Raw genomic sequence first — 72,089 nt, forward strand, 5'->3', positions numbered from 1 at the left:
TGTGTGTGTGTGTGTGTGTGTGGGAGAGTATACCCCCCCTCTCATGCTTGGTCCACCTCTCTCTCTCTCTCTCTCTCTCTCTCTCTCTCTCTCTCTCTCTCTCTCTTATTATTTTATTATTTCATTTGGACATGTGTCCTGAAAGAACTTAATTATTTATTTTATGTATCTAAATTCTCATTGGACCCCTTTAAAACCTAACCAATAGCATTCAAGCACGTCATAAGGGCCACATGTGGAGGATCATTTGAACATGCGTCTTTTATGCTCATTAAGTCATTTGGTTGAATTGAATACTTCAAGGACTTAGTCAATCAAGCAAGCATATGTCTTTTATGCTTCTCAAGTCATTTGTTTTGAATTGAATACTTCAAGCCTTAATCAATCAAGCATGGATGTTCATGCCTCTTGAGAATTTATCGTTGAATTTAATATTTAAAAAACCTTACTCATTTAAGCACAAAAATCACCTCAAGCTTTGGGCAAGGTTCCTACAACCAATTTAAGCATCTTAGCACCTCTTGCTTGGGTTCGATTCCCACCTCGAGGTTAGCCCTAGCTTACGTAAGGTCAAAGGACTTTTTAACACTAACTTTTGGAGGTCTTTAATGAAGATAACCCTAAGGTCTTTTAAGCTCCATTAGATGCACATTGCTCTTTGATACACTACCTCCGTTTGGACCCCTTTTGAGATGTAACCATCTCTCCTCTTGGGCTCTTGCTGAGGTAAATTTAGAAGCACTTATTGCACATTACTCTTTGGTAAATTGTCTCCTTTTGAACCCCTATTGAGATGCAACCATTTCTCCTTTCGGTCCCCTGTTGAGATAGGTATAGAAGCACATATACTAACTCTTGTTCCCCTTTTATCTTCTCATATTAAGTGATCAGTTTAATATGAGAAAATCATTTGGTAAAGTTAGATATTATATTTTATGACATTACCTCTCTCTTGAGATCATAGTCGTCCTCGACTATGAGGTAGAGAAGATAACGCCTAGTCATTAGTCCACGTTTCTTAGCGGGTAGAGGATCCCTTTCTACCCTACGATATCATTCCAGAATGGATGATCAATCCATTTGGTGCTCGGGAGACTTAGCTGTCGCAAGCATGTCTAGTCTTTAGTGCATATCATACTTTCAAAGTAGAGTGACAATTTCTTCTTGGTGTTTAGGAGACGTCATCACCACAAACACGATCCTAAGCATGCATACTTCTTAAATTTTGTGCACAATAAAAGAAAGAGAATGAGTCTTATAAGACAAAAACGTTGTTCATTTAAAATGCATTTTTATTTGCTTACTCTAGTTTAGCATTGTAAGCATTGACAAGGTTCATATTATCCTTAAGGTAGGTTCCTTATCCATCTAGCATCTTTAAAAGGATAATTCTTAAACTTAACAAGAAATCATTGGATAATCTTACCGTTTCTTAGTACCTTGTTTTCAAGTGTAGAAGAATCCATTCGGGCTGCAACACCTCTTCTTGATCTTCGATCTCTAGCGGGTCCTCCATTATTGGTTCTTTTTGTGGATTCATTTGTAAGGCTTGAGTAGGCTCACATGGTTAACATTGTGAATGAGCCAATGGTTGGGAATCTTTAATTGATAAGCCATCTCATTGATTGGCTCAAGAATTTAAAAAGGACCATAGTATCTTTTTGCTAGTTTAGCATAATACTCTTGGTGGCCCGTAAGAATCTTACTTATAGTATGGCTCAGATGAGCCTTGAGAAACTTTAGCAAGACCCAATCATTTTTCTTAAAAGTAAAGGCTCTTCTGTGCTTATTAGCAGCAACCCTTTTTGCCTTTGTTGTAAGATGGATATAACCCTTTTTACTCTTTGGAAAAGATTCTTGTAAGTCTCGGCTGTATTCATAAGTAGTGAAGATCTTCCCATATACCTTAAGTAGTAGGGGACTTTTGGATCTTCCCTCTTTAACCTCGAAAGGTGCTTTCCCCGTAGAAGTATGTACAATGTCATTGTACGCATACTCTATAAGAGGTAGGTAATTCTGTCATTGAGAACGTTGATCTACTTCCATGACATAGGCTTTTAGTAGATTCAAGAATTGTTAAATTAGTTATTTCACTTTGGTCATCCATTTGTGGATGATAGGCCAAAAGTGAAATTTAATCTACTTCCTAGATTTTCAAAGAGACCCTTCTAGAAATTACTGGTCATTCTAGGATCTTTGTCCGACACTATGGATGTTGGCAAGCCATGATACTTGAAAATTTGATATCTAAAGAGGGTTGTCGTTTGATGTGCCTTAATAGTCTTTTTGATAGGCATAGAGTGTTTTTTCTTGCTAAGCCTGTTAGAGACAATCCACGTTGCTTCCCTCGATCAAATTTCAATTTTTGGTATACGATGCATTTTGAAACATACTTTTGTATGTTTACTTTTCATGGTAAACCGACAGAAATACATTTCTACTCCTCGAACAATAGATTGTGGAATCCTTCTTTGCCCCAAATAAACAGAAGCATGGGATTCATACATGACTTTCTTATTGTATGGGTGAGTAAAACATAGCCTATTGCCGTTTGGAAGATAACCATCCTTCAAGGTAAATGGTTCTTTTTTTCTTCCCTAATGCAAAGGCTGTAATTACCTACTTAAAGTCTTGGTCAGTAGCATACTCATCTATCATAAAAGATAGATCATTGTGAGTTTCTATAGACACCACATTTACCCTTGGCCGTTGTGAAAGTGCATGGACCACTTGATTGTGCTTGCCAGCAATGTGAGCAATATGAAATTTAAATTGCGAAAGTAAATTTTCCCACCTCATTTGTTCGTCGGAAAGCTTGGTTTTCATCATGAAGTACTTGAGAGTTTGTGATCCATTTGTAGAATGAATGGAGCCCCAAAGAGATAGTGCTTCCATGTGTCTAGGGCATGTAGAACAGCTAAAAGCTCTTTTTCGTATATGCCCAAGACCCGTTCATCGACATTGTGCCTTCGGCTCTCGTATGCTATGGCATGCCCTTCTTGAAGCAAAACTGCTCCAAGGCAATCACCACAAGCATCACATTGGACCTCGAATGGCTTTGAGAAATCCGGAAATATAAGGACTAGTTGGGAGGTAAGCTTCTCTTTGAGCTTGTCAAAAGCATTTCGTTCTTTAGCAGTCCATGAGTACTTAACGTTCTTCCTTGTTAAGTCATGCAATGGTCCTAGAGGTGTCACTTATACTCCTCAAGAGAATTTGAGTGGCCTGAAGATTTTTTCCATCGTAAGTTCGAATGTCGCTGGAGCATTTGTTAGTGATTGTATTTAGTGCTCTAAAGTCAACATACGTGATATGTGTCATCTTTATTTTGCACTAAAAGTACTGGTGAACAGAATAGAGAGGAGCTAGGCCTCACCATCCCTTTTTCCAACAATTCATGCAATTGCCTCATGATCTCCTTTTGTTGAGCTTGTGAAACTCAATAAGGAGATTTATTAGGAGGTGAGCTTCCTAGTAGAAGCTCTATTGCATGGTCTCATCATCCCCTCGTTTTGGAGGTAGGTCATTAGGGATGTCATCATGGAAAACATCTTGGAATCCATTTAGGAAACTAGACAACTCTAATTTCTCTGGATTCCCTTTATTGCTATTTGTGAAAATGTTAGAATCATTTATAGATTCTCTAACAAAAATCATATATTTGAAAATAGAGCTTTTCATTGACTTATCAAAAGCAAGCGTGTTTACCAGGGATATGGTGGTTCCCAACTCGTTAGCATCTATGTACATACTCTTTTTCTTGTAGATGAAGTAGATTCTCCTTTCAGGGAGCTTCATGTTGGCAACCATGCGATTGATCTATGGCACCCCTATGATAACATCCTCATGTTGGAGAGGATAGATTAAAAAAAAAGTCTTCTTTGTCGACGTTGTCAGGACAAGGGTCCTACGGGGCAAGGCCCAACCTAGGGGGTCAGGGACCTAGGCCAAGGTCCTGGACTGGACCAATGTGGACTGGGGATCCGCTTAGGGCAAAAGCTAGGAGCTAGGCCTATATAAAGGGTGGTAGGGAGGAGGATCCTACGTGTTAGTCTCCTAGGTCTTACATTGGTATCAGAGCAAGGTAGGAGGAGGAGAAGGAAGCTATGGAAGAGGGGAGATGGAGGTCTCGCATGGAGTTTGCTCTCTCTCTCTCTCTCTCTCTCTCTCTCTCTCTCTCTCTCTCTCTCTCTCTCTCTCTCTCTCTCTCTCTCTCTCTCTCTCTCTCTCTCTCTCGTTCAAGATTATTCGCATGGCAAAGTAGGCAAGCAAGGCCGTCTGCAAAAAGGTTATGGGGAAAGCCTTGGTTGCGAGGAAGGCAAGGCCCGACAAGCAGGCAGTGGAATCAGCCTCTTGCCTGGCGGGTATCGATTGTTGTAGCCGCAGGAAGCAACCCCTATGTCGGGAGGGACAAGTCTTGCAGGTACTCAGAACCGGCGACATGTCGGGCTTGTTGGGGTCGCGCGGGCCTGCTGGTAAATGTTTGACACAGGGGCTCGCTTTGGTTGGGCCTGCAGCGACGGACCTCACATCTTCTTCATCAGGCGCACTCTGGTGGCTTCCATCGCTGGTGTGCTTATTTTTTGTTCATATATTTTTTTTTCACATTGGGCACCCAAAAGGTGCCCTAAGGCCACCCTTGGGGGTCGCTCCCGCAGACTCACCCACCACGTCTGCAGCCGATGATCAAGGTCGCATGCATGGACCATGCAAGCCATACACAGGCAAAGCTCAGAAATTTGTGGTATGACCAAGCTCTGCACGGCGTCATAAAGCCGTACACGACATCATGGAACGACCTTCACATCGCAAGCCATATTAGCTTCAACACAAAGTGTTAGCCAACTTTCAAGAAAAAAACTCGACCAATAGCATGTTCTAACGATGCTCCAAGGGATGTGCTAATGGTTTGACTAGACCAAGGTTCAACAAGGGCACAAGGATTCAGACTAATCCACAGGTTTGAGGTTTCATGTTTTTAAGGTTTTCTCGTTTTATGTATGATGTCAATTGCAGGGGATATTCCATATATTTGCACAAGTTAATTCTTGCTTCAAGAATTATTCTTGTCCAATCAAGGTAGCCGTGAATGATGATGCACCGCAGATTGCTACCAATTGGTACTATTATTCAATTGCATTCAGGAAAGTACATGCAATGCCTACAATGGGTATGGTACAGATGTTGGCATGGTCGACTAATTCTTTTTATTTTTATTTTCTTCGTTTACGCTTTCTTTGTGCCCTTAAGGTAAATATTTATATGCCTTGGGTACGGCATTTTGCTCGACAAAGCCACAGAGTGGTGGGAATTACTTTCAATATACCACCATCATAAGCTTCACGATGGTACTTCCATCATGTTTTCACAACAAACAAGGCTCCACCAAGGCCAAGTTAACTAGCGAGTAAGGGCAAGACTGGGCATGGTCGTTGACTTGGGGGAAGCAAGGATTCCGGAAGGAGGGCTCCATATCTACATATATGTCAAGGGCAATATTTACGTATATCCCAAACACAACGTAATCAACCAAGCAGGTACACAGTACATATTTTGCAAGTTTTTATGCTTTTCAATACATGGAGCCAATTCAACAAGTCAAGTATCAGTAAATGTTCAACAACGTCGACTTTCTTTTGCTCTGTATATTGGCAAGCATATCTCTACGCTATGAGCATAAAAGTATTTATGTGAAGCATGGCTTTTATAATTGCTCAATTTCGTATTGAGACTTCGCACGTTTGGCATATGGTTTGACCATACAAAATTGCAAAGAAATAGGCAATGTGTTTGCAAGTTAATTCATATTGCAGGTTATTTCATTATGTACCAGACAGGTGTCTAGGATATACGATGGCGTTTGTCCAGATATGGTTATAAGCCGTTTTGGAGCGAGTTTTTCCTTCCACATTTCATGACAACTAGTTCCAGCAACGACCAGGTTAGCCAAGTTTAAGTTTTTTCCTGTTTACGCTTTACTTGGCAATTACTATCATTGTGCAAAGCAAAGTGCTCTGGCAATTTTATATGAAACAAGGATTCAGGGAACTGGCAAAATAGGGAATCACAGCTCACCTAATCCCTACCAGTTTAAACTGTGCAAGGCACTTACGGTTTTGGCTCTCATGTTTGAGTCCATCACTCTTGGCAAGGGCTTAAAAAACGGTATGCAAGGCATACTAACCAGGTGGCATGAATTCCACCGCTTCAAAGATTATGCTTCCGCTATCACACTTGCAACTCTCTCACGGATAGACTAAAAAAGGGATGTTTTATAACACCACTAAACAGAACCTAAACTTTCGCCTTATTTCACAGGTGAAGAGCCATATTAAGTCATTTTTGTAAAGTCGCGACCCCCTACATGGTAAGTGGGGCAAGCTGTGGCTTGTTTTTTCTCTTTCCTCTCTCGATGACAACATTATACAGGCAGATTCTTGCATGCTTATAGGATAAGCTGCCAGTCAAGCATATGATGTCTCAGAGCACACATTTTGGGCACACACACACACTAGAAATTTAAGGAAAGTTCCTCATCCCAGCATGCTCTTCTTTTCGTTCTCTCTCTCCCTCTCTAAGGAAAAAAAAATGAAACTCTTCTAAGAAGCTTTTGATACATGTTTTGCTCGTGAGTCAGCTTGAGCCAAGGTGCTCTAACTCAGAGCTAGCATGTGGCTAAGATGCTACTCACATTAGTCTTCATCGGTTCGTCGATTGAATACCACTTTGCATAAGGGCTATGAGCCAAATAGGCTACGAGCCGTTGTCAGGCCAAGGGTCAGACCCAACTATTGGCATTCTTTGGGTGATTGTTTTCAAGATCTACCCAAGGAAGTACACATCGAGGTTAATGGATAAGCAACAGTCTTGTCATTACGGACGTTTAGGGTGTCATGTTTGCACTACATGTTTTCAGTGCGGCACTCAAGTTGAGTTTTTGATAATATTCAACTCACAGCAGCTGATCTCTACAAGAAAGTATAGATGCAGCAATCAGTTGCGATAGCATGACTGTCCATAAGAGCTGGGCAATTCACTTGTGTGGGTCTCCTGCTCTCTCTCTATAGCACTACAGAGTGCCTATGGACATACTGTTTTGGGGTAAGACCCCATAGGCATTAACGATCACAGTTTGATCTGCATTGCGAATCACATTTGATATCTCCTAGTTATACTTTCAAGGAAAGAATTCCGCAATCTACCACGCAGTAGCGGATGAACACACTTTTCACGTTGATTCCAATCATTCCGTACACGGTTAACTATGTTGGTTACCGTTATCTGCTAGTTGAGCAGTTTCTACAAGGAGTCTTACCAAAGGGTTTGACTACGTAGATTCTAATCCAAGGGCTTAGATTGCAAAGGCAACACCCAGGGTTCCCAGTGCAATGCTGTTTGTTTTTTCAGGTAGGGGACGTGCTCCTCTCCATTTGAATACAGGTAAGTGTACATTACGTTCAAATCTCCAGGTACGCATCTATTGATTTGGTTTTATTCCATTTTTAGTATGCTTTGCTTGGTTTTTCAAGACGTATAAGTACGCTTCAATGTTACAGAGCCATGCCAAGGGCATGTCGGCACAAAGTATTTTGGGCCAAGTGTCCAATCTATCTTTCAGCCTTATGATGTTACGAACCTACTTGTAGGATTCGATTTGGCACATGTTGTCACATGGGATACAACATGGTCTGGGAACTCAAGGAGTTCGGTTTAGCCAGTGTGGAGCAATGAATGAGGGTCCCTCTCACTCTTGTCGCGAAGTGTTTTGCAGTTCCTCCACACACAAGTACATCTTGTACTTGATGGATATCGCTTTTTCGGCCATCCTTCTTGGAGACATATTCCACATGTGGTGAATATGAGTCTCTGGGACTGACACTGGCGCCTAATTCTTAATGATGTGTCGCGACAAAGTCCCTACATACTGGTCGCATCCGTTTATTAGACCATTTGGAGCACACCGTATCAGGAACAATTTCAGTGGCCAGAAATTGTCGGATACTCAATACAGATTTGTTGCGATGACAAGTGCTGTGAAACCACCTTAACAGAGGGTTGTTTATACATATAGCAAGGCTATAAGTTGTTAATGAAAAAGTTTCATTGTCTGTACCTAGAAGTGATCAATGTTTCACCTTCTATTGTGATTCAGACATTTCAGCAAGGCTTGCAAAAGATTGCAACTAAAAGTATTTAGTTTCTTTTCAGAACTATTTACATTCCTTTTAATGCGTGCTAGGCGCATCACATTTGCCATACGTCTTGGCAAGGATCGTTATGGATATACAGGTTCGGGTTTGTTTTTGCTAAATGCATGCACACTAGGTGTTATGGGCCCTAGTGTTTAGCAAAGACTGACTTGGAACGGCATGCATATTCCTTAAGTTGTTGCTTATGAAGCATTTTGCACTCTAAGTGCAATAGTCTAGGAGATTACTTTTGGGTCTACTAATCACCAATAGAGGTCATGGCTCGGTTTGGGCGTTTGTGGATTTTTTCAAGTTAACCACGATGGTTATTGCGGACATTGTTGATTCCTCACCAATGTTATACACTATTGTGATTCCCCGTTTACCAGTCATGTATAACTCAGGTTCTCAACCTTGACACTCATTAGGGTGGGGTTGTTAACTGATGAAATTTGAGAACAAGTCAAGGACTTACACTTGGCTGATGAGTTAGGTCAGCAAGTTACTTTCACAGAAAGTGAAAAGCGGTACTCTTCAGGTACATCTTTGTCGTGATAACTCGTTTAGCATACTCATGTGCGTTCTAAATGGAGTCTATACACTAGATGGTTGCAAATGGACAACAATGTGGAAAATCAAGATGTTACTCTTGGTTTCATTGAACCTCCTGCAAAACCGTGTTCCGGGTAACCAAACAGCTAGATCCATGAGGGATGCCACTTGGGAAAACATTAGTGTTCTTAAGAAGAAGTTCTCCACTTTTGTTTTCGAGGACGAAAACTCTTCTTAAGAGGGGAGTAATGTCAGGACAAGGGTCCTACGGGGCAAGGCCCAACCTAAGGGGTCAGGGACCTAGGCCAAGGGCCTGGACTGGACCAATGTGGACTGGGGATCCGCTTAGGGCAAGAGCTAGGAGCTAGGCCTATATAAAGGGCGGTAGGGAGGAGGATCCTACGTCTTAGTCTCCTAGGTCTTACAGACGTAGCTTTGGACATGAAGCCTCAACTTCCCAATCAAGGGAGTAACGGAGGCTTGCTATGCCTTGAAAGCTGTGTCAGCAGTTTTAGTATCTCCCATCTCAAAAGCTTGAATGCCCAACTTGGTGGCCAACTCCGTTGATATGAAGTTGTGAGTAGAGCCACGATTAAACAAGATAAAGGCATCATGCTCTCTTACTTTCCCCCAAGCATAGGAGAGGAATGAGCCTTTGCAATGAGTATCCTCTTTTGGAGCTTCAACCATGGAAGCTCTAGGAGTGTCTTTGCAAACGTTTCTTTTGCAGCAAGAACGATAACCATGTCCTTGCTCCCCACACTTAAAGTATTTATGATCTTTACGAAAGGCCTCTGATTCTTTGGGAGAGAGCTTAGTTTTTTTACCTTTGTAAATTCCTTTCTCCTTGGCCTTGTTGTTGTTGGTGCTGGTGTTGCCTTGGGAAGAGTTTTGAGCATTGCTCTTTCCTTTAGATTCATTTTGATCCTTGTTTTCCATGGGCTTGAAATTTCTTCTCACCCCTTGTCAGAAATTGATCCTTGAAGCAACCATAGTGTGGTGGATGGCTTCGGTCATAGTGCTAGGCCATTGTGAGTTGACATACTCAGCCATTTCTTCAGGTAACACCACACAAAATTGTTTCTTTTGTTTGATGAAGTCTATCCTTTGAAAGACTATAGCTTTGAGATGTAAACCCCAAAACTTGTCTACGTATTTGTGGATAGACTCGTTGAAGAGTAGCTTCAAACTTCGCCATTTGGTAAGCACTTTGTGCTTTGTATCGCTTCCAAGGAATTGCTTCATGATGGAAACTCATAGAGTTTTCCATGTCTTTGGGGCCCCTCCATTTCCATGAAGGTTAGCCCACCATTGACGATTAGATTTCTGGAAGTGCATAGCTATACGGTGTAGCTTGGAGGACTCTGTGAAGCCCTTGTTTCCAAAGGTCTCATCAAATTGTTGGACAAAGGCCGATACTTTGTTGGTGGCACCAAAGGTTCCATCATAGGTGAGAAAAGAGATACTCTTTCCTCCCCCTTTGAATCTCTTAAGCTTTTGGGACCTTTGCCATGCAGAGTAAGTTTTGCAATGTCCTCTCCTCTTGTATTCTCTAGGAGAATAGCAATAGCTTTCATCAGTAGAGGAGGAAGGTGAAGAAGAAGAAGAAGAGGGTGACCTCTTTCTTGCCCTTTTCTTCCTTTGTTTCCTCTCTTCCCTTTTGGAGTGACGAGGAGAAGGACTATGAGTTAACCGTTTCCTCTTAGGAGGAGTTGGCGATCGTTTAGTCTGTCTTCTTCGTGGAGCCACATCTTCGGAGGAACTTAGGAATTCATTACTTTCTTGATCTTTGGATTCCTCCTCTCGTATGGGAGAGGGTCTTCTTTTGGGGGTCTCATCAAAGAGGCCTCCTAAGCTCTCTCTCCTCTTGGAGAGGAAAGGAAATCCCATAAGCATGAAGTTGTTGAGTAACTTTGGTTTGCAAAGCAGGGTTGCCCATAGCTTGTTGCAACCTAGTAACAAGATAATTAACAAACATGGGGGCATCATCATTAGCACCTTCATGTGCAAAATCAAAATTATCAATGTTCCTTCTACTCTCTTGGTTATTGTCAACTATGTTAATTAAACTTACGTGTTTACTTAGTGTATGCTTTGGCAATTCAAAACCTTGGTTCATTCTATGTTCATTCTACTCTCTTGGTTATTGTCAACTATGTTAATTAAACTTATGTGTTTACTTAGTGTATGCTTTGGGAATTCAAAACCTTAGTTGCTACTCCTCTTAGCCTTTGAAAATAGGCACTTAATTATCTACACCCACGACTCGAACTGGCTAATTATAGAGAGTAGTGGGGTGGGTCTAACGTAGAAAAATTGTCAAGGGATAGCTCCTTTTGGACTTCTTATGGTTCAATAATGGTAAAGCCGTAGGCAAGTCTAAGAAGACTCCATTATTAAAACCAAAGCTCTCAAGGTGTGCACCATATCCCACATAGTGGGCTCAACAAAACCGGTAATAGATCCGAGTCCCACTTACCCTAATATAATTAACAAAATCAACCATTTATAGGATACTTAAGGACATCTCTTCTTAAGCAAGAAAAGAGAAACCAAATGCTCTGATACCAATGTAATGGGAATGGCCTATGAACTTTGACAATAGCGGAATTAAGAGAATTAAGGTGAGCATTTTTGTGACGTCACTTTGAGAACATAGAGGGTGAACTTAATTGATGGTAGCAACATAAACATAGTACTTAATTAACTTGGCATGAACAATACTTTTGCAAGAGAGAGAGTATTAGAGAACATGACAATAGTTGAGGACCGGATTTACTTGGAGTTGGTCCCCCCTCCAAAAGGTGTTTGTATTATAGATTCTCCCTTCAAGAGAGACTTTGCTATAATACAATCTTTGTGCTCCTTGTGACCTTGGTGATGCTATGTAGATGAAAAGCTTCATGCATCACGAGCTTAACATAAACTTTGCAAAAAGCATTAACTATCCCAAGCCTCGGTCCCAAGGCCTCAAACACCTTCAAAGGTGGAGAGAGCTAGCGGGGAATGAGGGTAGGGAAGAGGAAGAAGAAACATTCCATAGGAGAAAGAAATAGTTCCTCACTTATCATCAGTGTCTTCTTGCTTAGCATAGCATAATAGCATAGTAATGAAGATGAAGAAGATGGCAATCTTAAGCATTGAAGCATGGCTCTTGGTTGGATTTGCATTCCATAGCCAAGAGTGTTGGTGTAGGCTCTCGACTTCTCAACAAGCTTGGAGAAGGAAATGGAGCTCTTGCACATTGCACTCCACACAATGAGAGAATGTGTGTGTGTGTGTATGTGTTGTTGAGATGTCGAGCTCTACACCTTGAGCTGGCATCCACTACGGGTCTTGGCCGCTTACGGCATTTACTCACTGGCGCGTCAGGTGACCGACACGGAGAATCTCTGCCAGTGATTCTACAACTGGACTACACTTATAGTGCCAGCCTAGTACGCTTCTAGCGAGTTCACACTTAGTGACCGCATGTACATATGTGCTACTTTTCAGCTTTAGCACTTAGTCATTTTGTACTCTCTTTTCTGTGAAGAAGAAGAAGAAGCTTTCCATCTCTGTGTGTTTTGTGCTTGTCTTGTGTAGCTCTCTTGCATCCTCATTCTTTACATGGTATTAGAGCCTGGTGCAGGCAAGAGAGGCTAAGAGAGCAAGAGCATCACAATCCCTTCGTTCGCAATCCACGACCAGATGCCGAAGGCGCCTCACGCAGCGAAATTTTTTTTTTAGGGGTTTTTCTCACAAGTTTCTGAACAGGTCTCCAAAGTGCAGTATACAGAGATTTACTGAACAAGTACAGTGGTTGTATGTATGCTTGATTGTGGACACTCGTTGAGTGTAGAAAGCGTTACAGGTACCACGATAGCAGGTTCAGCAGATTTGCAGGTTTTTGCAGATTGCAGCTATTTTGTCTTAGTGCTTCAAGATGTCTGACGGTTTCAGTCAGATTGTTACTGAGAAGCTTGAGAAAAATAACTACCCTGCATGGAAGTTCAGAATAACAAATTTCCTAAAAGGAAAAGGTTATTGGGACTATGTAGAAGGAGACAATGAAAAGGAACCAGAGATTCCCGAGGCAAATGCTACAGCAGAACAAAGGAAAGCTTTGAGGGACTGGCAACAAGGCAAGAGCAAAGTGATGTATTGGCTTTCTATGAGCATCACAGATGGCATGATGGGCTATCTACAGGATGCTGAAACCCCCGCCATTGCATGGAGAAACTTAGGCAGAGTGTTCGAGGTGAACACCAAGGCCAGGAAGCTTCAACTAAAGTCGGAGCTAAATCGGGTTAAGAGGAACAACCTCTCAATCAATGATTATGCCTTGAAGATCAAGAGTATCATTGAGGCTCTTGGATCTATTAAAGTCTCAGTGGAAGACGATGACATTGTCCGTGCATGCTTGGATGGTCTAGGAGATAAGTATGTACATTTTAGGTCTTCCATGAATACAAGAGACGACATCCCCGTGTTCCAAGATTTGATTTCTATGCTTATTCTTGAGGAGAAGAACCTTGACACATCTTCTTCTCATGGCAGAAATAATTCTGAACAGGCCTTCTATTCTAACTCCAACAGAGGTAGAGGTAGAGGTCGTGGTCGAGGCCCAAGGGGTTGCAGGGGCCAATTTCTGGAAGGTCAATCAAATCAAAACAATACAGGTGGCAGGGGAAACCAGTCTCAAGGCAGGGGGAGTCAAAGAGGTCGTGGTGCAAGATCAAGCAGGCAGCAACATACTCCAAATAGCAGAGAATGTTGGACTTGTGGTGAAAGAGGTCACATGTCACGTGACTGTCCAAAGGGAAAAGCAAGTGGAAAGAGAGAACAGGGCAACTATGCATCTACTAGCAGAGATGCAGATGACAGCAAAAACGAGCGCATGTTTGTTATGCAGCATGTAATGAATACAATGACTACAGAGAATTCCACCCAAGATGATGTTTGGTATGTGGATTCAGGTGCCTCTAATCACATGACGTCTCGTGGAGAGTGGTTTAGAGATATGCGCAAACCAGATGTGTCAGGCTATGTGCAGACAGGAGATGACACAGCTCACCCCATTGCTCATGTAGGGGACATACCTCTAAATACGAAGAGTGGGAAATCAAAGTACTTAGCAAATGTACTTCATGTCCCAAACATTACAAAGAATCTTGTTTTTTTTGGACAAATGGTTGAGCAGGGTTTGCAGGTTCGCTTCAATCCAAATGGCTGTTATGTAGAAGATTTCCAGAATGGCTGTAAGCTGATCACAGAGGGCAAATGTGTGGGCAGAATGTTTACGCTGAATGTAGACATGCCTGAGGTAAAAGCTGCATTATTTGCACAGGGCACAGGTGTTGTGGCTGATGTTGACATTTGGCACAAACGCATTGGCCATGTCAATGAGCAGAGATTGCGCAGCATGCAATCAAAACAGATTGTAAAAGGTTTGCCCAAATTCAAGGTGGATGGTATGCATAAAGTGTGTGCAGCATGCCAGTTTGGAAAACAGTCAAAGGGCTCATTTCCACATGAGCGCAATGTATGTAAAAAGCCACTTGAGGTGGTGCACACAGATGTTTGGGGTCCAACCGATACTGCAAGTATACATGGTTGCAGGTATTATGTCTCTTTCATTGATGACCATACAAGGAAAGTATGGGTCTACTTCATGCGTAACAAAAGTGAAGTGTTTGGTCACTTTCAAGACTTCAAAGTCATGATTGAGAAGGAGACAGATATGCAAATCAAGACATTGAGGTCAGATGGAGGGGGAGAGTACTTCTCCAATGATTTTTCAGATTTTCTGCGAATGCATGGTATACGCAGGCAGTTTACATGCAGATATACTCCACAACAGAATGGGGTCGCAGAAAGGAAAAACAGGCACATTGCAGAGGTTGCACGTGCATTGATGAATGAGAAGAACATGCCTCATCATTTCTGGGCTGAAGCCATAAATACAGCTGTGTACATTATGAATAGGACACCTACAGCTGCGGTGCATGATGTAACACCTGAGGAAAAGGTTACAGGTACAAAGCCTGATTTGGCACACTTGAAAGTGTTTGGCTGCATAGCTTACGTGCATGTACCAGATGAGTTGCGTAGGAAATTGGATCCTAAAGCAGAGAAATGTATTCTTGTGGGATATTCCCTTGAACAAAAGGGGTACAGGTGCTACAATCCTACTACACGAGAATTACGAATGAGCAGAGATGTAGTCTTTGATGAGATGAGCAGCTGGTACAGTAATGCACATGGCACTATTGGGGCTGATGTAAAAGATGATGTGGTTGTACAAAATGTGAGGCCACAGTCACAGGTTTTGAGTGGACCACAAGAGTCCTCTTCTCGTGGCTCTGTTGAGAAACCATGGAATGGTAGACTACGTACGCAGGTTACTCCACCAACAGGTACAGGGAATGTATCACGAAAAGGAAAGGAAAAGGTTGATGAACCTCCCTTTATGGCTGATGCATCATCCGGTTTTTCACATGTAGACATGGATTCAGATGGTTCTGAACAAAGTCTTGATGAGGAATTTGGAATTTCGGCTGTCAGAACACCTGGTGTAAGGAAAGTACAAGAAGATGCTAGAGGGCAAAGGAGTGACCCAGGACCGCGCATATCTAATAGAGTCAGAAATCCAGTTCAGAATTTGACTTATGATGGGTATCTAGCACATCACCAAGCCTACATGGCTAAGGTGATACAGGATGTGGAGCCCACATGTTTTGAGGATGCAGTTGGAAATGTGCATTGGGATGATGCAATGAATGAAGAGATGGCTGCATTGGAAGCAAACGACACATGGGAGTTGGTGCCATTGCCAAGTGGCAAGAAAGCTATTGGCTGTAAATGGGTGTATAAAACCAAGCATAAGGCTGATGGTAACATTGAACGTCACAAGGCAAGGCTGGTCGCAAAGGGTTATGCACAGACGTATGGCATAGACTATGAGGAGACCTTTGCTCCAGTGGCAAAGATGACGACTGTGAGAGCTGTCATAGCAGTGGCTGCATCTAGAGGATGGATTATGCATCAAATGGATGTAAAGAATGCCTTCTTGAATGGTGAGTTGCAAGAGGAAGTGTATATGGATCAGCCACCTGGTTATGTTGATCCAGGTTACCTAGATTATGTATGCAGACTTCTCAAAGCTTTGTATGGTTTGAAGCAGGGCTCTAGAGCATGGTATGACAGGATTGCCAAGTATCTTGTCAGTATTGGTTTTAGGAGAGTTCATGCTGATCATTCACTCTATGTACGTGAGAGTGATGTGGGGATTGTGGTCATTACCATATATGTATATGACCTTATTATTGTTGGTGACAATGCTATGGAGATTGACCATGTGAAGGGTCTTCTCAAACAGGAGTTTGAAATGAAAGATTTAGGAGAGTTGCGCTACTTTCTTGGCATTGAGGTGATCATGACTCCAGAGGGTGTATGGCTATCACAGAGACAATATGCTTTGGACATGTTGTCAAAGTATGGTATGGCTGATTGTAAGCCAATTTCTATTCCCTTGGATGTGAATGCAAAGCTGAGTGCAGAGAAGGGTGATGTTGTTGAGGATGTCAACATGTACAGGAAGATTGTGGGTAGTCTAATCTACTTGACTATCACGAGGCCAGACTTGAGCTACACAGTAGGCTTGGAGAGTCAGTTCATGCAGCTTCCGAGGAAGCCACATTTGGATGGAGTGCGACGCACACTTAGGTATGTGCAAGGTACTCTTGACTACGCATTGTTCTATGCAGCAGATGCACCATTAGCATTGTATGGGTATACAAATGCAGATTGGGCAGGTAGCATTGTTGATAGGAGATCTACGAGTGGCTTCATGTTCTCTTTTGGGAGTGCTGCTGTTACTTGGAGCAGCAAAAAGCAGCCTACGGTTGCTTTATCGAGCACAGAGGCAGAGTACAGAGGTGCAGCAGTTGCGGCGTGCGAGGTAGCTTGGCTACGCACATTACTTGAGGACTTGGGAGTGCAAGTGGACCAGCAGATTTTCATCCATTGTGACAACCTCAGTAGCATGCAGTTGGCTAGGAACCCAGTGTTCCATGCCAGGACCAAACACATAGAGGTCCATTACCACTACGTTCGAGAGCGAGTGTTGGCGGGCGACATCGACTTGGTCTACATCAGCACAGAGGAGCAGATAGCGGATATCTTTACCAAGGCCCTCGGACCTGAGAAGCTTCGACGTTTCCGGACTATGCTTGGACTCTGCGACATGCAGAGCTCGAGGGGGAGTGTTGAGATGTCGAGCTCTACACCTTGAGCTGGCATCCACTACGGGTCTTGGCCGCTTACGGCATTTACTCACTGGCGCGTTAGGTGACTGACACGGAGAATCTCTGCCAGTGATTCTACAGCTGGACTACACTTATAGTGCCAGCCTAGTACGCTTCTAGCGAGTTCACACTTAGTGACCGCATGTACATATGTGCTACTTTTCAGCTTTAGCACTTAGTCATTTTGTACTCTCTTTTCTGTGAAGAAGAAGAAGAAGCTTTCCATCTCTGTGTGCTTTGTGTTTGTCTTGTGTAGCTCTCTTGCATCCTCATTCTTTACATGTGTGTGTGTGGGAGAGTATACCCCCCCTCTCATGCTTGGTCCACCTCTCTCTCTCTCTCTCTCTCTCTCTCTCTCTCTCTCTCTCTCTCTCTCTCTCTCTCGCGCGCGCGCGTATTATTTTATTATTTCATTTGGACATGTGTCCTGTTTTTCCTCTTTGAGAGAAAGAACTTAATTGTTTATTTTTATGTATCTAAATTCTCATTGGATCCCTTTAAAACCTAACCAATAGCATTCAAGCACATCATGAGGGCCACATGTGGAAGATCATTTGAACATGTGCTTTTTATGCATATTAAGTCATTTGATTGAATTGAGTGCTTCAAGGACTTAGTCAATCAAGCAAGCATGTGTCTTTTATGCTTCTTAAGTCATTTGTTTTGAATTGAATACTTCAATCCTTAATTAATCAAGCATGGATGTTCATGCCTCTTAAGAATTTATCTTTGAATTTAACATTTCAAAAACGTTAGTCATTTAAGCACAAAAATCACCTCAAGCTTTGGGCAAGGTTCTTACAACCACTTTAAGCGTCTTAGCACCTCTTGCTTGGGTACGATTTCCACCTCGAGGTTAGCCCTAGCTTGCGTAAGGTCAAAGGGCTTCTTAACACTAACTTTTGCAGATCTTTAATGAAGCTAACCCTAAGGTCTTTTAAGCTCCATTAGATGCACGTTGCTCTTTGATAGACTACCTCCATTTGGACCCCTTTTGAGATGTAACCATCTCCTCTCTTGGTCCCTTGTTGAGGTAAATCTAGAAGCACTTATTGCACATTGCTCTTTGGTAGATTGTCTCCTTTTTGACCCCTATTGAGATGCAACAATTTCTCCTTTCAGTCCCCTGTTGAGATAGGTTTAGAAGCACATATACTAACTCTTGTTCCCCTTTTATCTTCCCATAATAAGTGATCAGTTTAATATGAAAAAATCGTTGGCAAAGGTAGATAATATATTTTATGACATGAAATATGAAGAGGGTTGCCATTTGGTGTGCCTTAATAGTCTTTTTGACAGGAATAAAGTGTGCTTGCTTCATAAACCTATCGACTATTGTCCATATTCTTGTATTCCCATGAATAGACTTGGGTAATCCAAAGATAAAATCCATGGATATACTCTTCCATGGTGAATTAAGGATTGGCAATGGCTTAAGTAATCCAGGTTTCTTCCCTCTATCATACTTAGTCTTTTGGCATACCACACATTTTGAAACATACTCTTGTATGTCCACTTTCATGGTAGGCCAATAAAAGTACGTCTCTCCTCCTCAAAGAGTAGGTTGAATGCCTCTATGCCCCGAATAGGGAGGAGCATGGGATTCATACATGACTATCTCACGAAGGGAGTGTGTAACACATAGCCTATTGCCATGGAGAAGATAACCATCTTGCAAGGTGAATGGTTCCTCTTTCTTCCCCAAAGCAAGGGCTGACATTACATCTTTAAAGTCAAGGTCAGTAGCATACTTATATATCATAGAAAATAGATCATTGTGAGTTGCTATAGACATCACATTAACTTTTGGTCGTTGTGAAAGTCCATCAGCCACTTGATTGTGCTTACCAGCAATTGAGCAATATGAAAATAAAATTGCGAAATAAAATTTACCCACCTTATTTGTTTGTTGGAAAGCTTGGTTTGCGTCATGAAGTACTTGAGACTTTGGGGGTCTGTTTGAAAAATGAATGGAGTCCCCAATAAATAGTGCTTCCATGTGTTTAGGGCATGTAGAGTAGCTAAAAACTCTTTCTCATAAATTCCCAAGGCCCATTCATCTGTATTGAGCCTTCAGATCTCATATGTTATGGCATGCCCTTCTTGAAGCAAAACTGCTCCAAGGCAATCACCACGAGCATCACATTGGGCCTCAAAATGCTTTGAGATATCCGGAAGCGTGAGGACTGGTTGAGAGGTAAGCTTCTCTTTTGAGCTTGTCAAAGCATTTTTCTCCTTAGCTCTCAACCTTTGTGAAGGTACCCAACAACCACCTGTTTACAAAAGCACAAATATTAGCATACATTTCAATAGCACATTAGCGGATTAGTTCAATGGCTAGACCTGATCATAAAGGCGTCCTACTTGACTTACCAAGCAAAGAACTCGCTCTTCTCCACTCCATGCCAAAATGGTGCTCCAAGGGCATCTAATGTCCATGGCTCGTCTCGTAGTGGCTCTCGGATCATGTCACAATCAAACTCAAACCCATCGTTGTCAGCTACCACATCTCCTGCTTGACGATCATATAGTGGAATCATTGGAAGGCCTTCAATTTTACATGTGAACGTAGCTAGAAATAAGGTCGCGACCTGCAAAATGAGTACTATTTCAAACAAAAAACACACCAATATCTACCAACAAGAGAAATTTGTGGAGAAATGGTTCAGAACTTACTGGATCCGTGAAGTCATCTATCATAGTGTATGTGCGTGACACCATATGAAGAAAGATAGTACGAAGATGGTAATAATTGTGCAAGAGGGTCTCCTCGGTGATGAGTGCCAAGTGGTCTGCCCGACACGCCATGACTATTGTGCCATTCGATAGTAAAAACTATGAAACCAAGGTGAACACACTGGAAACGAGCTCAACAGAGAATGCATTCCATCGGGGTATACCACCAATGGCGGAATCAGGTTTGCAATGTGTGGGAAGGTCTGCCCACACAAGTCACACCCCTCCAAGCCGATGGTCAGGCTCCATTTGTCGAAGTGTGAGAGAGATCCAATTAAGCGTTGGATCACTCAAAGGCTCTTGCAATACATAAATACCATGCAAAAAAAGATTGAGAGAGTGCTTACCAAATTCAAAGTGGAAGCCAAAGTGTCATAAACTCACTCAGAAGAAATCTTTGGATCCATGATAGCCTTCCGTAGATGGCATATATCACAGCAAGTATTGCGAGATGTACTGGGACAACCCCAACACTTGATATTTCTTCATTTGTGCATCAAAGTGAGCTGAAACTGTGTCAAACGCAAAATTTAATGAAATGTTAGGTATCACAATTTTGTTGTTGTTAAAACAGACATTTGTTTGTGATGGAATTTCTTACCTAGTGGAAAGGAGTCAAGTGGTTTGGATGGCCGCATAGACACCCGGTGGCTGCCCTCACTTTGAACAGTACCAATGGATATGGTTCGCTCGGGACCTTGGGATCTCGAGGATTGGGAAGGACTGGATTTTCGTGACTCCAAGTGACGTTCTAAATCACCTTTCCCATAATCTGACCCGCCACCTTCGTGCTTGCTCCTTTTTCTCTAAAAACTCTAAAAATCACTAATGATTTGTCGTCCTCTCTCCTTGCCTTGTTTAGGTTTGTCCTGAGAAATTTTTGGGCTTCGACGTCTCTTGGTCGTACCAGGAGAAATGGCATCGATGGGAGGCTGATTGCTCGTGACACTTCCATTTTTTCCCTTACCCTTTACCTTCTTGTGCAATGCTGCAAGTCCATAAAAAAGTTATGACACTATAGCAAATTAAACACATTACTTGAACAAGAAAAACATTACTTACCATTTGTTTGCAGGTGATAACAACATACAAGTGCCCACCTAGCCAAGGCGCCCATTGGGTCATCCGGCCAAAGTTCTGATGTGGTCACATTATTTTTCCGATGTTTAATACATCAAACCCTGTAAAAGCCTAATGTCAATCGTCTATGTCAAGTCTCAGTCAAAGATGTAATTTTTCCAATGATGTATGTAAAGGTCCATGAGAAGTTGGCAGCCGGCCACTTTAGAAAGCCCTAGGTATATAATACACTAAGGTTAGTGGGAAACGAGATTATTTTTTGAAGATAAGGGACTACTGCGTACGTACAGAGAGCTACCTCTTTGCTCCAACTTGTAATCATCGCTTCTGTGGCTACGGTAATCCAAATTCAATTTTGTTTCTTGCATTGTGTTCCTCTTACTCTGCTCTTTCATTCAAGTGTAAGCATTCAAGATTCGGTGAAGGTTTCGAACGCGTCCATTTAGGCCTTAAATCGTTGTTTTGAGTGTTTATATGTGTATTTTATGTTGTTTTGATCCTAGGAGAGGCTTTTGGGACCCAAAAACGACCCTTTAGGATCATCCGTTTACTATTTTTGCGTACTGTGGGACGAACGATCGCGATCTTTGTACCTTTCCAAAATGCTGTGACAGTGATAGGATATGTTCCTGATAGTCCCCTGTAGCTTCCCTTCAAGTTTCGTGCGATTCCGATATGATTTGCATGGTGAACGGGCGTGATGACTGTAGAGCTGTGTAGAAGGACATAAGCAAATTACTTGGCTTTGGTGCGATTGATTTGCTTGTAGAGTTAGTAGTTGCATCTCTTCGAGTTCACTTCATTAGGATTGACACCCTAGTGAGTTTCCATGCCTCATCCGAGTCGCTTCCCTTGTATCGATAATTTTATGTTGATGCTTGAGAGCTATGCTATGGACGTCCGTCGCCGCGGCGACCCGCAAACACCATTATATGCTTCAACTTCGTCTTCAAGAAATTTGCCATCGACAGTGTCTCCACGTTTCCTTACCATGGACCTTCTCTATCCAATCGTCAGGATAGAGCCCACTCTCCTCTCTCTCAGACTCCACCCATGCATCGCTGGGATGCTTGGGGTATGGACTACGAAGGCCTATTTTAAGGGCACCCAACCACCATCTACAAAAAACAATAGGAATAACTCCAACTTTCATAACAGACAGTTGGTGTATTGTATAGTTCAATACCTGCATAGCATTTGTTGGATATTACAAGAGAAATGTGGCTGCTTCTCTACGTTGTGGGTAGCTCGTATGGTTTGCTTCCATCACACAAACGCCTTCCCAAAGTGCTTTTGTCGAAAAGCCTGCAGAGCATCGCTAAGGGACATGCCACAATCACATGCAATGGGTGCATGCAACTTCTTTAACGTGGAGTTCCCGGCCTCCATCTTTTCGGCCACACTCAATACACCCTTGCACATTAAGTATTAGTAATGTGGCAATACTAGAAAAGACATCAAACTCTAGTGTTAGTACGCTCACCTTTCAAGCTGCCACCAATATACACGCATTCTCAACCACTGTGAGAACGACTTCTCTTGCGTCGGAATAGATGCTTCCACTAACGACACGCCGCCCTTCGCCAATATATCGATCATGCGACATTTTTTACAATGTATCATTGGATAACATTTCCGGATTGGCTATGACTGCTCTCTCTAATACCTTTTGCACAAAAAAAATTCTCGATCTCTTTCACTGCCAAATTATAGCTTGCCTTGTAGCCATCTTCGTGCATGTAGTATTAGTACTCTACTCCCCTTCACTGGTAAATTTTGTGTTTTCAGTCGATACATTGCATCAAACTCTTCCTGCAATACAAATCGCCATTTCCACAAAAAAAACCCTATGTGCTTACCTAATGCATGTCTATTATAAATTTACAAATACCTTCCATAGTAGTAGGTAGCCTAAGCCATTTTGAACGGTTCATTGTCGTTCCACGAAGTGCCCTATAAGCTTTTGTCCTATCTTCTTCATTGAATTTGTCCAATAAGGATTGTGGGTCCGCAAGCGCTAATTTTTGCATCATGAATATGTTGTGCGCAGTGGTGTGAGGCACATGGACTCGTGTCACTCTAATTTTATATAAAACAATATACTAACAATCGATAATATCAAGTGTACCAATACAAGTGTTAAGAAACTTACTTGTTGATCATGCCGAGCACCAAAAGAAATTTAGCCATCTCCGCAAGGTCGCACTTCACAATCATGCACTCAGCCTTTGGTGTAGAGAATTCATCCAACCGCTCCCGCAATGCTCAATCTTTCCACGCATGGAGCCAGTGGTTGCCATTCCAAACAATAAACATTTTCTCTTCCATGTGAGAGAGCTCGAGGATGTCTCTAATTTGGTCATCAAATATGACCGACATCACTAACTCTCTCACGTAAGTGCCACGCCTATCGGATGGTATAGGATCTTGTTCGAGAAAAGCTTCGGACACAATGAAGCAAGCCTTCGTGGGCTAGTAGCCTCTTTCAACTATAGAGGTTATTAGTTCAGCCACATAATCATCATTCGTTCTAATGGCCGGGTTAGCCAAAAGATGGCAAAGGGGGATGCGAGGCAACAAGTGATTGTATGGCACAACATGTGCATCAATCCAACCCTATGAGATGTGGGTATCAACCACGGAACCAAAGAAATTGGTAAGAGGATCAGTAGCCGTGTTTTCCACAAGGATGGTCATCGATGTGACTGCACTCGTCGAAGGAGGCACTTGCATCGATGTCAAAACGGACGCAGAGAGAGAGAGGGAGGCACGAGAGGATTTCAAAAATTATTAAATATTATTAGTAACTACTAAGGCCAATATAAAATGCTCTTAAATCCTCTAACGCAACTAAACATATTCACTCTCATCTTTTCAATCTCCTGCAAGAGATTTCTACTCGACTATCATGTCATGCACTGTAGTCTTCCCTTCTTTTGAAAGGGATTTTCCCTTTACCAACGGGAATATTATCTTTGGGGTCAAATATCTACAAGAGCATGTTTTGCCACAAACTTTTTTTGCTTTGCATGCAATTATCATGGTTGAGAATGAAGAGTTGACAATGCCAATGGAGCGAACAAGCAATCACTTGGGAGAGGAGTTTTATGTTGTGGAAAAATCTCTTTCTACAAAGTTCGTGGTGCTAGTTGAAGATGACACGGTCTCAAATTCTGTTGGCATGGCTGCTCCATTGGTGAATGTTCCCTACAGAGACCTCACTAGTCCAAGAAAGGAACAACTCTTTGGAGAACAAGCATTGCAAAGCTCTATCGAGGTAAGGAGTACAAACAGTATTCTGTCATTTTTTAATGCAATGACAAAGCCCAAGCTTCTTTCAAAGATAGTGGAAATCAAACAAGTGTCGGAAATACCAAAGGTATACAATGGTAACATGGTGTTTGATTTTCCACCGACCTTAGGAAAGGTTTATTCAATGGATGTTATGGAACATAAGTATGATCCACACCATTGGACCAAACCGCAAACCTTGAATATTGCATTTCCCGAAGGTGTGTTGCAAAAGTCAGTGTGCAGGTGCTCTTAAATGTCTCAAAGAAAGTTGTCCCAAATTGGTTAATTTTGGGAAGTTAAACACAACACATTTCAATGGCAACGTGCTAAAATTACCTTGCATGGACGAGTTTTGCGACGGACTAGGTGGTAAGCTTAATTGCCACTATTGTGGTCAACCGCCCATTTGTTTACGTACATGTGATTGCTTCATATATTATGTCATGCCAAGGGATGAGAGTATGAGCAGATTAATGGTACATCGAGGAACTCACCAACATGACATGCGGGATGGGTCGTCAAAAGGGCTCACCGATAAAACCGAAGAAATGGTTGCACGGGTTCTTAGTGTGGATAGACATGCAGACGCAAGAAAGGTGCAAATGTGTGTGGCAAAGGAAATTGTGACGACAACTCTGATGCAAGGGGGGGGCTCTAGCCATGTACTTGGTGAGCAAAAATTTCTAAATGTTGCTGAGGCAATGCGTCCCTTGGTGGAGGACAATTGGTGAGGATGCTTTCACTTTCTCTTGTTTGAACATAATATTTCAAAGAAGGTTCGTTGGCTGCAACTAGGAATGGGCCAACAAAGGAGTGCTATGGTGTGGACTCCTTGCTGCGGCTAAAAAGAGATTGCACATATGATTTTTTTCACAAAGCAGGTTTCCCGAGCAAGGAGCAGAAGGGGAGTGTTGTTTTGTGTTCAAGATGTCTACAGTAGGTCCTACATCTAGATTGAATTTGGTTAATCGAATGTGATGAAGTGGACCTAGAGATCTTTGGCACGCTTGGGTGCAATTTGATCACACTTACCGAGTGGCGGATTGGGTGACCATGGCATGCCACGTTTACGATCCACGGTTTGTTGTCTTAAGAACATATTTCAAAAGTTTGGCATATCTTAAGAAACAACCAGCAACGTGTTTACTAATGTGCTTGTCTTCTATTGCACCATGCAAGATCTCCTCACTATTGCAAGATGTGCGATGAAAGAGGAAGAAATGGAAGCACAAATTCGTTTCTGGCATTGCATAAATGAAGTTATGGAGGGTCATGGATATGAGAGAGCAGATTTCCATGGATTCATGGCGGACGAAGCTCAAGCCAACTGGCACAATGTTCAATGGTGGCAAAGACAATGTTCTACAACATCGAGAGCGATCTTGCCTTTTTCATTGGAAACAAAGCATGGTGGAACACACCACGAAGTACAGTGTCTCTTCGTTTCAACAAACCCACAAAGACATGTGCAAAAAGTGGCATCTAGCCCCCTCTAAAGAGGCAACTGCAGTGGAGTCTTGTCTACTTCGACAATGGTGGGCGAGATGGAATTTGCATGGATAAAAACATCTGTGCAATGGACTCTTGGTTGAGTTGGTGGGAGGTGCCTATTACACATTGGGGAAGCATCATGTCAGCAATAGAGAGAAGTGTTGATGGGGCAAACACTCCAAGAACCAACTTAGCCAAGAGCAAGCAGGTAGCTGGCTTACAGGCGAAGGGTTCAAAAGAAAAATCTCATTGTATGATGCATGTACTTCAGATATGGCAAATGCAATACTACAAAGCACAAAGGCAATTTCTTACTCTCAAGGTAAGCATATTGGAAAGGATCCTTCACTACAGAGGCTAAAGGAAAGAGTTTCCTCTAGTCCAACACAAGTGATAAGAGGAGTAAATGAGGCTACATCTGGAACACCCATGTATTAGGCTCATACCCCGCTTAAAGGAGACAAAGGAACCGTTCGGCAAAATCGAGGGCCAATGATTGTGATTGACGTTGAGGATGAATCGACACATAGACCAGAGTACAATGCAAAAATCCAAGACCACACAACACATGGAAAGCCAAGGAATGTCATTTTCACGGAAGATTCAGGGGTAGAAGATGGGAGGAGTGAGAATTCCAAAGAGAATACGAACATTTGTGTTTTGGAACGAAAGGTCAATGAAACTATGTGAGCAATCAAAAGAACCTTGATCGATAGTCGTGTGACATGCAGTGGCACCCCAAAGGTGGAAAAAGATGTGGACAAAATATTGTGGCATGTAGTAAAGGGACTCTTGCACCATCCTTTGAGGGGTGTAGAAAACATCCTAATGGGCTACTAAGACAAAGGTTCTGGTTTTGTCATGGACATGTTATTCATTGCTAAGTGGTGGATCATAATATAGAACCAAGGCCAGCTCCTCCTCCAACAACTTGGCCGGTTGATCTAGGAACAAATATCACAAATGAAGAAGTTGAGGTACTACTTGAAGGAGGATTTCAAGTGGAGACTGTTGGAAGAGATCGAGAGAGTGCAACAACCATGCAAAATCCTCCTAGGGGTGGAGGTGATTCCTCTTCCGCTTCAACAAAAGAAAGTAGCAGTGGTTCAATACTAAGAAACGGCACAAGAGTCAAATTTCAGACTTCCATTTCAGAGAAGGCAGCTAAGAAAATTGGGCTTGCTCTTTGTTTAAAGGCAAAGGTGATTGGAGAGAAATGGATTGTAGACAAAGCACATGAAGTCTTCAAGGTTGAGCATCAGGCAGTAGATGGACATGTGGGGGTGTATGAGGTGCACATCACGGATGAACCCTATTACACATGCCATGATTTCACAGATAGGGAGGCCAAGAAAAATCTTATTTGGCTTGCAAGCACTTGTACTTCCTTTTCTTGAGAGTTCTTGGATTGAGCCAAAATGAAAACATGTCCATACATCAACCAGTGCTAAGCAAAGTACATGTCTACAATGCTCTTAGTTGTGAATGCATATATCCAAACTTGGAGTGAAAACGATGATTGTACAATTTTGTGACACATTTTCCACCATGTATTGTAGCTGGCGAAGTTGATATAGATTGGGTATCAATTGGACCTTTGGCAAAGATGTTTTGAATTATCTTGGGTTATATAACTTTTAATCTCTCTTTTTGTTGGCAATAATCTTGATGTAAATTGATTTAGGTGTATACTTCTCTTGTGGAGAGAGAGAGAGAGAGAGAGAGAGAGAGACAGAGAGAGATTTTATTATCATCCTTGGAGGTCAAATATGACATATGGGACCAAAGTTACATGTGATGTGGTATGTGTATGGCTAATGAGTGACTCTCGATGCTCCAAAATTATGGTGATGAGAGTCGCAATGGAGAGCCCACACTGTGGCTGGGAGAGGAAAGTGTGTAGGTCTAGGTCATGGCTGAAAATGTGAGAGAAGCAAGTTTGGATATGACCAAAAGCTGATCACTCTAGTAGTGTGTGGTACTTAGACTCTCGAACTTGCAGTGAGCATAATGTGCATAGTCTATTTGACTCTTCTCCATTGCCCCAATAGCATCGAAGGAAATGGGAGCTAAGCCGAATGCCTGCGATAGTGTGTATCGTTGACAAGGGGATAGGCTCAAGCATGTAAGTGTGAATACGGATTCCTCTTTCAGCAAAGAACATGGTTTTGTAGATGGGGACAATATGGGTGGTGTAATGTATGAAGCGTGACCCACCGGATTTCTCCTAAGTCGTAATACATTGGTGCTGGAGAAAAGCTTCGTTCACTTGGGAGTCAATTGAAGCATCATGTAGAAAGTGTATTGCATCCCATCTCCCAAACCACTTCTTGTCTTGCATCCATCCCGTGCTCAAGATCTTGCTTTTATGCGTCTTTTGAACTTTTGCTTGCTTCCCATGCAATTGTAGGAAGTCGATGTGAGGGGTTTTGACGCATCTTTATTATGTACTCCACAATCCTTTCCATGCCCATAACCTCAATTGGAAGAGATCCCGACTTGAGAAGTAAGAGCATATATGGTGTTTGTGTCTTAAATTGGAGAAAGTTTGTAAGAAAACGCTTTTGGACATTCTTAAACTCTTTCCAAGTAGACTTTGAGATGCTCCCGCCCCACACTTCAACTCCATAAAGAAGAACCGGTGTCACCAATGCATCAAAAAGATACTTCTTGAGAACCCAACACTTGATGTTTCCCGCATTACACATGTTCTCAAATGCATAATATGCGTCTAATATGTCGTTGTCGCTCCTTAGCCTCAGCTTGAGCATGTACCTTTTTCAATTTTGCTTGTGCCTTGGCTGCTTTTTTTATATGGATGGCACGTAGATCCTCTTGGCTTAAAGGATCATAATATCTTTTAAATTTACTCCCATTGAGGAATCCAATGGTTTCAAATCCATCAAGAGTTTCCACACTAAAATATGGTCCTTTTCTCGCATATTTTAACATTTTCTTCTCGTTACGCACTCCATACATAAGGACTTTATCCCCAACCTTGATATTCTTGTCTTTAAATGACGGTCAAACCGTTTCTTTCTCCTATCTTTCTCCACAAGTGCATTTTGCACAATCAATTGTCTTTCTTCATCTAGCCTCTCAAGGATATATAAATGCTCAACTAAAGGGTTACCATCCCAACCTTCTCGTGAAGCTACCCGCAGACTAGGAATTACAAACTCCCATGGCATAACTGCATTTACTAGGTACAACAACGCTTGATGATCCACATAGCAAACAGTCTTGTTGGCAAGAAGGTAGTAGCAAAATTTCTTTACTACGTAAATCACAGTTAAACCTTCTTGCTCTGTAGTGGTGTAGTTCCTCTCAACATCATTTAATTGATGACTTGCAAAGCTAATGGCGTAGTCCAATTCATGTTCTCTTGGTTGAGCTAGAACATATCCAATAGAAAAGTTTGATGCATCAATATACACATGGATTGGATAACTTATCAAGGCCTTTTTAATAACTCATAAGCATGGTCACTCTCCGCGGTCCAGTGAAACTCAATAAGAAGAATGTACAATGGGCGAGCTATCTCAGCAAAGTTTAAAATAAACCGCCGATAATAACCAACATAGCCCATGAACCTTTGAACTCTTTTATAGTTTGTAGGTGGTGGAAAATTGGAAATGGCTTTAATTTATTTCTCATATAGGGAAATCCCATTTTTGGACACTATATGCCGTAAACTGACTCTATGTTTAACCCAAAATTGGCATTTGAAAGGGTTTAATGAGATGCGATACAATCTACACTTTTTCAAACACTTTTTGTAAACATGATAGATGTTATTTCCAAGAAGAATAAACACAAAGGTCATCTAAGAAAGCTTCACAAAACTCCCTCAAATATTCCCTAAAAGCAGTGTTTATCAATCTTTGGAAGGTAGCAGGGACATTGGTTAAGCCAAAAGCCATAACATGAAATGCGAACACTCCAAATTCGGTTATAGAAGTAGTTTGGGCTTGGTCCTATAGTGCAATTGTGATTTGATTGTAGCCAGAGTACCCATCTAAAGAGCTATAATCTTCCTTTCCTGCAACTCTTTCAAGCACATGTTCCAAATATGGCAAGGGGTAATGGTCTCTCATAGTGGCGGCATTGACCTTCTTGAGATCCACACACACTCTGAGTTTCCTATTCTTTTTTGGCACAATAACTATTGGAGACACCCATTTTGAGTGCTCAATAGGGTATATAAATTCGCATTTGACAAGCTTTTCAATCTCTTCTTGAACAATCTTTGCATAATTAGGATTCATTGCGTAGGGTCGTTGCTGGATTGGTTTAGCCATGCTATTCATGGGAATTGTGTGTTGCACCACGAAAGGTGGAACACCTTTCATATCATGATATGTCCAAGCAAGTATATCCTTGAATTCCTTGAGAAGCTCCTCAAGTACATATTCCTCAGTCTCTATCAGATCTTGGGCAATGAAACCAGGTTTGGACTCCTCACCTGGGTCTGCTAACTCTATTTCTTTAACTATCACTAGACTATCATAGACTCCATTACTTCCATCAATCGGTGTTCTTTGGGCCTTTGTATACACAACCTTATGCTCCTCCATGGTGTAGGATTTGAAATGCTCAGGTGCAGGATGTAAATATGTGGGGTCTTGTTGTTCTGTGGATTGTGATTTCTCTTCCGCTTCCTTTTGTTGTTGAGCTAGCTCTTGATTTTGTCGTCTTCTTACAGTACGGCTCAACTTTGGCTTCTCTGTAGCTTCTAGTTGTGTGATGTCAATGGGTTGTGGACTGCACCACATGTTTGAAGGTATTCACCCCAATTATTTACCAACTTTCGATGAGCATCACATGCACCCACAGGGTAATCGAGGGGGGGTTCGAACACCAACATGGATGTGTGTGTGTGTTAGAGAGAGAGAGAGAGAGAGAGAGAGAGAGAGAGAGAGAGAGAGAAGAAGAAGAAGAAGAAGAAGAAGAAGAAGAAGGAGGAGGAGGAGGAGGAGGAGGAGGAGGAGAAAATTCCAACTCACATTCCAATAGACTTCAACGATTCAGTTGAAGCTAGAGAGAGAGAGAGAGAGAGAGAGAGAGAGAGAGAGAGAGAGAGAGAATTTCTAATGTCATAGGAACACATCTAGAGACCTCAAATCTCTAGCCTGACAAGCCTTTAGCTAAGCTACTTTTTAACTATAATAACCTTTGAGTGTGATAACCAATATATCACACTCAAAGGTTATTATAGTTCCTCTTTTTATTCACTAAGAGAGATCTCAAAGATCTACCCTACAAGTCTCGAACTCAAAACTTTGTGTGCATGTAGGGGGGAGAGAGAGAGAGAGAGAGAGAGAGAGAGAGAGAGAGAGGAGAAGAGAATTTTTATTGTCACAAGAACAATCCAAACCGATATCAACAAGTCTTGATCTTAAGGTCTAATGTGTGTGTGTGTGAGAGAGAGAGAGAGAGAGATCTTCTTGAAGTTATTATAGGGAGTACAACCCATTGTCCTTGCTTGTGGCTGTGCGCACACTCACACACCTACAAATATGTGTGTGCATGTGTAATCCAATGGCCACACTTTTCTTGACCGTAGCAACAGGTGGGTCACACATTAGTATCTTTAGAATAAAGTTGTACTACAAGTACTTTTAGAGATTCAAACATTGGATATTTTGCTTCTTATGAGTTTCTACAAGCATTCAACATAGTTGTTTAAGATGAGTGAAGGACTTCATATTTAGCAATGCTAAAGAAAAGAATAAAGATGTGAAAAGCTTGGCAAAAGGTATGATTTTTTCTCAAACCCTTGAAAGCACTCTTATAGACTTATAAAACACTACAACGGGATGTTGGCCATATGACCTGGCAAGCCATGCAAGCATGGATAGGGATAAGTGGTGACATTCAGGGCAATGTTAGACTGGTTCAAATGGACGTCTCGCAAGAGAAGGTGGGCAAGTGTCAAGATGGCTTTTCTGAGGTCTAGTGCAATGTTTGATTCTAAGGGGTTGCATGCCAATGATTTGACAAGCCATGTAGGCTTGGGAAGGGAGGTGGGGTGACAAGGGGAAGCCATGGTGACTTATGACATTCAGGGAAATGTTAGACTCGTGCATCTGGAAGAGGCGACCAAGTGCAGAATGGGCTCCAATGCAATGTTGAACTCGTTCATTGGATGTGTCTAGAAGGGACATAAACTTAAGACCTCGATTTACTTCCTGTGGAATTGTCTATAGGAATTGGGCAATGGAAGGGCTCTAGTGCAATGTTGGAGGGGTTCATTGGATGTGTCTAGAAGGGACATAAACTTAAGACCTCGATTTACTTCATGTGGATTTGTCTATAGGAATTGGGCAATAAGCATAGGTTACTTACCGTGTGAAAAGGACGCAGCTTTCCAACAAATTTTTGCTCACTGCTGTGCTAATAAATTTAAGAAGGCGAGCTGGATTGTCTGCAACCTTTCTCTGTGCCCCTATTCTAGGCGGTCATCGCCCTCTCTGTCAGATCTGCTCATCTCTCTCGATCACGCTATTGCGACCGCAGTGAAGCGTTTTGGAGTCGACTTCGATTTGCGCAAACGCGAGGGTTTGTGGTGCCGTCGATCTCTCCGCATTGTAGGGATTTACATAATCCAGATTCCAGAAGCTCGCTTCTTCTTTCAGATTTCGAAGGGTCGTGTGTTACCAATAGAGGCCTCGACAGCGGCCAGCTATGAGTATCTTTGGAGCCATTACCTCTGGGTTGTCCAGTCTTGGAAATGTTATGCACAAATCTGTAAATGGGTAACCTTCACTATCTCGGCTGCTCTGTATTTTTGGCTCGTGGATAAAAGGTTCATGTGTCGCTTTTGTGTAGGTTGCTCGGTTACGAGGGCCTAGAAGTAATCAACCCTGATGGCGGTGAAGATGACGCCCAGGAAGAGGCAAAAAAGGGCAGATGGAAACAGGAGGTGCGCCTCTCTGCTTATTGTTTTTATCTTCTTCTGTTTAGGTCTTGCCCTATGGAAGAAGCAGCATAATGTGGATCTTCATGGCGAACGCATCATTAAGGCTTTCGTATGCAATGCCATTTTCAATCAAAGGCAGTATTTTGTCTGGGCTGATGCCTGCTGTGGCCAAGAGGATAATTTCACTTATCATCTCAATATCATTTGCATGCAAAAGTTGTTCACACCATCCCAGCTTTTCTGCTAGTAGGATGAGCAGGAATTTGGTTCAAACTTTGCCTGGAGGTAGTAGCTGTGACAAGAAACTGTTTTGTACACGCACTGGTCGGATTAGTCCCTTAGCTACCACGCTAGCTGTACAAGCAGTGGCTTGGTTTGGACATTGTTTTGCATGCACAAACACATGAGCATGCATCAATCTGTATGCTTAAAGAAACATTGTGTCTCAATTTTCTTGGTTCTCTTTGTATGTTGGCTGGTGATCATTGTATTTGACCGCTTACTATTGTATTTGATAGATGAGTTGAGCAAGGTTTTTTATCATTAATTGGCTATAGGTATATCAGGCCTTAACCCTAGGGCTTGTGAACATAAATCACTATGTGGCTGCAACTTATCTGTTGGGAAATGTAAATGCTTCGAAACCAAACAATAAGCACGACATATTGTCAATTGATATAAAATAGAAAGAACTATTCTTATATGAAAGGACTGTTTTTGAGTGGATATCATTGGTATCTAACAAGACAGAGAATACACACTTTTATGTCATATGTAGATCTCGAGTCTTTTTTTCCTGATTTTCTGAAAACAAAGATGATTATAATGCAACTTATACATATTATTTTCAGCATGAGATTAACAGCATCTTATGGACTATAAATATGCATTCATTTGTTTATTTGTGGCTTTTTACTAATTTTGAAAAATTACGTTTTGGTATTCAATGTGGTATTAAAATTTTCTGTGTCATTTGAGCTTATTAATCGACTTTGTTAATACTAGATCTGGTAAACAACATAGTTAACCAAGGTACCAAGTCACTTTTTTGTTTTAGCCAATGATTATTTGAATCATAGGCCTGTGACATAACTTCTTTAATGTCTCATGTATTTGGGTTTAACATGTCTGGGTTTGAATTTGATTCTTTAGTAATGTAATCTTATTGTTATGAGAGGAGTAGTAACATAATCCCCCATCACAATCAATATCTATTCGATTGATGAAGCTCATGCAACATTCTAATGCTTTGTACCTCTTTGTCGAGTGGTATATTTTCAGACTTCCAAATGGGCTAATTAATATGAAGAATTGATCTTTTCCATAGGACTATCCAATTTTGACCATCTTCAAATATGTGCACAAATTAGTGAAGATTGGGATGCATGTGGTGATTGGATACCCCAGACATATTGGTGTGGTTAGGTGCCTGCTGGGTCAGCAGCAGCCAGCACAGGCCTATATATAGGCCTCTGGGGGGAGCACCTTGAGATATAGCATTCAGCCCAGCAGGGCGCCCTTGTGGCCAGCCCTTTGCCATGTGCAAACCAGTTTTGCTAGCGTTTTCAGCCGGACCAGTCTAGCTTTTTTGGCATGTGAGAGGCAGCATGCGAGTGTAGGCAGCAGATCCTTGTTTGCGTTTCCTCCTCATGATACCCTCGTGTGCTCGATCTCAGGCTTAGGCAGAGTCTCCAGTCTCGATTCTCCACAATAGTGCGGGCCGAGGAGAGCAGAGACAGTCAACCATCTAGAGGGCAGCCGTCCAGTGGCCAGCTTTGGGAGTTGTAAGGTGCAGCGGAAGTGAATGTTGATCTTGCTCAAGATGAGTGCTCCGAACTGTGCTCAAGGGTTCCTTTTACTATGGAAGGGAGAGCCTTCCGTTCCTTTAGTGAGAGAGTGCAATGATCACAAACAAAGTGAATGCTATTGTGAATGACGGTGCTGAGATTGGGAGAGAGAGAGAGAGAAAGAAGAAAACGACACTAGACGGTTCTCAAACCCTCTTCCAAGGGTCCCCCTCTATGGCGAGAGAGGTCTATGCTATAGATTGTACAAATCTGGTACAATGGTCTAAATGAAATGGACTTGCTGACGATGTCGACGACGACAAGGACGGGATGAAATCTGAAAACGCTAGGGCTGAAAAGCTGAAATCTGCTAACTATTGACTTCCTGCTGATATCCGACACTATGTCGGCGACGATGCGCTGAAAACGCAGATGCTGAAATCTGCAGATAGCGGGCTGAATCTGAAAATGCTGGCTGACTCGACGGTACGGCGAGGATCTGTTGCGGGTAGGTGAGATCTGCGAGGCTAAGGGCTGAATCTGCGGTGTCTAAGTGCTGAAAATTGAAAACGCTGAAGTGCTAGGGCTGATCTGACGCTAGGAATCTACAAACGCTAGGCTGGATTCGCAATCTGAAAACGCCAGGCTGATCTGTAGCAAAAACAATAGGCTTGATCTGTAGCCAAAAACGATATTTGCTTTTGTAGGTTGGAAACGTTGGGGCCTCCTGCCGGTCTTGCTGAGAAGGTGCACTGCAAGTTGTCGGAACTTCTTCTGCCTCTTCTGCCAAAAGTGCTAGCGCTAGGTTCTTCTTATAGAGCCTTAGCAATTTGCCCTACTCACTTTTCCAACAAAAGTCACTTATTAATAAATAAGTGAAAAATGTGTAAATTGGGAAAAAGGGTTCTTTTTAGTGTAAACTGCTCATGATGGGTACTGATTGTCATGCTGTGTGCAACCAGAGGATATGCAACTACTCTTACTTTGGTCACTTGTACGAGCAGATGGTCACCAACATGGAGAGCCTTTCCCATCTCTCTCTCTCTCTCTCTCTCTCTCTCTCTCTCTCTCTCTCTCTCAGATGTCCTTGGTCACTTGTACGAGCAGATGGTTACCAACATGGAGAGCCTTTCCCAGATCTCTCTCTGTCTCTTTCTCTTTCTCTCATTCTTAGATGTCCTGTCTCTTTCTACCTCAGTGATCTCTCTTCTCTAAGGTGTGCCTTGTTCATGTCTATGGCATTGCAAGTGTCCTTAACCAATGGTAGATGGTGGTACCATGCTTGGACACATCATTTGAGTAGATATATGACAATAGAATTTGTCTCTTTTGACTATCCATGTGTTTGCTGATGAAACGAAGATGAGAACTCTACTTTAGCTTAGTGTCCATGTTCTCAAACAATGCTGTCCAGAAAAGACTTGTCATGCGTAGATCCCTGTAACTGACAATTGACTGAGGCATCCCGTGATACTTAAGATATTGCTCATAAATATCTTAATTGGGAAGTATTCCCATGGAGATCATTAGTACCGAGCCTAGGTTTATAAATGCATGTGAAGCACCTCTTATAAGTGAGTTCATTAACTTACTAATAAGTGATATTTTAGCCAACCAATTAAATCGCGGGTTCTTTTATTGGTGTTACTCGATCTAGAGGTCACTTCTCAAGCATAAGTTAGTACCCTAAGTACAAGTATCGAGTACCCATCAGCCCAGGCGTTTTTGGCCAGGAGTACCTCTCCAGCACGCTTATCGTTTTTCGCATCAGCATCGGCCAGACCATCAGTGTTTTGGTCCGAGCATCAGATCAAAATCCCCCACATCATAAGCACAAGCGTCTTCAGTTTTCAGCCCAATACAGCAGATCAGCCAGCGTTTTCAAATTTCAGCCCATCTACATTGTCATCATGAACACCCTCGACATCATCATTAGCAAATCAGCCCATAGCCTCGTCAGTATATGCAGATCCCATAAGTTCCACCAGTTTTTTTGCATTTCAGCCCTTATCCTCTCAGATTCAAGCATCAATAGCAAGATCCTATCAACATCTCAACATCTAGGACCATTGTATCTGCATTTGTGCAAGTAATCTAAAGCAAGTACTTGCTTTGGCAACAGAGCAAGGGGACCCTTCAGTGTGGTTGGGACCTGACATGTGGTGTCATCTCTCTCTCTCTCTCTGCCTCTCTCTATCGTTGTGTTCAGCTCTCTCGAGTGAAGTAAAGTAACCTTGTGTTTGTGCGGAGTATAGATCCGAGTTAATCCTTAAACCCTTCTGGTGCACCTGACATTAACAGACTCAAAGGCGAATAGTACCATCTAAGGTCTTCTCACGAACGTAATGATATTGTATCTCTGTATGAAAAGAGAGGGGGATTTCGTTAGAGGATGCGTGGAGGGACTAGTCAACGTGAGTTCATGGCTCCGCCATCACATGTACTCTCTCTCTCTCTCTCTCTCTCTCTCTCTCTCTCTCTCTCTTTGCACTAAAAGTGGGCTTTGACCCTTTGTATTTACATAAAGTCGATCATAGGTCTACAATCAAGAAATATAGGAAAAACTTCAAAGATATATAATGAGATTATATGGGGTAAAATCCCAAATCAAACCATAGGAAACATCTATGGATAAAGATACTCTCATCAGATGGTGAAGTGTAGCTATTTGGATTGTAATCAAGTCTATACAAAACTGCCCAGAGCTTTGTCTACCTTAGGCGATGTAGCGAAAGCCACAGAGACCAATGTTGTGTACCTGACTGATATAAAGTGTCACGTGACACATCCAATCCTATGTGTCCGTGGACAAGCTACAACACGACAAGGGTCTAGTCAGTCTAGATTAGAAGTGATCTGGCAATTTTTGTGAGTCTATTCGTAGACCGTGCATGCTGAGTCACTTAGTGTAGATGCATATACATATCCTCTGGTTGCACACAACATGATCATAAGCATTCCCATCAGAATCCATTAGAATCCTTCAGGGAAATTTTCCAGTGCATTTATCCTTTTTTCCCTATTTTTGTCATTTTTCATTTATTATTTTTAAGCGACTTTTGTTGGAAAGTAGGTAGGGCAAATTGAGTAAGATTGTATATAATCAAACCTAGCGCTAGCTTCCTGGCAGAAGAGGCAGCAGGAGCACCATTGCTCAACAGGCAACTTCTCAACAGAACGCCAAGCCCTAGCGTTTTTGCTCCACAGCAACCACCTAGCGTTTTTGGACCAGATCAGCTAGCGTTTTTGCTTTTGCAAATCCTTGGCGACAGAAGACTCAACAAGAGACCTAGCGTTTTGCAGTTGCAGGCCATCCGACGACAACAGAGCCATTTTCAGCCCTAGCGTTTTTGATTTGCAGATCAGCCCCAGCGTTTTGCAGATTCACCGCGACGGAACATCAAGAAACCTCAGCATTTTCAGTTTTCAGCCCTTAGACACCGCAGATCAAGTCCCGAACCTCGCAGATCTTACCTTCCCGCAGCAGTTCCTCGCCGCACGGTCAGTTTTCGTAAGGTTTACAGTTTCAGCCCGGAAAATGCAGATTTCAGCATCTGCGTTTTCAGCGCGTCGTCGTCGACATCGTCATCGACATAGAGTCAGCATTCAGTAGATAAACATTTGCAGAATTCAGCCCTTAGAGTTCTCAGATTTCAGCCCGTCTCGTCGTCCTCAACGTCGTCGACATCGTCGGCAAGTCCAAGCATTGTAGAGATTTGTGCAATCATAAGTAGACCGCTCTCGCCATAGAGAGTGGGGCCTTCAGAGGAGGGTTTTACGTCTCTGGTGTCGTATTCTCTTTTCTCTCTATCTCTCAGTCTCATACACTTGCACGCACAATGTCCATTCACTCTGTTTGTGATCATAGCATCTCTCATTAAGAACGGAAGGCTCTCCCTGTTATAAGAACTAAAAGGAACCTTGAGCACAGTTCGGAGCACTTATCTTGAGCAAAGCGCAAACATTCATTCCGTTGTACCTTACATTGGTATCAGAGCTTTGACAGTGTTCTGTATCACTCAAGGAGAGAACCACAAGAACCACTTTTTTTTTTTTTCCTTGTTGAGGTCGCACCAACCCAAGTCCGCTTCGGCGTGTGGATTCCTAATCGTGTTTTTGAAGAGTGACAGAAATCCCAGGAAAAAAGGGCTTGTCCAGCCTCCCCCTGTGCCTCTTTTCACTCATTGAGAGCGGACCGTGCACTTAGCGGCCGGCCAATCGACGTGAGGTGGGAAAAAACAACCTTGGTCTGAGCGCAAGGCCACCAAGGGGTGCGCCCGCTGAAAAGAGCAGAACTCGGGTGAAGAGAAGATCCTTCTATAACACAGATTGCAAGCAAAAGAAGAACCTCAAGACCCTAAAGAACCCAAAAACCCAAGTTCCTCGTGAACTTAAGAACCCAAGACCACAAGAACCCACGACTTCATAATGGTCATCACTCGAAGCGGAATGGATACTTCGCTTCGAGGTGATGAGGATGAGAGAGGCGAAGAAGAATTTTCCCTACCAGGAGGTTTTTCGGACCCTCCCTCTTCCCCATCTACGTCAAGGATTGCACTAAACTCCTATGGAGGCTTTTGACAAGATGGTGATGGACACGAAGTTAGAACACGAAGCAAGACACGCAGAAAGAAAAGCAGAAATGGATCGCAGACACGCAGAAAGAAAAGCAGAAAGAGAAGCAGAAAGAAAGGCAGACATAGAGCGTGAGCATGAGCAAGCGCGACACATGCAAGAGTTGTTGCGACTCTTTTCTCAAGTGCAGACATAGATGCAAGAGATTCGGGAAAAGGAGACTCTCTCAGTCTCTTCTTCTCCAAAGCATGACACACATGTGTTAGGTGCAGCGGAATGAATGTTGTTTTTTCTCAAGATTAGTGATCTTTATTGCTCAAGGTTCCTTTTAGTTCTTTAGGGAAAGAGAGAGCTTTCCGTCTTGTAGAGTGCTGTGGTCATGAACAAAGTGAGTGGATTGTGCGTGCAAGTGAATGAGACTGAGAGAAGGAGAGAGAAGAGATACGACACCGAGAGGTTGTAAAACCCTCCTCCGAAGGCCCCACTCTCGTCGGCGAGAGTGGTCTATGTCTTGATTGCACAAAGGTGTACAATGCGTATGCAATGGACTACGCAACTTGGTCTATGCCCATGACGACGACGGTGACGACGACGACGACGACGATGACGACGATGGCTGAAATCTGAGATCTTCTAATTGCTGAATTTCGGGACTGTTTCAGTGGCTGAAAATGACTGTTTTGGCTGCGTTTTCTTGGCTGAAAAATGAGGTTTCTTAGGGCTGAAAACTGATGGTCTTTACGGGCTGAATCTGCTACACTTTAGGTGAATATTGCCGGTCTTAATTTGCTGCTGAAATCCAAAAACGCCAGGGGCTGAAGTTGGTCCTTCTGTCGTCGGGGTTCTGCAAATGCAAAAACGCTAGGCTGATTTGCTGTGTCGTGATGACGCCGGGGCTGATCTGTTGTGCACAAATCGCCAAGGCTGATCTGATGCAAAAACGCTAGGTCTTCTGTGGAGAAAACGCCAGAGGAGTCGCGGGGGTTGGTCTTGCTGAGAAGTTGTGTGTTGAGCAAGGTGCTCCTGCTGCCTCTTCTGCCATTTAGTGCTAACTTGGGTTTGCTTATATATTAACTTAGCAAAATTGCCCTACTGACTACCCAACAAAAGTCACTTAATAAATAAGTGAAAAATGTCAAAAATAGGAAAAATGGGATGAAGTCACTTGAAAAATCCCTAACTGATGCTAATGGATTTTGATGGTCATGCTGTGTGCAACCGGAGGATATGCATCTATGCTAAGTGACTGGGCATGCACGGTCTACGAATAGACTTACAAAAGTGCCAGATCATTGCTAATCTAGACTTGACTTGGCTGACTGAACCTTGTTGTGGTATAGCTTGTCCACGGACACATAGGGTTGGGATGTGTCACGTGACATCCCCTCCTTTTCAAAGTGAGGTACTGGTACCGAACTGTATGGCGTCAAGGGAGATCGCCAACAGTACCGGAATCCTGGAAGGGACTCTTCGTCGGCCCACTCTGATGTGTGGGTCGTGCGGTACTTGAACTTCATAAAGGTCTGCAACGCTTGCTTCTTTGGGCCGCGCCGAAAGCGACTCAAAGTCTTCTGAATCTCCTTTCTTGCTTCAACTTCGTCTAGAGTCCTGCTTCTTTCGTCTTCAAGAATCTCCATGGCTGAAAATTCATGAAACCAACTCCAACACAAAACCATGAACATACCCATTCCATGTAAAGTGAAGGAAAAAAATATTGTCTTCTCTAAAGACTGTGTATGCAATGTAGATGAACATAGAGACGGAGTGACAACCCGTTCATCAAACACATGCAAACAATGCGATCGAATCTTTTCTGTTTGATCGAAATCAATCAACTGTGGCAAATCCCAATGGAAATGCCCATGCTTGGTGCTCAAACTATCATGGGATCTTTTGGAAACTGTGTCATGCCAAGGAAGAGACATGGAATGTGACTTCTTGACATACAAACTTTTCAGCTTTTCATGAACAATCCGCATACATTCGTGCTCATCCATGAGAGAAACGTGCTCAACATACAATATGTCATGCCTAGGAAAAGGGATCACATAACGATGCTGACTAAAATACAGGAAACCTTCACGAATGGAACACTCGAACAATGCGTGCCTATCAATCATGCGAACACACAATACTTCCTGTGAGAGTTCTTTGGACCAAGGCTCGAGAGCCAAGATCTGTTCTTCCTGACGGGGTTCTTCTTGAGTGGATTCTTTCTGAGGGGGTTCTGTTGACCTAGGCTCGAGAGCCAAGATCGATCCTTCGTGAGTGCTCATATCTGCAACGAGGTTAGCTTCGCTAGAAAAAGCATCCACTAACACATCATCCTTTTGAACAATCACATCATCTTCATGCAATTCATCATGCTTATCCTTGTCATCCAAATCATCATGCAAGTCATTGTCAATCAAATCATCATCATGCTTCACACAATCATGCAAATCCTGTGTGTCATGCTTGGGAGAAGAAGAGATTGAGAGAGTCTCCTTTTCCCGATCTTGTTGCATCTATGCCTGTATTCGAGAAAAGAGTCGCAACATCTCTTGCCTTATTGCTTTGTTCTCGCGATCAAACTTGGCTTGCATTTCTTTGTTCTCGCGATCAAATTCTGCTTCTCTTGCTTTGGCTTCCAAACGTGCTTGCTCGCTCTCACGCGCTATGGCTGCCATTCTTTCTTGGTACTGGCGCTCTATGGCTGCCATGTCTTCTTCGTAGGCTTTTCTTTCTGCTTCTCTTTCTTGGTCTAACTCCTCCATAGGAGTTGATGCAATCTTTGAGATGGGGAAGGGTCGCAAAAACCTCCTGGTGGGGAAAATTCTTCTTCGCCTCACTCATGCTCATCACCTCCAAGCGAAGTATCCATTCCGCTTCGAGTGATGACCATTCTAAAGTCGTGGGTTCTTGTGGTCTGGGTTCTTAAGTTCTTGAGGAACTTGGGTTCTTAAGGTCCTTGATTCGTGAGAATCCAGGGTTCTTGAGGTCTTCTTTCGCTTGCAATCTGTGTTTGAGAAGGATCTTCTCTTCACCCGAGTTCTACCCTTTTCTGTGGGCGCACCCCTTGGCGGCCTTGCGCTCACACCAAGGTTGCTTTTTCCCACCTCACGTCGATTGGCCGGCCGCTAAGTGCACGGTCCGCTCTCAATGAGTGAAAAGAGACACAAGGGAAGGCTGGACAAGCCCTTCTTTCTTGGGATTCTTGTCACTCTTCAACAAAACACGATTAGGAATCGCCACGCCCACGTAAACTTGGGTTCGTGCGATCGCAACAAGCAAAAAAAATTCTTGTGGTTCTTGTGGTTCTTCCCTTGAGCAATGCAGAACACTTCCAAAGCTCTGATACCAATGTTAGGTGCAGCGGAATGAATGTTGTTTTTTCTCAAGATTAGTGATCTTTATTGCTCAAGGTTCCTTTTAGTTCTTTAGGGAAAGAGAGAGCTTTCCGTCTTGTAGAGTGCTGTGGTCACGAACAAAGTGAGTGGATTGTGCGTGCAAGTGAATGAGCCTGAGAGAAGGAGAGAGAAGAGATACGACACCGAGAGGTTGTAAAACCCTCCTCCGAAGGCCCCACTCTCGTCGGCGAGAGTGGTCTATGTTTTGATTGCACAAAGGTGTACAATGCGTATGCAATGGACTACGCAGCTTGGTCTATGCCCATGACGACGACGGTGACGACGACGACGACGACGACGACGACGATGGCTGAAATCTGAGATCTTCTAATCGCTGAATTTCGGGACTGTTTCGGTGGCTGAAAATGACTGTTTTGGCTGCGTTTTCTTGGCTGAAAAATGAGGTTTCTTAGGGCTGAAAACTGATGGTCTTTACGGGCTGAATCTGCTACACTTTAGGTGAATATTGCCGGTCTTAATTTGCTGCTGAAATCCAAAAACGCCAGGGGCTGAAGTTGGTCCTTCTGTCGTCGGGGTTCTGCAAATGCAAAAACGTTAGGCTGATTTGCTGTGTCGTGATGACGCCGGGGCTGATCTGTTGTGCACAAATCCCCAAGGCTGATCTGATGCAAAAACGCTAGGTCTTCTGTGGAGAAAACGCCAGAGGAGTCGCGGGGTTTGGTCTTGCTGAGAAGTTGCGTGTTGAGCAAGGTGCTCCTGCTGCCTCTTCTGCCATTTAGTGCTAACTTGGGTTTACTTATATATTAACTTAGCAAAATTGCTCTACTGACTACCCAACAAAAGTCACTTAATAAATAAGTGAAAAATGTCAAAAATAGGGAAAATGGGATGAAGTCACTTGAAAAATCCCCTAACTGATGCTAATGGATTTTGATGGGAATTTTGATGGTCATGCTGTGTGCAACCGGAGGATATGCATCTATGCTAAGTGACTGGGCATGCACGGTCTACGAATAGACTCACAAAAGTGCCAGATCACTTCTAATCTAGACTTGACTTGGCTGACTGAACCTTGCTGTGGTATAGCTTGTCCACAGACACATAGGGTTGGGATGTGTCACGTGACAACATGATTTGCATGATGCTAAGCATGATGATTTGAATGACAATGATAAGCATGATGATTTGGATGACACTGACAAGCATGATCAAGATGTGATTTCTCACAGGAATGATGATTTGCATAAAGAGGACGTGATTGTTCACAAGGATGATGTGTTAGTTGATGCTTTTTCTAGCGAAGCTAACCTCGTTGCAGATTCGATCAATCACGAAGAACCGATCTTGGCTCTCGAGCCTAGGTCCCAAGAACCCCCTCAGGAAGAATCGATCTTGGCTCTCGAGCCTAGGTCCAAAGAACCCTCACAGGAAGTATTATGTGTTCGCATGATTGATACGCACGCATTATTCAAGTGTTCCATTCGTTATCGTTTCTTGTATTTTAGACAGCGTCTTTATGTGATCCCTTTTCCTAGGCATGACATATTGTACGTTGAGCACGTTTCGCTCATGAATGAGCATGAATGTATGCGGATTGTTCATGAAAAGCTGAAAAGTATGCATTCAAGGAAGTCACATTCCATGTCTCTTCCTTGGCATGACACATTTGTAGAAAGAGCACATGAAAGTATGAGCACCAAGCATGGGCATTTCCGTTGTGAATTGCCACAGTTGATTGAATTAGATCAGAAAGAAAAGATTCGTTCTCATTGTTTGCATGTGTTTGATGAACGGTTTGTCACTCCGTCTCTATGTTCATCTACATTGCATACACAGTCTTTAGAGAAGACAATATTTTTTTCATTCACTTTACATGGAATGGGTATGTTCATGGTTTTGTGTTGGAAATGGTTTGAGGAATTTTCAGCCATGGAGATTCTTGAAGAAGAAAGAAGCATGACACTTGACAAAGTTGAAGCATCGAAGGAGCCACAGACGACTTTGTGTCGCTTTCGGCGCGGCCCAAAGAAGCAAGCGTTGCAGACCTTTATGAAGTTCAAGTACCGTACGACCCACACATTAGAGTGGGTCGGCGAAGAGTCTCTTCTAGGATTCCGGATGCTATTGGCAATCTCCCTCGACGCCATACAGTTCGGTACCAGTACCTCACTTTGAAAAGGAAGGGATGTCACGTGACACATCCAACCCTATGTGTCTGTTGACAAGCTACAGCACGACAAGGGTTCAGTCAGTCCAGTCAGTCTAGATTAGAAGTGATCTGGCACTTGTGAGTCTATTCGTAGACCGTGCATGCCCAGTCACTTAGTGTAGATGGCATATCTTCTGGTTGCACACATCATGATCATAAGCATTCCCATCAGAATCCATCAGAATCCTTCAGGAGAATTTTCCAGTGCATTTAGCCTTTTTTCTCTATTTTTGACATTTTTCACTTATTATTTTTAAGTGACTTTTGTTGGAAAGTAGGTAGGGCAAATTGAGTAAGTTTGTATATAAGCAAACCTAGCGCTAGCACTTCCTGGCAGAAGAGGCAACAGGAGCACCATTGCTCAACATGCAACTTCTCAGCAAAACCCCAAGCCCTAACGTTTTTGGACCAGATCAGCTGACGTTTTTGCTTTTGCAGATCCCTGGCGACAGAAGACTCAACAAGAGACCTAGCGTTTTGCAGTTGCAGGCCATTCGGCGACAGCAGAGCCATTTTCAGCCCTAGCGTTTTTGATTTCCAGATCAGCCCCAACGTTTTGCAGATTCACCGCGAAGGAACATGTCACGAGGACGTGGCAACTGCTAACCTTAGTTGTTGGTTTCTTTCCAATGATTTTTGTTTAATTTTTGAGACCCTCTTTTTGAAGTTGCAAATGGTCGGACATTGTATGGTCAATGTGAATGGTAGTTTCACCCGCAGACGGAAAGTTGGTCGGCACTGAAACTCGTAAAGTAAGAGGATGTGTAGGCTCAGAGCAAGATCATATAGGTCCCCGCGTTGCACTTAGCAAGTTGGTGGATACTAGGAAGTGAACTCAATAAAGGCATAAAGTCAAGGTGAAACTACCAACAGAAAGTATCCGATAGTTGGGCCACATTGCACTTTTGGATGCGGTCCCAATGAGGATAGATGGTCTGAAGACCAGTGGAGCCCAACAGAAGTATCTCCTAAAATTTAGGGAACTGCTATTTTGGGCCGTGAAATGTGTTCGCGTCATTACCTCCAGTATGACAAGGGGAACATTTTAGTACTCTGCTGCAAAGTCAACTGATGCACCAGTTGAGAGATTTTTAAGCGGGAAGCTGAATGCAGGAAATTGCATGCATGAGTGTCAAGTGGCACTTTTTGGTCAATTTACCAAGTTTGGGAGAACAGAACTCGTAACTGACTTTTTGGAGCAGTTTTGGAGGCCGATAACTGTGATTTTCAGCTATTTCTCTCCATTTTTGAGCTTCCCATGACTTAACCTAGGACATAGGAGTTGATTTTCAGCATTGGAAGGCATCATATGCGTGTTTAGAGGGCTGTTTTGCTACGTTTTCAGCGATATGCAGGTTTTGGCAGCCATGGAAACCTTCCCCTTTTTGCATCTATTTGTTCACAGATGCATTACAGGTCAAGGGCAGTAGAGGAGGCGCTCGATTTATGATGGGGGGATACTTCATTGAGAGCCTGTCACAGGTTAAGAGCTATGGAGTGCTTGCTTTCCTCTCTATGTACAGTGTGGTGCTAGGAGTGATGACCTGCACACTACACACTGCTCTCTCTCCCCCCTACATGCAGTTATGTGATGCCCCACAAGAGGGCTCTTCATTTGACTGATGTACAACTGTGTGGTTGCATGCTTTTGGGTTGAGGCAAGAGTCTCCTTGAGCAAGAACAGGGGTAGCTACCTGCTACTCCAAAGCAGGCACCGGTGAGGGTCATAACCTCACCGTATAGGTGCGAATTCAGCGTTGTGTATGCGCTGTAAATTGACTGTTTTTCAGCCGTCCGGAGCCAGAACCATTGGGAATAGTGCCCCACTGGCGAAGGACAGTTAGGGGACTGTTTGGGGCTGAAAACAGGGCAAAAACCAGTAAATACAGCGAGCTGAATTTACTGTTTTGGGCTGGAATCATAGGGTATATGCTAGTGGAAGTGAGTTCTAGCTGGGGAATTGGTTTCGCGCAAGTTTTGGGGCTGTTATGTTGTCGAAATTTGGCCAAATCAAGTACTATATAGCGGGATATAGGTAAAGGATTCCTAGGACTCTACTTTGTAATTTACCCTCTCAAAGAATAAAGAAATACCGAAAGGGGCGCCAATTTTGGGGCCTACAGGTTGTCGGCGTCTACTCGGGGCATTTTAGCTTCTGAGCCGTGTGTGTGTGTTGCAGGTTTCCTTTGCACGTTCTCTGTGTGTGTGTCTAAAGTAAAGTAAAGAATTTCGGGTGAAAGCCAACGCCTACCGCCCTACGGGCCGGTTTCATAACATCAAGAAACCTCAGCCTTTTCAGTTTTCAGCCCTTAGACACCACAAATCAAGGCCCGAACCTCGGAGATCTCACCTTCCCGCAGCAGTTCCTCGCCGCACGATCAGTTTCTACAAGGTTTACAGTTTCAGCCTGGAAAACGCAGATTTCAGCATCTGTGTTTTCAGCGCGTTGTCGTCGCATCGTCGCCATCGACATCGTCATCGACATAGAGTCAGCATTCAGCAGATAAAGATTTGCAGATTTCAGCCTGTCTCGTCGTCGTCCTCATCGTCGTCGACATCGTCGGCAAGTCCAAGCATTGTAGAGATTTGTGCAATCATAAGTAGACCGCTCTCTCCATAGAGAGTGGGGCCTTCGGAGGAGGGTTTTACGTCTCTGGTGTCGTATTCTCTTTTCTCTCTATCTCTCAGTCTCATACACTTGCACGCACAATGTCCATTCACTTTGTTTGTGATCATAGCATCTCTCATTAAGAACGGAAGGCTCTCCCTGTTATAAGAACTAAAAGGAACCTTGAGCACAGTTCGGAGCACTCGTCTTGAGCAAAGCGCAAACATTCATTCTGCTGCACCTAACATAAAGCATCCGCTGTAAACACTTCTTGTAGTAGCTCACCAAAGCCAAGTGATTGTGAGACCCCTAGGCCGTGCCTCCAAAAAAGGATTCAAATCTGCGCACAACCATACTATAAGAGAGGCAGGGGAGACCCATTCACCGTCCACCTCAAAAGTAAAGGGGAAGTACCAAGACGTACATCTGTAACAGACTTGGACACTCCAAGTCGAGAATCTACCGCGACACCACAATAAATCATTCAAAACTGTTCACAGTTCATAATTGATTCAACATTGGCCCGACGGAGTTCCGTGCCTAGAGATATTGGCTCCAAAGACTGACGGCCCTTTCGGTATTTCTTTTTTGTATTAATCTGCAACTCAAAGTACAATGTGAGTGGGAGGCTCTCACTCTCAAACTTTGCGTCTAGATGCTCTGAGAAGTGGGAAGCCTATCCACTTATTTGAAGGTTACAAGGGATGCCCAAAAGCAGAGCCCCAAAAGCTGTCCCAAAAGCTGGCCATAAAAAGCATACAAGAAATAAATCAAGTTCTCTCACAAGCTAGCTAAATAAAATTAAAGCAAGCTTGCGTAGCTTTTTCCACAGCCTTGCGTAGCCAAAACAGGTCCAAAAGCTGCCATAAACATTCTGTACGATCAGTCTGAAAATCCGCCGCAAATCACGGGGGTCCGTATGTCATAAATTGGTGACGTGGTTGCCCATGTGTACACATACACCCTTTGGCATGGCATACCCGCGAAGGAACTGCCCTGAAATGTTGCAGTTGCTGACTACAGCCCCGCAAATGTCGGAGAGTTTGACACGTGGCATTTCCATGCAGTTGCTGACGTGGCAGCCCGCAAATCGCGGCGTATTTTACGTAAAGCTGGGCGTTGATTTAGGCATTGCTTTGCTACGCAATTGCAAGAGAGAGAGAGCCAGCTTTTGCTTTATTTAGGGGCTCATGAGAGCTTGAGAGAGAAAACCCCTTTTTGCTTTATTTTTCAAGCTTTTGATTTTCAGCTTTTGGGACAGCTTTTGAAGCTTTTGGGGCTTTGCTTTTGGCATCCCTTGCAATCTCTTTAAATATGTTGGTAGGCTACTCACAACTCAGAGCATCTGGACGCAGAGTCTAAGTGTGAGCGCTTGCCCGCACTCTTGTACTTTGAACACAGATTAATACAAAAAGAAATACCGAAAGGGGCGCTAGTCTTTGGGGCCAATATCTCTAGTTACGGAACTCCGCCGGGCCAATGTCGAATAAATTGTTAACTGTGAATTGTTTTGAAGTGGTTATTCTTGACTTGGAGTGTCCAAGTCTGTTACAGTGGTATCAGAGCATGACCGATTTCTCTTCTATGGGAAATCCGATCCCAATTTTTTTTCCGCGGCACCTATGGCTTCAGGCAAAGATCAGTCGACTCCCTCTGCATCCGGAGATGCGGGAAGGGATCACAACGAAGATTTAGGCAAGGAGTATTGCCTGCGTCGGCCTATTTGGCGGAGCGTCGAGAGATGGAACGTCAACGATTGATTGGCGATGCAACAAAGATGATGCTTAATTTTGCCAAGGACCCCTAAGTGGCAAAATATATGAGCAAGACCTCTTTGGAGGAAGTGCATACGCAGTGGCAGAAAACCACAGAGCCACCCCAAAAACCCGCTCTCAAGAAACCTCCTACTCCCAAGAAGTATACAGAGAAAGAATTAGAAGAGGTGGTTGATGCATGAATTGCTCAGCTTTTTGACGTGCAAAGCAAAGCTAAAAAGCACGGCAAAAAGCAGAAGAAAGGCACGGACTTCCCGAGTTATTTGGGTCGTCAGTCTACCTTCGAAAAGGCAAGAAAGCAAAAGAAGCGTGTTAGATTTGAAGGAGTACCCAGTTCTTCTTCTTCTTCTTCTTCTTCTTCTTCTTCTTCTGGTAGTTCTTCTAGCTCATCTGACTCGAGTGAAGAAGACCAAAAAGCGAAGCAAAAAGCAACGCTTCGGAAAAGGCAAGAAAAAGGCAAAGAAGTCTAAATCTCACCTCGTGAGTGACAGTTCTACAAAGGACTTGTTTACAGACAGTTCAGACTCTAATGACAGTGACTTTTATGCAAAGAAGACGAATGTTTATAAAAGCCAATCAATATGACTTTCTGGAAGATAAAAGCAAGAAAGTCCGAGAGTTGAAGGAAGGTGGACAGTCAATTAAATTTGACACGTTTTCTGGTTATAGAGATGCTTCGAAGGCTTTGTCTTTTGTACTGCAGTTTGAGATCGCTTTCGCGGGAGGGCGTCACTCAGAGCACTTTAAGATTCGGAGAGTTGCCTCTTACTTTAAGGGGGAATCTTCGAACTTGGTGGTCCATGCTTCTATTGAACAAGACAGCGCCAGTTAAATGGCTGAAATTTAAAAAGCTTTTCATTTCTTCTTGGCTGACTCGAGAGTATAAACGTGATATACGAACTGCTTGGAACCATCTTCGGACGGCCAAGAAGGATACAGTGGACACTTATTGTGAGAGATTCTGGAGCTCTTTTCTACCCGCCTCTTCATTTAAGATGATCTCGTTCGAGGAACAGATTGAGCGGTTTACCTTGGGTCTGCTTAGAACAAAAGTCAGCTTCCATTCAGGAGTTGATGAGTCATGTGAAACGTGGTTTTGCCATTCAGTCTGACAGTCTGACCTACCCCTGAGATCATGACGCAAAGAGCCGAACAAACTTCAAAAAATGAAAGTAGAAAAGAAAGAGCAACCTAGAAGAGAAAGAAAAGGATGCATGACCCAAGCTTACTCCTCAAGAGAGGGCTCTCTACATAAAGGAGGGGAAGTGCTTTGAATGTGGGGAAACTGGGCATATCTCCTCGAAGTGCCCTAAAAAGGCACCGAATGAACAGGGTGAAGAAAGGCCAGAAAGTTCTAAAGTAGCTGAGGGACGTGGCAGAAAAGGTAGATAAAAAGCAGAACTGGTATCATATTGCGTGGGGCTTGAACCGAATCAAATGAATGAAAGTACAAACTTTGTCGTGCAAAGGGATAGATCAGGAAGCTCTTTTGAAGGAGCCAAGGCAAACTTCTTGAATTGGTGGCTCGATTTGGCCAATCTGAGGCCACAGGCGGAGGTAGTTCGAGTGGCACCCGGACAGGATGTTGCCATTACACCGAGCATTGGCAAACGTCGTTTGCAATGATAGGGATGTTTAGGGCATGTGGAGTTTTATGTAATTGCCTTGGAAGGTTGTGACGTTCTACTCGAAATCTCTTGCTACCACAAAAACACCGCCATGGTTGACTACCCGGCCGAGAATGCGACTTTGATAAATGAAGGGCTCAGAGATTGTACTTGATGAACTTCGTTTTTTACTCACTTTTTTTTGGGAGAGAACTGAACTACGGATGAAGGCCGAATGTGTTTTGACTTGAACAAAAGAACGCCAAGATTTTCTCCACTCTCATGCCGATTGCTTCTCAGAGGGCCTGCCAAGCGAGTTACCACCTGCTCGTTCTGAAGATCATACTATTGATCTGATACCTAGAAGCACACCACCGAACCGACCACCTTACCGTGTGAGCCGAGCACAAAACGCAGAGATTATGAACCAAGTGAAAGACCTCTTGGAAAAGGGTCTTGTCCAGCCTAGTACTTCACCGTATTGCTCTCCAGTGTTGTTGGTTTTGAAGAAAGACGGATCTTGGAGAACGTGCATCGATTATAGAGCTCTCAACAAAATCACCATCAAGAACAAATTTCCGATTCCTAGGATCGATGATATACTTGACAGATTATATGGATCGTCGTGCTTTAGTAGGATTGATTTGAAGAGTGGGTATCATCATATTCGAATCGCTTCGGTAAACGTCTACAAGACGGCCTTTCGGACGACTTTTGGGTTATTTGAGTTTTTGGTGATGCCTTTTGGCTTAACCAATGCTCTTGCGACATTTAAGTGGATGATGGACATGATTCTTCAAGAGTACAGGCTATTTGTTGGCACTTTCTTTGACGATATCATTGTTTTCTCCAAGAATGAGGCAGAACATAGAGATCATCTACTTCAAGTCTTTCAGGCATTACAAGATCACAAGTTAGTGATTAATGCGAAGAAAAGTGAATTTTTCCTACCAGAGATACACTTTTTGGGACACATTGTGTCAGCAAGGCAGGAGTGCAAATGGATCCGGCCAAGATAGAGACTATCCGTGATTGGCCCGATTTGAAGAATGTGCATGAAGTTAGAAGCTTCTTGGGATTGTGTTCGTACTACAGACGGTTCATCAGAAAGTTTGCAGAGGTTGCTTCCCCTTTGCATGTTTTGACACAGAAAGGAGTCCCTTTCTCGTGGGGACCCACAGAGGTGACTGCCTTTTAGACTTTGAAAGAGAAATTGACTACGGGACCAGTTTTGACTTTGTCGGACTTGCAGAAGTCATTTGAAGTATATTGTGATGCTTGTGGTCGTAGTTTGGGTGCGGTCTTAATGCAAGAAGGCCATGTCATTGCTTACGAGAGCCGATTGTTCTCAAGGTTGGAAAGACAACTCAGATTTATGAGAAAGAGCTTTTGGCGGTTATCCATACTCTTACTCAGTGGCGACACTACCTACTCGGAGCGGATTTTACCGTCTTTACAGACCACCAGAATTTACGCTACTTCTTGTCACAGAAGCAGCTATCGGAAAAGCAGATGCGGTGGGCGAACATCTTGTCACAATTTCACTTTCAGATTGTCCATGTTCAGGGACAGAAGAATCTGGTGGCAGATGCTTTGTCTCGGAAGTCGTTGGTTTTGGCTATTTCCGCGATACATCATAGGAGCTTCGAGGATATGGTCGACCAGTATGGCACAAATCCAGATTTTGCAGACGTTTTCACACGGATACGGGATGGAGAGACAATAGCAGGATATTCCATTCGAGACGGCTACTTGATGAGGAAAGCCTTGTTGTGCGTTACACAGCCGTTGAGGGAAAAGGTTATGACTGAATGCCATTGTCCGCCTTTTACCATGAAAGGGGTAGAGAGATACTTCTTGTGGCCGAGACTTAAGAAGGATGTGGACGAGTTTGTGCGCAGTTGCTTGGTATGCCAGAAGGTCAAGTTTGACAGGCATAAAGCACAGGGATTGTTACAGCCTTTGCCCATATCCACCTGCCCATGGGAAAGTGTTGCAATGGATTTCATTTTTGATCTCCCGCGAACGCAGAGTTGTCACGATGGTATCTGGACTGTCATTGACAGATTTAGCAAGCAAGCTCATTTCATTCCAGTGAAGAAAACAGTTAAGCCAGATCACTTAGCGAGACTGTTTGTGGCCCAGATTTTTAGATTACATGGCATGCCTGAGACGATTGTCTCCGACAGGGACCCCGAATTCACGAGTTTGTTTTGGAAGGCAATTTGGGAGAACATTGGCACGCGGTTACAGTACTCGTCATCTTTCCATCCACAGACTGACAGGCAATCTGAGATTGCCAATTCAATGGTTTTAGATTTATTGAAGTCTTATATTTCGGATTAGAAGACTCGATGGGAAAAGTATCTACCTTTGGTGGAATTTGCCTACAATAACACGATACACTCTTTGACGGGGAAGGTGCCAATTGAGATTGTTAAAGGTGCTTCGAAGGTTCCACCCTTCCTAAGCACGAAAGATGAGATTTTTGAAGCTGATGAGTATAAGCGCGACTGAGAAACGGCTTTTGCCAAGGTCCGCGAGGCTTTGCAGAAATCTCAAGAACGACAGAAAAAGGTAGCGGATCGCCATCGTCGTGATTTGAAATTGAAGGAGGATGATTGGGTGCTCTTACGTTTTGAGAAGGCACGCCTGAGAAAGAAAAAGGGAAAGGAGAGGCTTTTTCCAAAGCTTAGTATGAGATACTACAGACCTTTCCAGATCTCCGAAAAGATCAATGATGTCTCCTTCCGACTGAAACTGCCTGACACTTGGAGGATTCACAATGCATTTCATGTGAGTCTCTTGAAACCTTTTAAAGGTGATGTGCCTGAAGATGGGGAGCTTGATGAGCAACCAGAAGTGGAGGAAAACAAGGAGATCCTTGTTCCTGAACAGATTTTGGCACCTAAGGACACAAAGAATAAGGGTAAAGTAAGAAGGCGGTTCTTGGTTAAGTTCCAGAACTATCCTGCATTAGATGCGAAGTGGATGGAGGAGGAGGAACTAGCAGATACTCCTCAGATTGTGAAACTTTACCTCGAAGCTTTTGGTTTAGCAGAGTCTATTCCAAATGGAACCCAGAATTCAGCTTGGCCAGAGATCTGGTGCAGTGGGTTTGCACAAGAGGAGAGTTACTCCGCTCCTTTGTCAACAGATGCCTCAAATTTTTGAAGACTAGAGTCACTAGCCTTGCATAGCCAAAACAGGTCCAAAAGCTGCCGTAGACATTCCATGTGATCAGCCTGAAAATCCGCCCCGCCCCAAATCATGGGGGTCCGTACATGCTACGTCAGCACAGCGCTGCACTTTCCGGGTCTGCAGTGCCACGTCAGCAGTTCAGTAGGGTCCCTAATTTGGCCAGCCAGGGGAGGATATCTGTGTGTGTACAAGGCACGCCACGTCACTGGGTTGTGACAACATCTCTTTGACCAAACCAGCTTTCCCAAGGCCTCACTAAACTGGCGCTCAAAGAAATATGCAAACTGTCTATTGTCCATAAAGTAGTTGATCTCAACTGTCGTTTGGTGTCATAAAGAACTTTCCTCGTCCAAAAGGAGTCCTCATGTAGAACTTGTACTCTGAATTTGATCATGGGAGCTCTCTCTAGGCCAAGGAAAACGAGACATGTTTCGTGACAATTGCACAAAAAACATGTCGACACATAGTGGCCCACTCCACAAAGAAACATCTAGAGATCTCGATGGGCCAACGACAAAGAATTGTGTGGGCAAGATCTCAGATAATGGGACATCTACTTCTGATGCAAAACCTGCTGAGTAGTTAAACTCCTCAACAAACTGACTCTCATGCGCCTCGACAATGCTTACTTTATGAGGTACTTGTGACTAAATCTCCAAGAGATCCAAAGTCTAATGAATTGGCCTATCCAGGGGCAACTCAGGCTGGGTCCTAGTGGCCTTTCCACTTCGAGATGCGTCATGGGAGTCAAGTAGCATCTCTACTCTTGAGGTCTTGAAGATGTTGCTCCACCCATCACCAATAAGAGGGACTCCATGAGTCTCCCATGATACCTTCGTTGCCTCTGCATTTGATACCTTCGTTGCCTCTGCATTTCTATACTCCGCTTCTTCCTATCAAGCAAGGTTGTGCCAATTGTTTATATTTCTTGCCAAAATCTACTATTGCAAATTTATGTTTAATAGTCAATTCCACAAAAAGAAACTACCACCTTTTTCATTAGCTAATTGAAGTTTGAGGTGTGTTTTGCGTATAGCAGGTTTCCCCAGGATTCCCACATATCCGTTGTAGGTAATGGCAATACCAGCTCCACTATTCAATATGGCTAGAGATTTCACTCCTACATACTCGGCAAGTAGACGCATGTTACATTCTTCCCCTTCATAGTTTTCTCCTACCTTGCTCCTTGGAACAGGTTGCATCCCTTTCCCTAGAGAGACGTCTTTGACCGTCTGAAGATATATTCAATGTGACTGAGTTTTGTATTTAGAGCAAGTACTATGTTTTTCTCTAACCCACATCATTGTTGGTTCCTTTTGATACTTGTTCAAAAATGTCAGAGTAGTATTTCACACATTGCAAAACTGTCAAATTTGAGAGCCGAGCCTTTCCTTTGTGGATATACGGAACAAAAAAGCAATTTGTGTCAACCTTTCACATCGACTCCATCAAATATAGTTTGGACACTTTCTTTTTTTTAAAAACTGGAAAGATCTCTAACCTGTTCATGTAATTTTTAACTTCAATATTGGGATGACACCCAATTGTCATATGCCTGCAATAATATTACACGTGCTTACCTCAAGTCTATCTGCATTTTTTTTGAAGAAAATTGAGAAACCGTACTAGCAATTGGTATTTTACGATTTCATGTGTTGTTTTCTTGTTTAAAATGAATCATGCAAAGCTTTTTCTCTTGTCAGTTGTAAAAGACCAGCATTGAATGTCGATGCTCACATGGTTTGCTGAAGGCTTTTTGTTGGATTGTGCAGGAGCGAGAGGGTTACTGGAAAATGATGCACAAGTATATAGGTTCCGATGTGACGTCCATGGTCACACTTCCTGTTATCATATTTGAACCAATGACCATGCTTCAAAGAATGGCTGAGGTATCAGATTTTCTGTTCACTCAAAAAACACACTGTGATTAAAAAATGAGTGTGATAAGAAGGATAGGGTGAATCATGGTGAACGCAGATTTTGGAATATGGGAATCTTCTTGATTTGGCAGATCAGTGTGAGGATCCTTATTTGAAGATGGTATATGCAAGTAAGCGAGATTGCTGCATTACTCTGTAGTGTTGCATTGATATTATTTAGTTGCACATTCTCTGAAGGAATGGGTGCATTAGCTTGTAGTGTTCATTGTTAACATTTAGTTTATATTTTTCAAAGAGAGAGATTGATGTATGAATGTTTTGTCAGCAACCTGGGCGGTTTCAATTTACTTCCCATATCAACGGACCTGGAAACCGTTCAATCCGATCCTGGGAGAGACTTTTGAAGTGGCGAATCATTTAGGAATAAACTTTATTAGTGAACAGGTAAAATCTGAGCAACTGCTGCATACATTACATTTAAGGGTTTGTATGTCTTGCACTGAAGGACGAGTCACTTATAATGGACTGCAGGTAAGTCATCACCCTCCTATGAGTTGTGGTCATGCAGAGAATGAGCATTTTACATACGATGTGACATCAAAACTGAGGACCAGATTTCTTGGGAACTCTGTGGATGTTTATCCTGTTGGAAGGTGCTCCTCTATTATTTATATAAATGCTCATATTTGACTTGGGTGGAAAGAAGAAAAATTGCCAGAATTGTCTGAGCATTGGGTCCTAATTGTGGTATTGTGGCACACGTCAGAACAAGGGTCACCTTGAAAAGGACCGGTGAGGTTCTAGACCTGGTTCCTCCTCCCACAAAGGTGAACAATCTTATTTTTGGACGAACATGGTTGGATTCTCCTGGTGAAATGGTCATGTCAAATTTAACGACTGGAGATAAGGTGGTGTTGTATTTTCAACCTTGTGGCTGGTTTGGGTAAGATACACATCCCACCTATATGTCCCTTAATAATTAGGGTCTGTCTATGAGATGAACCTATAAGTGTTATATGCCCAATTGGGTCATATAGTATTTTCATTGCAGATTTAATGTGACATGTCTTTTCTCAAAGCCTCTTATCTTTTTCTGGTTTCATTTGCCTCGAGCATTTAAAAGAACCATGGACATCCACCCCCTCTTGTCATTCTTAATTTTTACTGACTGTTCCAAAGTGGACGTCTTAAAACTGTATCCCAAATTTAGAGTTGTGCTTTTGGTGAAACAATTATTCAGCGTGACAATTTTGGGTTAACAGAGCTGGCCGGTATGAAGTGGATGGATATGTGTATAACAAGGATGAGGAGCCAAAGATTCTCATGACCGGTAAATGGAATAGCTTTATGAGTTATCAACCCTGCGACATGGAAGGGGAACCACTACCTGGCACAGAGTTGAAAGAGGTATGATTATTGGCTTGAGCAAAGCAAATGTGACCCTCAGGTTTCTGTCGAATATGGTTAATGTTTTTCCTCAATGGGGTCAGGTGTGGAAGGTTGCAGAGACACCTGCAAATGACAAGTTTCAATACACTCACTTTGCACACAAGCTTAACGGCTTTGAGACTGCACCAAAGGAGCTACTTCCATCAGATTCTCGTCTTCGACCTGATAGATGTGCTCTAGAAATGGGGGACTTCAACAAGGCAGGAGTTGAGAAGACGCGGTGAGTGCCTGCGATTGTTGTACATCAAAGGGGTTTACTCATCTTGTGTTTTACTAATCTGGTTTTTACTCTGCTGCCAGAATGGAAGAAAGACAACGAGCTGAAAAGAGACTGAGGGAGTCTTCAAATCAAGAGTTTGTCCCTAAATGGTTTAGGCTTACTGGAGATGTCACTTCAACACCCTGGGGTGACATGGAGATTTATGAATACAATGGCAAGTACACGGAGCACAGAGCCCAAATAGATGCTTCTTCAAGCGAACCGAATATTGATGTGAAGAGTCTAGAATTCAACCCATGGCAATTCAAAGAGTCCGAAGCATAGAGTTCTCACAATTTGTATATTGTCTCAGTTCGCCGGCAAAACATGGGCTTGTGTATTCCACACTATTTTTTATGGGCAGGAAAGTTTTCCTGCACTTTTTGTAGTTTTAGCAGAAAATATAATCTGAGCCACATTATCCTGCTTTCCACAAGGCAATGTATAGACTCTCTCTCTCTCTCTCTCTCTCTCTCTCTCTCTTCTTCATTTAACAGTGGGGCTTGAAAGCTTTGCCTGTGACATGTTCCTTGTGGTGCTCGATTGTCACTCTTGCTTGTGCTTTCTCAATTTGAAGTCTGTGTCGTGAAGTGCAGTCCAACCATCAAATGGGGGCAATACCTTGAAATGGTGTCAAAGCTAGAAAGTCCGGGGACTTTATTTTTATTTTAGCTTATCTCCAGCCTCTTTTGCATTAGGCGTACAATGAGAAAAGAGTACCTTGGGGAGCCCTCAAAACTAAAAGCTGCACAAATAGTCTGTTTGTCTGAGACCAATCAGAGCAATCTATAGATTTTGCACTGGCCTTTTCTTTATTCAAGCTGATGTGCTAGTAAGGCAGAGGGTTTTAGTTTGAAAGACATTACTTTAAGATAGAATTCAATTACAAATTCCCATTGCTACATAAAGAGGTGAAGTCTATAATTAAAGTGAGCGAGAGCCGCCGCAAATTCCAAACTGGGTCCAGTGTTACAAGACTGGCATCTAAGTGGTATTAAGTAGCAGTCCCTTGCGTGAGCGTCTCTTGTAGCTTATGTGTATCTACTTGTTGGATGGTCTGAATTCCTCCTTGGGTGCCTGCATGAGATGTCTCCTTAAGCCTTTTGCCTCTTTATATGCTTTGTGATGAGCATTTTGTTGCAGGAGGCCTTGAGATAGGTCCAAATATTGTCGAGGATAATCTTTCGCTTTGTTTCATCAATCATAACGCACATGATATCTTATATAAATCATGCATGCCCTATGATTTTGGACATGTGAAAGTGGTAAAAAATTCTTCAATGGTGCTTGTAAAAAGTCCTTTTTTGCAATCTTGCGGTTGCCAATGTTCTTGTATTTACATTACCCTTATATGTAGTAGCCCGTGACTTGGATAGAATACTAATTTTACTGACATCACATTATTCAAAGAAATCACTTTCATTCTAAAGCTTCCTCATGTTAGATTGAGCATGTTTTGAGATTCTCATTTTTAACAACAAGAACTCTTAAAAGTACCGCTCTAGGGATCACTACCGGTCACCGTCCAGCTTCCAAGAGAGAGAGAACTTGCGAACCTTTAAATTACAGCCTTCAAGCCTCGGGCTTTCAAGGTGAATATATATGAGAGAGAGAGAGAGAGAGAGAGAGAGAGAGAGAGAGAGAACTTGCGAACCTCTAAATTACAGCCTTCAAGCCTCGGGCTTTCAAGGTGAATATATATGGGAGAGAGAGAGAGAGAGAGAGAGAGAAAAATACTGGTTAGGACTCAGAATTCCAGGATAGCGCATTGCAATGCTTGAAGTTTGAACAATGAATGTTCATTGGCATTGAGCATTGGGAGGGAGAGAAATGAAATGTTATATTAACGTCTTCAAAATGCCAAAATGACCTATGAGACCAATCTGTTACAAAATGGTGAATCTAATACCATGTATGGATACAAAAGAACTAGAACAAAGATACTACTATTAGAATCCATCCTCATCTGCACTCTGGATGTCAAGAGAGTATGGCTCGAATCCTTTGTTGTAGCCTCTATCATGCTATGTAGCCCTTGCTAAATCGTGGCCGTCTGGATCTCCGTAGCTCCAGGTGCTCGATCGATGAGTGTTTGAAGTGGTCGAATTAGCGTGGGTCGAGCTCTGCAGTGATGGCTGCTCCTCTGGCTGTCCCATACCTAGTGAAAAGAAATCTGTAATCTGTCTTTGGGACCGTCTCTCTCTCTCTCTCTCTCTCTCTCTCTCTCTCTCTCTCTCTCCAGTAAAGTGTCTCTATATTTGTGTAACTCAAGTAGATATAGCCCAAGACATCTCTGATCCTCTTAACTCATGACCCTAGAGAAAGGATTGAAACCCTCTCTGAATAAGCAGTGAAAACGGCCCCGTATCTCATAGTACAATGTGCAGTGACATGTAATGTAGCTTTGTCTCTGGCTCTAATTGGCACAAGCGGCATATCCTGCTGTCTGTTGGTATCCCTCTAAATCTACCAGTCTCAATCTCCAACTGATGTGAGGATGTGTCTATCTGACCAATAGCACACCGCAAACCATGAGACATATGGCTGTGTCCAGTCACAAACCCCATCTCCTGTGAGGTGGAAAAGATGGTCTCTATAGAAAGCCATCTTCGTTTCCAACTCCTGTGGCGACTCTATCCATGTCCTCTTGGTATCTAACTGGATCATGTCCTGACGAATGAGTCTAGTATTCTCCACCCGTGTAAAAGATATCGAGGGTGCCTAAAGAGAGGACTAGAAATGGGGCAGCCTGTCCATGGTGAAGCCATGCGTCTGAAACCATGATGTCATCTGTGCATACCAGCATGAAGTGTCCCCATGAAGAGCTAATTGTCTGGAAGACTCGAGGGACAGTCTAGCATGTCTATCTCTAGTAATATCCCATAAACTGTGCACAAAGGAGAGTGATCTGGTAAGCGCCTCAATCTCCATAAGAGGGGCACCTAGCTCTGCTCGAATAATAGCGTGGGATATGAAGGACTTGGCTCTGATCAGTCGAGAGATCATAGATACCAAGGGCCTCTCCATACATCTCCAACCATCCTGGCCTACAGAAGGTCCCCATATCTGCACCCCATACAACATAGCTGAGGCTACTAAAGTATCAAAGAGCCATAACTTTGTCCCAGGTTTCTGGAATTGAACCTGTGAACACGTCCTCTCCAAGCCTCCCAAGTCCGCAAAAGCTCTAGTCAGTCTAGTCTCTCCTGTTCTCCCCAAAGAAAACCACGGCCCAGTGAATACAACCCCAAGGTAAGTGTATGCATCTGTATACTCTACAATCTCTTGAACATATGTGAAAGTCGGTGCTGATTTCCTGATCCACTATGGTGTGGTGTTAAACACCATAACCTTGGTTTTACCAAGGTTTACAGACAATCCACTATCCTCAGCAAAACTGTGTAATGCATCCAACTGTCACTGCATACCGTCTGGTGAGTCAGAGATCAACACAATATCATCAGCATATAACAACAATGGGATCCACGTCCCTACCAGCTAGGCACCTCTATCACCCTCTCTGTCAATGTAATCAGACACCTCATCAACATACATACCAAATGGAGTAGGAGACAATGGGCAACCCTCTTTCACCCCAACGGTGGAGTGAACTAAATCAGATATCCCCTTCGGAGTGCGTACATGTCCCATCACTGATCTGTATAGAGCCATAATCCCCCAAATCTATGGGCATCCCCATCTCCTGCAGTCTGCGCATCAATCAAGCTCTCGGTACCATGTCAAATGCTAGATGATGATACATGGGAGTTTTCAAGGGATGGTGATATCATCCTCCTAGGGGACTTCAATGCCCCAACGGGCAACTTTCAAACAGTCTTCTACGACACTTCAGATGAGATGCTTAGAGAGCTGGATGTGGGTGAGTTTGGGCTTGACAACTGTTCACATGGTAGAGCAGACAGAGTATGGGAGATACCTTACGGAGATGACGACTGCACATGGGTTAGCCATACTTAATGGCTTACAACGATTTCCTGGAGGAGCCGGTTTCTTATGCTTTCCACACAGACATGGGGTTAGTATAGTGGACTATGTTATGTCACAACCGAGCTTTATTCCTTGTATTCAAGATTTCATAGTGGGAGCCAAACCAGTGGGCGTAGCAGCAATGGATCATGCACTTTTGACATTTTTTGTTTCATTTCAATATAGTACGACCCATACATCAGGAGGCAGGTCACATACCCGTTATAGTACAACCCAGACATCAGGAGGCAGGTCACATACCCATTATACATTTACACCAAAGACTGACTCGGTTTATACAAAGGAGATCTATAACCGTCTATGCACAGCTGGTCCTGGCCGCTCAGTGGAGGAGTGCACCACTTTACTGACCAAGACACTGTATGGTGCAGCATCAGAGGCATACCCCCACACTTAGCCGGGTCAAAGGTGATATTCTGGAAGCATGCCCCAAAATAGTTGGTATGATGAGGAGTGCAGAGAGATGAGAGCCCAACTTCAGAGGGATCTTCTTTTAGGAGTCATCACTTACAAACAATCTTGGATTCCTTCCCGACGCCTTGTGCAACGGAAGAAACGAGCTTACTTGGCCCAGATGGAGCGAGACTTGTACCAGTTGTTCTTGAGTAGAGACTCAGGAGAGGCACATGGAATCTTTTATGAGCACTCCCCTCCCCCAATGATTACTTCTCCTGATGTGTGGTGCCAGTATGCCTCATCGTTATATACGGTTCCTCGACAGGAGCCCCCTTCCAGATCCTACAGAGCCATGCCCACCTACCAACACCTTCTTTACCACTGAGATGGTAAAGAGAGCCATTGACAGGATGAGGACCAGCAGAGCAATGATCATGATGGTCTAGTAGTAGAGCACTTTACACATGCTAGAGATATGCTGGTAGAGGTCCTTGCAGTTTGTTCAATCGTGCCATGTGTGAGGGGTTTACTTGAGACTTGGAGGTTGTCTACTATTGTGTCTATCTTCAAAGCAGATGATCCTACAAAGCCTGGGAATTACCGCACTATTATGGTTGGGCACACATTGGGACGGTTGTATACATCCATTCTTGAACATCAGTTGAGTAATTGGGTAGAGGGTGAGGATGTACGAGCAAAGGGCCAGGCCGGTTTGAGAAGGGGTTTCTCCACTCTTGATTATATTCTAACACATAGAGCCATCATTGAGGAGGGCAGGTCACATGGGAGACGGATTTATTGTAGCTTTGTGGATTTCCGAACTCGTGACTCGTGAGTAGTAAGCACTGAACTCTGAGAGTTTAGAGAGAAAGAAACGATGCCAGATGATCGCTAGCATGGGCCATCATTCATCCAAATGCAACGTTCTGAAACAGTGAAAGAGAGAGAAAGAGAACGTCCCAAAGTCTAGAGGAATTGGGCAACAGGAAGGGTTTTGAATCTTGATTCTGCAACGCCTTGGAGAAGCCTATAATGCAAGCTAGGTGTTGCACCTAAGAATGGACATTAAAACTTATCATGCTTTAGATACAATGAAGAGGACATAAAAAAATCAAAGAACATCATTAAATGTGGTGCTCACTCTTAAGGATGTCGTTGAAGAAAAGAAGAGAAAGGCCTCAATCGGCTTCGCACGACGAGGAAGATGAAGACGATTCAAAGGATCTGGTCTTCTGTGTGGAGGAGAGACAAGCACTTTGGCAAAACACATGGTAAGACATGTTCAAATGGCTTGTTTACGAAGAGGAAAAGGCCCTACATTTTTGTACGTCTTGCAAAGAGTGCATTAAACTCATGAGACATATACTCCCCCCCTCGATCGGAACAAGGGGTGCCCATAGTACATTTTCAACCATAGCCAGAAATTGTTTGAAGCACATAAATACTTCAGACTTCGCTTTAAGCGGATATACCCATGCATGCTTGGAGTAATCATCAATGAAAGTCACAAAGTAAAGGTAATTTCCCAAGGACGAAGTTTGCATGGGCACACAAACATCACTATGCACAAGTTGCAACCTGCATGTGCCCCTAACATGTGCCCCTAATTGAATCATCCTTTGGAAACTTCGAACGTTGTATCTTATCCAAAATACTGTTAAAGTTTAGACATCTCAAGTAAACTGCCCAGTGTGAACCCAGTATTTATTTTGGCTTTTAGGGATTTATTCACTTATTTGTCAATTTACTGTGATTTCTATATAAGAAACCCTCAATCCCCATTGTATTCTCATATGTTATCTCATTGCCTTGGTTGATTGGTTTAGTGCGTCTCTCTCTCTCTCTCTCTCTCTCTCTCTCTCTCTCTCTCTCTCTCTGCTTTCTCACCTTGGTCTACACGCTTTCGCATCGCCGAATTTGACATGGTATCAAAACAGTGCGACTGAAGACCTTGGCAGAGTGAGGCAATTTACTGTGATTTCTATATAAGAAACCCTCAGTCCCCATTGTATTCTCATATGTTATCTCATTGCCTTGGTTGATTGGTTTAGTGCGTCTCTCTCTCTCTCTCTCTCTCTCTCTCTCTCTCTCTCTCTGTGCTTTCTCACCTTGGTCTACACGCTTTGGCATCGCCGAATTTGACATGGTATCAAAATAGTGCGATTGAAGACCTTGGCAGAGTGAGGCATCCCGGAGGAGAAGAAGTCGAAGAACTTGCCATCTCCCTGCTGGCTACCTTGTATTTTCAGACCTTTGCACCTGCGATTTTCCCCTGTTGGCCCTGGCGTTTCTCATCTGCTACAAATCTGCCCGCCTGCACAGAGCGTGCTGCCCTGGCCTGCCCTCTTCTTTGTGCGGATTTTCCCAGCAGTGCTTAGCATTTCAAAAACGCACCCCTTGCTGGAATTTTGCCCTGCGCTCTTCTCGACGTGAAAATCATTTCCCTGTTGGCCCTGGCGTTTTGAAACGCTTGCTACCAAACCAGCCCGCCTGTACTCCCCAACAACCAGGTCCAATGTTTTGAAAATGCAGCCTGCAGCCCCGTTTGGCAAGCATTTTGGCTATTCTGCCCGCATGCACACCCTGGTGCCCTGCGGTTTGAGAGGCAAAGGTAGCCTGGATCTGGCCTGCAGGGATTGGCAAGGGTTTGTGGGGTGGTAGTGTTTTCCACAAGAGAAGGGCATCGGCGGGGAGCTCCAACAGAAGGACATTGGAGGGGTTTTCCTTTTGCGGCGGTCATTGTGCGGCAAAGAGGGATCTACTTGCGAGGCTTGGGATTTGTGCGGCCAAATTTGGGAGTGCGAGATGATACACGTGCCAAGCTTTTGCAACTTCACGATGGCTCCCCCTTGCTCGAACGCCAACGACAAATTGAACGGCAACAACTACACTCATTGGAATTTGATTATGCTGGTTTGGTTTACTCGGAAAGGGTTATGGGATATCGTCGACAACTCGGAGCCTTGTCCCACTAGGGATCCCCACAACAGGACACTCGCCTTCAAGATGACAAGCACACCAAATTGTGTGTCGATTGGGAGGCGTCCAATGCGATGGCGATGTCGGCCATTGCGAAAATTCTTCCGGAGGACTTATCTCTAGCAGTTCAGACCTTGAAGATTGCCAGCAAAATGTGGTTCAAGCTTGTTGGAATGTTTAATCGAGATTCCATGATGCGAGCAATCACCCTTCTTAGACAGTTATTTGAAATCCATTTCCCCCGAGGAAGTTCCATGCAATCATTTTTGATGAAGATTAAAGTTATGCACGATCAATTGGCAACTATGACGAGTGCACTTACCAGTACCCAGTTAGCTGCTTTGGTCCTTACTACAAAGTTGCCTACATAGTATGAAACGGTGGCTAAGAACACTACGGCTACAAGTCACGAAGGAAAAGCTAGAATTTGATGATCTGAACTCTTTTCTCATTGAGGAGGAATCCGTATTGGTTACTCAAGGCAAAATTCAGATTTCTGAGACGGTGGACACACATGGCGAGGCACATGCTGCTTCGGATTCCAGAAAAAGGACAAAGTATTGTTGTTACAAGTACGGAAAGCGAGGTCATTTGGCCAAGGATTGCAGATCCAAAGGCAAAGACAAAGATTTTGCAAAGGAAAAGGGTAAAAGAAAGCGACAGGAGGACAACAGTGACAGTGACTCAGGGAAGGTCAACAGAGAGGATGCTGGTGTGGTGACAACCACAGTGGCACAGACTCTCGCCTTCCAGTCACATGCAGATCGGTGTCACCACACTAGCTTCAGCCATAGTAGGCTTGTGAGTGGCAGAGAGGGGCAGACAATGCTCCCTATGATTGATTTGGATCCTTGTGTAGGAGTTCAAGTTATTGGTGTTTGGACCCGTTGGTCGGAGTTCAAAGCACATGCATCTGGCAGGGAACCAATCAGACGTCTAAAATACTATGGATGGGCACGCCAATTCATTGTTGTTGGTCATATTATGGACATGATGTGTTCCGACAGTTCAATATCTTGGAGTTTTATATTTTGAACGTGATATGTTCACAATTCACGAATGGGGATTATTGGACGTAGTATGGTCTAGAATGTAAAGTTTCTACAAAGGCAACAAATGCTCAAGATAGTATTACTTTCACGTACAAGGTGGAGGAGAGCAACACCGAGATGTATCCAGTTGGTGGCCACTACTGGGGTGTCCATGGTAGCTTCTTCATCGACTTGGTCTCACTATTGATGTCCACTATGAGTTGCAAAGAGGGTGTTAAAGTTTAGGCATCTCAAGTAAACAAACTGCCCAGTGTGAACCCATCATTTATTTTGGCTTTTAGGGATTTATTTCACTTATTTGTCAAAGTCTAGGTAGGGAAATTTACTTAGATTTCTATATAAGAAACCCTCAGTCCCCCATTGTATTATCATATGTTATCTCATTGCCTTGGTTGATTGGGTCAGTGCATCTCTCTCTCTCTCTCTCTCTCTCTCTCTCTCTCTCTCTCTCTCTCTCTCTCTCGCTTTCTCACCTTGGTTTACACGCTTCCGCATCACCGACTTTGACAAATACAACCTTCACAAAAATGTTTGATAGGTGCTTTAAGAGGCGGCAAAGAAGCAACCATATCAGATATCTGCAACCACAGCAAACTGACGAAATTCAGATGCCCAAAACGTGCATGCCAAAGTTTTGCATATGAAATAGCCTTAAAATACACAATTGCATTTGCAAAATTCTGCCCACACTCATATAAAGTGAGCTTATACATCCCATGTCATAAATACCAGATGCAACAATTTCATCACTGAAACTGAGATCATGTATTGTATAACTGTCATCCACAAATTTGACTACAAGACCAAGTCTAGCCAGTGTGGATACAAACAAAAGATTCTTCTTGATCCCAGGTACATACAATGCATCAACAAGTGTGAAAGAACTGCCATTTGCAACAATAAGCACAATCTTTCCAACTTCTTGACCAGATCAGAGGCATTATTGGCACAAGTGACTGAATTCCCATGAGGGTTATCCTCGAGAGAGGTAAACAAGTCACGATGAGAGGTAATGTGCTTTTGTAGCACCACTATCAAAGTACCACACTTGAGAATCTGTAGCAACTGACAAGCATGCATCATGGACATTAGGATCATAAGTGCACTTTGCACTACAAGCCCATTCTGCATTAACATCAGTATCAAAATCTCCTTTCACAGAAGACTCAACAATAGACACATTTGTAGTGGAACCAACCTCTTTCTTTTTAGCCTCTTTGGCCTTCAACTTAGGACACTGCTTGATCAAATGATCATTAGCTTTACAATAGTGGCAATGAATCTTCTTTTTGCCCTTTTCACCAGAATTCCATGGCGGATTGTTGCCAGCAGAAGCATTAGGAACAAGTGATTTACCACTCGCAGAAGAACCATGAGAAGTGGCTGCATTGCTGTTATCACCTTTTCTTTGAGCAATAAAGGCTTGTTTAACTGCACGTTCTCTAGTCTTGTTTTTTCTGGAAAGCAACTCTTGCAACAACAATGTGCATAATGCATCAAACTTGACAACTTCAGGATTTCCTTGGGTCATAAATCTCCAAGTACTAGCAAAAGTTTGGTAAGAATCTGCAAGGCATCAAGAACAGTCTGCACAAGGGAACTGTCTGAAATGACCTTCCACATAAATAAGTTGCTCATTGATATCCTTGACCCCAGCAAGGAAAGTGTCCATGTCATCTTCCTCATGCATAATCTTTGACTCCAGCTCTTTAGGCATCAATGTAGTTTTTTCCTCATTGCGACTTGCATAAAGACCAACAAGAATATCCCAAGTCTATTTTATAGATTTTACTGAACGAATATGGAGAGTAATAGTGCACTTCACAGGCAATGCAATCAATGCATGAGCCTGCACATCTTTTACATCCCAACGATCTTGCTCAGCCGTAGGCAAAGCAACTCTAACAGCAGCAATCCTGCAGCAAGACTTGCAACGTCCTCAACATCGCCTGTATCCTAAGAACCAGGGGGTACATCAATGCCCTCTACAATGTTCCAAACGTCCTTCAACACAAGAACATGTTGCATCATATAAGCCCACATAGGCTAATTGTCCCCATCCAATTTGTCCTCAACTGCAAACATCTTGAACACATCTATGTTGTTGTCAGTCATGGTAAATGCTACACATGATGTGAAAATTGCAAAAAAAGAGGAGAAAGAAAGCGGGAACAACACGTGCTATATAGCACAAACTGTAGAAGACTATAAGGGACCTGCTATGCAAAAAACGGTACTGACAGAATTTCTGCACAAAATGACGAAAAAGCCTATGTAGTACTACCTGTAGTGGAAACGGAGGCCAAAATGAGTCTGAATTAAAAATCTGAGCAGACTGAGCTCTACGAGCAATCCCATAATATTTGTCGACCTGCGAACACATTCTAAAGCTCACAAAAATTGGAGAATGTGAGCAAGAACTCGAGAAGAATTAACAACCATCGTGTAATTCTTCCCATGGAACAAGGTTTATTTACTAGATACAACAATGCTTGATGATCCACATAGAAAAAAAATTTGTTGGCAAGAAGGTAGTAGCGAAATTTCTTCACTGCATAAGTCATAGCTAAACCTTCCCACTCTGTAGTGGTGTAGTTCTTTTCAACGTCATTTAATTGACAACTTTCAAAGCTAATGGGGTAGTCTAATCTATGTTCTCTTGGTTGAGCTAGAACACACCCAATAGCAAAGTTCAAAGCAATATGCACATGAAAAATTACATTCCAATCGGGCAATCGTAGAATGGGAGCACTGGTTAAGGTCGTTTTTAATAACTCATAAACATGGTCACACGCTGCCGCGCAGTCCAGTGGAACTCAATAAGAATTTGTACAATGGGCGAGCTATCTCCGAAAAGTTTAAAATAAACCGCCGGTAATAACCAACATGCCCCATGAAGCTTTGAACTCCTTTATAGTTTGTAGGCAATGGAAATTTGGAAATGTCCTTAATTTTGCTCTCATATGTGGAAATCTCATTTTTGGACACTATATGCCTTAAAATGACTCCATGTTTAACCCAAAATTGGCATTTGAAAGGGTTTAATGAGATGCGATACAATATGCACTTTTCAAACACTTTTGTAAACATGATAGATGTTCTTTCCAAGAAGAATAAACACAAAGGTCATTTAAGAAAGCTTCACAAAACTCCCTCAAATATTCCCTAAAAGCAGTGTTTATTAATCTTTAGAAGGTAGCAGGGGCATTGGTTAAGCCAAATGCCATAACACAAAATGCGAACACTTGAAATTTAGTTATAAAAGCAATTTTAGCTTGGTCCTCTAGTGCAATTGTGATTTGATTGTATCTAGAGCAACCATCTAAAAAGCTATAAGCTTCCTTTCCTGCAACTCTTTCCAGCACATGTTTCGATTATGGCAAGGGGTAATGGTCCCTCCTAGTGGCGTGTTAGAAGTTGACACACCCTACGGAAACTGACTTCTCGGTAGATTATCATTTCTTTTGTAATTATTCATTTATTGAGAAAACTCGACATTTCACTTTGTAAATATTGGGGCTTACACAAGTTTCCAGATTGTATCCCAGTTTTGATAGTTAGATTGAGTAGATGGTTGATTTGAAACTTTAGGGTTTGAGAATTGTAAGGTATATATATCACTTTTTGACCTTAATGGAAAACCTTTTGTTATTTTTAAAAGAAAGTTTTGAAGTCTGTGAGTGAGCGTACTGAGTACGAGAGAGTGTGAACTTCATCTTGACGCTACGTGTGCACCGGTGGTCGAAATTGAGTGCGGAGAAGTGCAGCGTGTTGCCCCCGACGAGAGCTACGCGCCGATCTCTACATTGCGCGCGTACGGTCCAGTTTTGCGAGCTCTTTCTACGAGCTTCGTCTGGTGATTTGGTGAGCATACGTTGTCTGATTTTGCATTGTAGCATATCCACGCGTTCACATTGAGTAGAGCTACACATTAGGCACTTTAGATTTCGGAAACGAAGACCTGCAAATTTCGGCCAGACATCCTACGTGATTTTGCACCGGGTATTTTGGGTTGGAATTTTGGTTCATAGACCTTAGGGAGAGCGACCTATTGGTGTTAGTAGGGTCTCCTTCAAGTTCTATTGTGTCTCGAGATTGTTTGATGGGCGTTCGGCTCTAGAAAGCGTTGTAGGAAGTTTTCTCTTATGCACTCTTGAAGGCTGTGACTTAGACATTGGGTAGAGACCTTTGTAGGAATTAGTTAGGAGTCGATCGAGTGTAGGTTGACACCTTATACTTGCTTCCATGCACCTGCGGGTCGGCTTCGTCCTTAGCTGACAAATCTTGTTAGGTGAGTTCTCGCTGTGCTGACGTCCGTCGCGGCGCATCCGTCCAACATTTGCGCCACTGCCGGGGACGAAAACCTTAGGTAGGTGACCGAGACTAGTCCTTGAGGATATGGATTTTTGGCTTGCCAAGAGTCTCGTTTTACATTTAGATAGGACCAGAGGGTGGAGGACTCTCTAGGTCTTAGAGGGAGTCTAGGAAGCGTATGTCTGGCCTAGATCCTTCGACTTAGGTAGATTTAGGTACACTAAGATAGTTTTAGGTATTAGTTGAGTTCTTGAGTAGGAGTTGGAGTGGTAGAAGCGGTGAGAGGAGAGCTTGAGAGTCCGAAGAGGCCAGAAAGCAACCAAAACACCATTATCACCATTTCATATGATGAGTAGGAGTAGAGTAAGTAGGACATCATGATTCAACATCTAGAGCACTTCATGCATGTATACTTGCTTGGTAAATTCATCACAAGTTTGTAAAAGACGCAAAAAGATGCAAAAGTGTGTTTGAAAGCCTAAGTGAAGTCCAAAAGTTACTGTGAGTGTTTCTGATAGAGCTGCAAAGCATCAGGAGCATTTTTGTCAGGAAAAAATTTCCTACCCAAATTGTGCCAAAGCATTATTTTAAGACCAAAACCATATCATGGCTGCATGAGCATGACTTGCATGATATATTGAGTGACTGAGAGGGGTTTCACCTCATTTGGGCGAGAAAATTTGGGTTCAAAACGGACTTTAGCACTTTTGACTGAAAAAGGCAAGAACAGCTAAAATTGGGGACTTTTGAAATCCAAACCAAAATCTAAGCATACCACTGGGTTGCTGACATCACACCTCACATTCTACCCGACCGCAGACGTTCAACAATCAAAACCAACCAGCAACTCAGCCATCATTGCAGGCATGGCTTCGACAGAGTGCAACATTGGAACAAGATCAAAACCGAGATGGTTATCAAGCCGCGCGAGGGCTAAGGGATTTGCAAGAACCACCACTCTATTCAAGGTATCAAGGAGAGAGTAACCCAAAGACTCAAGGGTCAACAGATCCTGGAGGACCACCCATAGAACGAGTTCGAAGAGATGAACCATCTCTGGCAAGAACTGTTAGAAAGTATGGCTTAGGAGCACCACTGGGAGAGGAACCAGCCTACTACAGAAGACCTGAGTAGGTATATCGATTAGGACGTGGAGATCCAATGATGAGGTTTGTAGACCATCGTAGAATTAGACCTTCTCAAGTGCAAAAATGGGTAAACAAGAAATACACATGAAACAGAGACCCAAGAGATCATGTTGAAGCCTTTGTACGTGTAATTAGAGCTGAAAAAGCCAAGTCTAAAGTGAGAGCAATCCCATCTCAAAGACTTTCTTCTAACAAAGTGATGGATTCACAAGGATTGATTGAGTTATTGTCCACCCTGGTGGCATGCACAATCACATTAGCCGAACTCCTAAGGTTACGACCAAACATGTGGACCACAGTAGGTAAATCCCTAGAAAAATTTGGAGTAAAAGACCCCACCTTGAGGCTACAGGAAGAGATCAGAGAGTTGGACACGCCTCAACTAAACACTAGGCCAATACCATTAAACAAGGTTGGAGAGTATTGTGAGGGAGAAGATGGAAACACCACGCTACCAGTAGAATTCCAAGGAGTAGTTTTCGAAGCTATTCTTGACAGTGGAGCGGGAGTTGCTATCGCCACCAAGGAAAATCTGGGAAAAATGGGGAAAACGAGCTTTAAGAGCTACCATAATAAAATTGCAATTGGTAGATGGATTCATGGAGAAGCCTCTAGGACTCTTAGAAAAAGTGATTGTCACTTCGTGCGGGATCGAGTATGAGCATACATTTGCAATAGTCGATTTTGACAAAAAGAACAATTATGAGATCATCTTGGGAAGACCATTCATGCGACAATTGAAGATGGTCCATGATTGGGGTTACGACCACATATACCTCAGACATGGCGAGACAACAACTAAAATACACCTGAAAGACCATAGTTACAAAGATGTGAACCAAACACCTGTGGAAGAGTTTGATTTAGGTACAGTAACAGGATCGGAACTCCCAGCATGGTTAGGACAACAAAAAGAGCTATGGATGTGCGGAGCTTCACA

At 43.1% G+C, this 72,089-nt stretch overlaps 1 protein-coding gene across 2 annotated transcripts; it reads left to right on the plus strand.

The window, feature by feature from the left end:
* The first annotated feature begins 32,030 nt into the window (after positions 1-32,030).
* LOC147435093 (oxysterol-binding protein-related protein 3B-like) lies at positions 32,031-57,688 on the plus strand. Of its 2 annotated transcripts, XM_086491444.1 has the most exons (11): positions 32,034-32,191; positions 32,269-32,388; positions 32,462-32,555; positions 55,437-55,553; positions 55,642-55,714; positions 55,870-55,988; positions 56,076-56,197; positions 56,311-56,487; positions 56,807-56,951; positions 57,035-57,213; positions 57,294-57,688. In XM_086491444.1, the coding sequence occupies exons 2-11, from the start codon at positions 32,318-32,320 to the stop codon at positions 57,535-57,537; spliced, it is 1,341 nt and encodes a 446-aa protein (XP_086347570.1). In that variant the 5' UTR covers positions 32,034-32,191; positions 32,269-32,317; the 3' UTR covers positions 57,538-57,688. The 2 variants fall into 2 exon arrangements, with proteins under 2 accessions (XP_086347569.1, XP_086347570.1); XM_086491443.1 differs by having other exon boundaries at positions 32,031-32,388.
* Positions 57,689-72,089: the final 14,401 nt, after the last annotated feature.

This window comes from Adiantum capillus-veneris, chromosome 19, assembly GCF_014529385.1.
Source record: "Adiantum capillus-veneris isolate H3 chromosome 19, ASM1452938v2, whole genome shotgun sequence".
Taxonomy (NCBI): domain Eukaryota; kingdom Viridiplantae; phylum Streptophyta; class Polypodiopsida; order Polypodiales; family Pteridaceae; genus Adiantum; species Adiantum capillus-veneris.

Excerpts from the sequence above, each read along its gene's own strand:
- LOC147435093 (XM_086491443.1), top strand. The coding sequence starts at position 32,318 with ATGAGTATCTTTGGAGCCATTACCTCTGGGTTGTCCAGTCTTGGAAAT. Across the intron at positions 55,989-56,075 it reads TAAACTTTATTAGTGAACAG|GTAAGTCATCACCCTCCTAT; the intron begins GTAAAATCTGAG and ends AATGGACTGCAG. Across the intron at positions 56,952-57,034 it reads CTGGCACAGAGTTGAAAGAG|GTGTGGAAGGTTGCAGAGAC; the intron begins GTATGATTATTG and ends CAATGGGGTCAG.